General features: G+C 47.6%; 1 protein-coding gene across 2 annotated transcripts; it reads left to right on the top strand.

Moving 5' to 3' along the window:
- Window positions 1–11,038: 11,038 nt before the first annotated feature.
- On the top strand, window positions 11,039–69,506 carry TMEM94 (transmembrane protein 94). 2 transcript variants are annotated; one of them, XM_054170329.1, is made up of 32 exons: window positions 11,039–11,145; window positions 19,753–19,879; window positions 35,195–35,314; window positions 36,797–36,924; window positions 37,887–38,023; window positions 38,674–38,870; window positions 40,112–40,263; window positions 40,550–40,652; window positions 40,962–41,048; window positions 41,566–41,682; window positions 45,866–45,922; window positions 48,150–48,254; window positions 48,851–49,015; window positions 49,265–49,474; window positions 49,642–49,957; window positions 50,665–50,838; window positions 54,020–54,122; window positions 55,337–55,554; window positions 56,800–56,981; window positions 58,011–58,149; window positions 58,768–58,883; window positions 59,779–59,878; window positions 61,333–61,441; window positions 62,389–62,578; window positions 63,135–63,212; window positions 63,605–63,690; window positions 64,251–64,332; window positions 64,639–64,793; window positions 65,180–65,274; window positions 66,394–66,487; window positions 66,605–66,775; window positions 67,660–69,506. In XM_054170329.1, exons 2-32 carry the CDS (start codon window positions 19,856–19,858, stop codon window positions 67,730–67,732), a joined length of 4,083 nt encoding a protein of 1,360 aa, XP_054026304.1. In that variant the 5' UTR covers window positions 11,039–11,145; window positions 19,753–19,855; the 3' UTR covers window positions 67,733–69,506. The 2 variants fall into 2 exon arrangements, with proteins under 2 accessions (XP_054026304.1, XP_009896247.2); XM_009897945.2 differs by lacking the exons at window positions 11,039–11,145; window positions 19,753–19,879 and adding an exon at window positions 25,414–25,607.
- The last annotated feature ends 241 nt before the right edge of the window (window positions 69,507–69,747 follow it).

Here is a 69,747-nt window from a genome sequence, read left to right as displayed (position 1 = left end):
AAAACCACACAGGCAAAGGTAGGCTTTTTATGTTCCTCGTACAAACAACGTTTTTTTTCTATCAAGCAAGAGCCTTCTCATTGTTCTTTCCACTGGTTTACTGTTCTGGAAAGTGATATGGGCAGGAATAAGGGAACATGCAGTTCAGAACAGCCAAAGCAAGGGAAGAAAGAAGATACAGTCAGTGGAAGATTTTGCAAAGAATCAGATCCTAAGCTTCATCAGCTGTTATAGGACAAAACACTGCTGAGGGTGGTAGAAAGGAAAATGTGTGGATACATCATCGGGAAGACATGCAGAAATGTCAGGCTCTAGACAAAAGAATAGAAAGAAAAAAATCATAAGGGCAGAGCACTAATTCAAATCAGCCAAATAAGGAAGTATAACCTAACAAATGAAGGAGGTAACATATAAATTGAATTAGGAACATATAGACCCCAGAACATTCAGGGTCATAAATGATACTCATGATCTGCTAGCTTAATGTGTTTCTACTTCACTAAGCACGTCTTGTCAGAGGACAACTCAGGATACCACCTACAAAACTAAGCTCCAGCACAAAGCACAGATAAAATTATTTGATCTGATAAGTATTATCAGGTAATTCAAAACTGCACCTCTGCCAAGTTTATTTGCCATGCCTTTTTTTTTTTCTCCTCTCTCTCCTTCTTATTTTAAACTCCATAATGTAGACTTAAATAATACAAGCTTGCCTGGCATTATGAAATACTTAAAACACTACACGACTTCATCATTATAACAGGTGACAATAACTGAAAGGTCTTTTTTGGTCATGATCTCTAAGGTCTGCACAGAAATGGGCTACAAACAACACAGTGTTTAAACTGTGACCCTTCAAATTTTGGCCACGGACCACAGGCATTTAATATTTTTGAAAACAAGGAATGAATGTCCCTAAACACTATATTTATCCATGAATTGCTCTCCCAGTTATTAACTGTGCTACATAATATTTTTCTCTCTAGGTTATAGAAGAGATGTCTGAGTCAGATGTTGTGGGAGTTAACAAGACTGCATCCTTGTCTTCTGCAGATTATTTAGAGCTATATTGGCAAGTTAAACCATAGCCCACAAAATCAACACCGAATCTCAAGCAGGAAGTTCCGAGGAGAAAGAAGAGACTAAAACAAAAAGTCTTTATCATAGAAACTCACGCTTGAAGCATGATCCAAAAGGTCTTTGGAGAAAGAAAGGTATGGATGTTAACCTGCCTACAGGGTAGCTACAACCTTTTAACCTTTGGAAGAGGCCTGAAATTACGGAACTCTTCCAGGGAACATTAAAAATAAGCCCCAAGAAATACCACCAGCTGAAACTCCACAGACGAATAGCAAAGGCGAACGTGACCCAAGACTGAAGCCAGCCTGGGGGAACCACGCACGGGGAGCTGCGGAGAGACCCAGAGAGCCCTGCCTGGCAGATAACGCCCCTAGAGCACAGCACCTTGCTCCAACCCCCTTCGACAGTCCTGCTTCGCAGAGTGCAGGACCCCGACAAGCGCCTAACGCCCCAAGAAGGCCGGGCCCTGCCGAGACGCAGGCCCACAGCCCCGGGGCGCAGAGACCGCGCTGAGGCAGCTGCTGCGGAGCCCGTCAGGGAGAGGCGGAACACCCCAGGATCCCAGGCCGCGGCACAGGGGACGGCCCGCCGCCGGGACTCAGCGTGTACCCCCCGCCGAGCAAGGCCCATAGTGGGCTAGTGAGCCGGGGCCCCGCCGGGCAGCGCCTTACCGCGCCGTAGTGGGGTGAAGGCTAGGGGGGGGTCGACAGCCCGCCGCCAGCCTTCCTCTCTCCTTTCCTCCACACACACCCCCTCGACTCACCGCACAGCGCTGGGGGGCACCGCCCCGCCCGAGGGTTCTCGCCGCCTACCCGGCCCCACGCGGCCCGGCCGCCCCTCCAGCGCCGCCTCGGCTGCCGCTACGGCCCCGTCCCGCGGCCGGCCCCCCCCCGCCCTCCGCCGCCTGCTCTGCCGCCGCCGTTCCCGCTGCCAGTCTCGCGAGAGCGGCACTGTCAGCCGCCCCCCGCCGCCGCGCCCCGCCCCCGTGGGACGAGCGCTTGCGCGCTCCCCGCCCCGCGCGATCGCTCTCCGCGCATGCGTAGAGCGGAAGACGCTCCGTGCCCGGGTTTGGGGCTGCCCTTTCTCGACCCGGGACTGCACTTTTCCGACCCGCCCCTGCCGGGCACCTGCCCCGAGGCCAGCCCGACCCGGGCACCACGCCCCACACACGGCCTCGCCGCGGGATTTCCGTAGGGAGGAGCGGGCAGAGGCAGCAGTCGAGGCACCGAGCTCTCCCGAGCACCGCTTTGGTACGAGCTGTGCAAAAAAGGGATTAATCCCGCGGGCTAGGCGACCACGAGTGCAGGTTTCTGGGGGTGAAACCACTCTGGGTTTGTCAGAGTATTTGCCTAATCAGTGCCTCTGCTTGCCTGGGAGACAGCGTGGCGTACCACAGCGCGGAGCTAGCAAGAATTTCGGTAAGAAGCTACCTGTAGGTAGCAGGGAAAGCTCCAGCCGGCGTTAACACCGAGCTTGTGCACGCAGTGTTCGAAGGGGTGTTGAACCGCTCACCAAGCTCTCAGGGCAACGACTGTACCTGGTAGAGCCGCTACGTGACGACTACCATCCCTTCCGAGCACTGAGTAAGGCATTAAGGGAAAAACACACCAGTGTGACCACACCGTGCAATTAAAATATGCACGGAGGGCAGAACTCAGATGGCACAGGCGATAATTCCAGGGTTTAGATGACCCTCCTGACATGCTTTTAGCATGAACAGACTAATTACAGCAGACAGTAAAACACTTGCTTAGGTAAACATCAGGCCGTGATTCCTCAATAAAGCCACTGAATACAATTCCTCTGGCTCTGGAGAGGAAAGAAGAGTGTTTGAAGTACAGACTTTCCACAACTGCTGTTTTGCTCCCCTGAAAGGGTGAGCTAATTACCTCAAATAGGTTATTCCCTACTCCCCCATCCAGAAAAAGATGCTGAGATTGGGAATGTGGCAAGCCTGAGCACAGCGTGTACCGCAGCAGAGACAGGCTGTAAAGTTCACATCTAGGTTCATGTAAATGTAGGGTTATTCTGGACCTAGATTATATCTAATTTAGACATAGAAAAATTATGACAGATGCATATTTTCAGCCTCCACTTAAGCACACTTAATTTTTTATCAATAAACCACCACACTGGTTGATCTCCCCAGCTGTACTTTGCAGGGCAGGGGGGCTGTCATGGTTTCATTGATATCAAGATGAGAATAACATCACAATATTTACTGCTGCCTCACACAATCTGGCTTGCAAACAGCATTCTGCAGACATTACCTGCTGATAATCTTAACACTTAAGCAGCTGTATAGATTCCTGAGAGGTTATTTCTGGATGAACTTGTTGTTTACACCCCTTAGCAAGATCATTTTCTCATCCTGATAGCATTGTACTTAAGGGGTTTTAGCTTGTTCCCAGAAAGGGGTGCTAGGGAAGGTGTGAATTCCCCCAATGCTTCATTCAAAAATTGGAAAGGGTGTAAAAAAGGAGCTAAAGGAGTTGAGGATGCTACAAATGTTTCAGATGTTCTAAGGATGCAGAAGTGATCCATCTCCAGTGACAAAGACTGATGAAACTGGAGATAGGTTCCAAGATCCCCCAAGTCCCTGATACTTGTTCCTAGATCAGGCTTACAGAATCTCTGGTTTCATGTGTGACCTCAAAACGAGGATTTAGAAGTTCTTAGTAAGCCTTCTATAAGTTAAATAATGTCTTCCCAGAAATGTTATAGCAGCTACTTTTAGCTGGACTTGAAAAGCCAGACATGGCTAACAGCTGCCAGTTGAACCATCGCTACTTTAAGAGGCTGCAGCTGCTTGACTTTAAAAGGGCAGACCTAGAAAATCAAACAAGCAACGAATTTTAGAAATAGCAGAGATCAAAGTGCTAGAGAAAGATGTTCCTGATAAAGGGGTCCCTGAGATATACTTGCTTGCAAACCAGTTAAGTGTAGAATGTTGCCCCATCTTGCAAACAAGTTAATGCTTTAGAAAAATACACAGCTTACTGTGCAAACAGCGCGGCTTCGCTGCGGCGAAACCTGAAATCCTGGCAGAGCTGCAAGCAAGGGTGAAAAAGGCGACAAAGACATTGTTTTGCCAGAGGATCAATTTCAAATGCTTTTTAGTCTGGGAATAGCTTGAATTTTCTGTGACAGTTTGTGGTGATAAAACATAATCCCAGATTAGCTCTGAGTATTTTGAGAAGTACTAAGGGTAAGAAATGTCTGACGTTTCTTTTGGATACCTTTTCAAACTTCCCAGAGCGGTCTGGGGGAAATAAATGTATGGGGTTTGCTAGGAATAGACCAGAGGAATGTTTGTTGAAAACTGTATTTTTGTGTAAGCAGCCACGCAAGGTTTAAAATTGCTGCTTGGGATATTCCTATGAATAGCCTATTGGCACCTAAAGTTTCTGCTGATGAAGTTTAACGTTGGTAACAGCAGTTCTGTTAGCACAAATCATAACGATAATGTGCCTTATCTTGTCGTGGTCCTCACACCATTGCTCCAGTACTGTTTGTGTCCTTGCAGTGGAATTTAATTATTACGGAAACTTTTGTATTATTAGGACTCAGAGCTCCAACTGTACGTCAGCTGAAGATTAAATTTTTCTAGTGTTGTCACAGCAATGCAGGAACTTGGAGTACGTTGTCATAACACGCTGCTCCAGGCAAGCAGCTCTGGCCTGTATTGAGGGATATGCACTGCACATCTTCCTCATTTTTGTCACCATCTTGGTGCTACTGGATGCAGTAAATGTACCTCCTTGTAGGCCTGATGCAAGATATTTATTGCTGACTAGAAAGATATTCTGGACTGTTTCTTTTCCTTCAGAGGAATAAAGAAGTGACCTCTCACTCCCACTTGCTGAGAGCATCAACACATGCAGCTTCAAAGGTGGTTTTGAAAACTAACCATCAGAGCCTAAATAGGAGCCCAGGGGCCTCTGCCTCAAACAAAAGAGCAACTAGGAACTATTGGTAGAGCTGTTGAACCTAGAGAGGGTTCATAGTCAGAAAATATTTGTTCTAGCTTTGATTCATATCTATTCTCTATTGGCAAACACAAGTTAAAAGCTTGTGAACCAAGAGAGTAGTGAAAGAATTGAGCTAGTGTGGTCTCTATGTTTTGTGTGCATGGAGAGCAAATTTAACACATCAGAATCTTTCTGGAGATAGAGCAAGACACAGAAAAAGCCCAGACAATGATCACCTATCTTTGAGTGGGGCAGAGGCTGCAATAAGAAAAACCAAAAGTGATCCCTGATTTGTAGTTCCTTAATTTGAAAATGTTAACTTGATGCAAAGTTGCAAGAGGCCAAATTCTTTAAGGCTTCTATCAAGAGGGAAAAAAATATCTAAAATCTGAGTACTTCAGATACTGTCAGTATCAAAACTAAACCAGGGTGGGTGTAATTCTCTTGAGCACAAATAGGAACTACTTGGTGGTTGTGGGAGTCTTCCATCACATCCCAGCTCTAACTGAAGGAACCTCTGACCTTGAATAAGTCCCTGCTTTACCAGCACTGGTGTTTCACAGAGAGCTCACCTTGAAAAGCTTCTGAAACGTAGTTTCTTTACTACAGTGTGGCTTAACTCTACATTCTACATGGTTTTCAAAGAACTGTAGTGACCCATTTTATTTTTAAAGCAAAATTCTGACAGGCTCAACACATCTAAAGATGCTCAAAAGTTCACACTGGGATTCTGCACGACATTGCTGCAGTTCACTCAGCACAACACGAAGTTATCTGAGATGTACATTGGCAGCCTGATGTATGGACCAAGACAGAAAGCTTCCTCTCACTGAAAACAATTCAGACAATCTGCTAAGGGGAATGTAGGATAGATGCAGATGACTCAAGATAATCCTGCTCAATTTTCTTGCAAGCTGAAAATGTCATGCCATAAGACTCTTCTTCTGACAGCTGTAGGGGAGTTGACCTGCCCTATACCTCTGTCTGAGATGCACAGGAATAAAGTGGGTGCGGCAAATAGGGGAATGCCAGGAATGTAGGCAGAGCAAGGAGGGAATGCTGGGAATGGGGCTGTTGATATTTGGTGCATGAACATTACTTTCTTGCCTTTTTCTTCTCACATCAACCCATGCTGGCCTTAGTAACAATCAAGCCAGAGACATTATCCATAAAACCCAAACCTATTCCATTCAGTAGATACTTGAGTCCTGGAGCAGAAGTTGCTTCAAACATGCCTGAGGCAACAAAAGAGCACTGAGTATGACCTAGCCCAGCAAGATGATACACACCTTGACAAAACCCAGCATCAAGGTGCTAGTCTTAAAGTCAGGCCACCTACAATAGACCTGCAGATAGAATAAAATAGAAAAGCCAACAAATCTCCTTCATTCTTAATTAAGTATTAAAATGGTTACCAAGCAAGCTGGACCTAGTGCTGGAGTCTAGAAGACTTAACTGCTATTACCAGAGTTTCTCTAAATCCTGAATTCAAGATACAGGTTTCTAGTCTAGATAGGATTTCCCCATATACCTGCATCTGGAACATGGTGTGACAGTAGCAATTAGAGAATCAGACAGCAAAGCTATGGAAAAAACCTATCCACCTGTGTTTCCCCTTGTTACACAGCAGGAAAGTGACTGGATTGGGTAAGTACTTTGTATTTGTTTTAGTTTGTAGCTTTGTGTTAGCAATAAAGGCAACACTATCGAGGGGCTATAACGGATGTATACATCTATACACTGTATCAATACCCATATTCTGCAAACAGAGGCAGAGGACTTTCCCAAAGCCATGAAGTTCCACAGTATTAGAAACAGAATTCCCAGTTCTTGACTTCTGAGCCTTATTGTAACCACCAGTCATCTCTCTCTGTTCAGAAACCATCCCAATGCTCTGCTCTGCTTTTCTCACATACATACAGAAATGTTATCACAACTGCCTGCTTCTGTGAATCTGCCCAAGTGCAATAAGTAAGTGTTGGTGCTTGTGACCCAGACAGAACAGCTGATCTGCCAAAACAGCTTCACAATTTTACTTATTACAGATCTCAAGAGCACTTGTGAAGCAGTTTCATTACCATGTGAGACAAACAGGGACTGTTCTGACTTTTATAAATTAGGAGACAAGAACATTTAGCTGAGCCTCATAACTAGAAGAAGAAAAGAAAAAAAGAGTCCAATACAAAGCCACTCATGAGTCTTACAGTAAAGCTGAGTGAGGCAGGAAGAATGTGCTAAGGCAGATTCTCTCCCATGCCATACGTGTTTCTATAGTCACAAAGAGAAGAAAGGAAAACAGTGTTATAAACATGACTATGTAGGAAATGCTGCTCTACCTGGGAACTCTAACAGCCACTGCTGGAATTAAACAATGAAATGAGTTGGCTGGGGTCACCCAAAGCTGCTTAAACTCTGAAAGAAATCTGTAAAAGGGAACCAGATCCAACTATAGTGTGCCATCTCCCTTTCTTCAGTACAAAAGAGCTTCTGCTTTCTTCCTACTCCCAATTCAGTCATCTGTCATTTTCAGGACAGCCTGGGATTGTCAGTTCAATTACCTTTCAGTTTGGAGAAAAACAAAGCAGATGCTGTTTGCTACTAAAAGGCAGAATCTCTTTTGAGGAATATCTCCTCTCACTTGTTTTTTACAATTAGACATTGAATTCTGTGCATCTCCCATACTTATTAAACACAGAGGAGCTGGGAAATAATATTCTTCAGCTAAAATGAAATACTATCTGCCCTTCAGCTTTGGTAGAGATGTTGGTCAATCCAGCTACTGCTTTTCATTTTTAAGACTTAGACAGCTTTTGTAACAATCTCCCCCTTTTAATTCCTCTCACTACACACACATTAGAAATCTGGTCAGTCCCCAGCATCTGTCATGAAATGTGCAAAGGGGTGGGGGAATCAGACATGCAGCAACTGCCTCTTCTAAACAATACAACATTTTCTCACCCATTGAATTAGTTTTTAAATGATTCTGCACTGCTGCTCAGACATGCTATACATCTATCGATCAAAATGTAACTTCGACATCTTGGCACAGAGGCTAACTAAGAAAAAAGATAAAAAAAGGCAAAGAAAGGTTTTTTTTTTGCATACAATACCTGCTTTAAAGTGGTCCTACTCAAATCCTCATGTCTGCTCTACCCGCAGCAGCACACTGATGAGGACTGACTGAAAGGCACATGCAGGGAGGTCAAATAGTTCCCTCGGATCGGTCGGGCGCTGCACGCCAGTCAGAGGCGGAAGCTTACTGCAAACTGAACGTGCCTCTGCCCATATGTTGTGGTCCCAAGAGGAGACAGCATATCCCTGCACTGCAGACATGGTGAGCATGAAATTAAGCACTTTCAGACTACACACACAGAGGCTTGCAGTGTCTGTTTCATTTCTGTAAACGCACTTCCTACCAAAATGATATAGGAGGCTTTCACACAGTGAAACAAAGCCAAGCAGTTCAAGGATGTGGGGGGGAAAAAGCACACAAGAAATAGTTTTAATAGCTGTTTTGAAGCAAGCATGGGAAGGGAACTTAGTTTGCAGGCAAAACTGACCAATCTGAGGTTTCCATGCCAGAATGTTATATGATTATAGACATCCATAATTAACATTATCTTGTTTACCTTTAGACCACTCATTCATAATTCTGTCATACCAAAACCAAGAGGCTGATGATGTAAGCACTTCTTGTAGAGCAGGTCTTTACACCAAAGTTCTCAGATCAAAAAAGAATCCCAGTTTAGTGCCTCTTGAGTACTCCCCATCATTTGCCTTTTGAGTTTTCCCTTTGTCATCTAGTACTAGAATACACAGGAAAAGGGCTCTCTGGATAACTGTCCTACTTCTGAATCTACAGCAATATTCCAATTAAAAGGTGTTTCTCCTCTTCCAACCAGCCTTGTAATAAGGCACTTTGATAATGTTTTTCACTTAATGTCAACACTCTCCAAGCACTAGGTGCCTAAACCACTCTGAGGTGAACAGAGGAGGAAATAAAGGCACAAATAGGTTAAAGGTCAGGGCTATCAGCCCCCAGAATTGCACATCTTATTGACAGAAATTCTATATGCAACATACTTGTGAGTGAAAACAGGTTTTATTAGTGGCTTGTTCCAGACCCACGGGGAATCAGTGTCAGAGGCAAAATAATCCAGACTCCAGACTTCTGTTCAAGCTGTATCTTTACTCTGACCTTTTAAATAAAAGCTTCCACTAATTAAGTAGATTTTATTAGAGGTGGAACAATCTAAAGAGGAACTAAAGAGCTACTTGTGCAGCACGAAGCACAACTCATGATCTTATGTTATTACACTTCCAGTAACACATTTATCCTCTTCCCCTTCCTTGTACCATCTGTAAATAACACCAGAAATTCCCCAGACCTGCCATTTTCTTTCTTTCTGTGACACCAAATCCAGTGCCACTCAAGTGTATTAGAATTGTGGGTTGTTTTTGTTAACTGATTCTAGGGAATTTTCTGGGTAACAAGCAGCTCAGGAAAACCAGGTTTGTGGCTTTCGTTCTCCTCACTAAAATTTAAATGGCATTTAAGAGCTAAAATCTCCCCTATCTCACTTGTAGAAATCCTGCACTGTGTGTATCCAGACACTGTGAAAGCAGACTGTCTCAAAGGGACACTGAGTACACTCTCAAAACACCGTGTTCACAGCCAGAACTGCATCTGCAGGGAAAACAGCTGAAAGCTTCATTTTTTTGGTACAATTTATCACCATAAAGTTGCAAACCAGGCTTTGGCATCCATAGTTTAGCTCACTAACGAGCATCAGTTTTATAAAGATCAATCTCATGTGGGAGCTGTTGCATCACAACCTGGGATAGTACAAACTCTGCAATGAATTACAGGTATGGGGAAAAGAATTAAAACTAAGGGATATAGATCTCTGCAATTTAGCTAGTCCACTATGACTTCATAGAACAGTTTAGGCTGGAACTTGAAAAAGTCATCTAGTCCAACCTCTCTGCAATCAGTAGGGACATCTTCAGCTAGATCAGGTTGCTCAGAGTCCAGTCCAGCCTGCCCTGGAATGTTTCCAGGGATAGGGCATCTGTCACCTCTGGGCAATCTGTGCCAGCGTTCCACCACCCTCACTGTAAAAAATGTCTTCCCTCTAACTAGTCTAAATCTTCTTCTAGTTTAAAGCTGTCACCTCTTGTCTTGTCACAACAGGTCGGCTAAAAAGGCTGTCCACAGTTCTTACAAGCTGCCTTTAATTACTGGAAGGCTGCAATTCAGAAAACGAACCCCAAATCTATGTACACAGAGGCAGAGAGGTGCGCCATCTCTGCCTCACACCTCTAATTTCAGACTCTACAGGGGCTTACGTTTCTCATCAGATTGTCCGCTTTGTGTGCAGGTTCCCACCACAGCTTCCTGTGCTTCTAGCACCCAGTGTGTGCATTCGCCTCATAGCTCCTCTGAGACTTCCAGGCGGTTGGTTACGCTGCAGCAAAAGTGGCTTTTCAGAAGGAGATCTGCAGGTGTCACCCTCCCCTTGCAGAGGCACAGACCTGACAATGGGAGACCCCTTCTTCCTCATCCTCCTCCGACTGGGGCACTCACCACGGCCTGCCCCTGCGAAGGGGATGCAGCCTAAGGCCACAGGCCTCTCTTGACCCCTCTCCACCCTATCGTGCGTCCTCGTCACCCCCGAGTCACTTCACTGCCTCTCAGTACCATCTCTCTGATGTCATCCCGGCAGTCGTGGGGCCGGCCGCTGTGTCCGCCGCCGCCGCCGCCCGCCTCAGCGCTGCCGCCGGGGCCGAGCAGCCACCGCTCAGGGCAGCCTGAGCGAGCTCCGCGCCCTCAGGGCGAGCCCCGACCCGCCGCCAGGGCGGATGGCTAGCTTCGCGCGCCACTGCGGCCAAACCAATCACCGCGCGGCGTACGGGTGGCCGCGCGGAATCTCACCAACCAGACGCCGGCTTCTTGAGGCCGCCCCGAAGCGCCACTGTGGGTTCCCTGCGCCGTGGCGTCCCGCTTGCCAGTGACCCTGATGGCGGCCTCGGCGGCGCGGGGGGAAGCCCGGTGGGTGAGCGGCTTCCCCGCCGAAATTGCCCGGCGCGGCTGGTGAGTACGGGCCGAGAGGCGGCGGGGCGCGGCCGTGCTGCGTCCCGTCGAGGAGCGGGGCCAGGAGGGGCTACCCCGGCTGGAGGCTGTCCCGCCATAGCGGGGGAGGCCCGAGGCAGAGCCGGCGGCGATCCCGCCGCGCTGCCCTCCCTCTGTCCCTGAGCCGGAGGTCCTGCGCAGCGCCGTTCCCTTCACATCCCCTCCTCCCTTGGCACCTCGTTACCTAGCGGGTCATGAGGGAGAGGAAATGAAAAAAGGCCCAGAAAAGGCGCTCCCGCACGTGTTAGCCGCTTCTCCCGCAGGGAGGGACAGGCTCCGCCTCGCAGCGCCGCAGAGCATCCCCCCGGGAACCGGCCGCGGAAGCTCCCCGAAGTCCCAGAGAGGCTGGGAAGTGGGGGCCGGGCCGAGCCTCTGCAGTGCAGCCCAAAGCGGGGTGCTCCAGCAGCTGTGGGTTGCGCCACAGGTTTGTGCTCATCCTAAGGGGTTTAGCGATGGTCCCAAATTCGGACTAAAGCGCTTTCACAAGTTTGCCTTGATCCCTTACAAGCTGGGATAGCAGCCTCGACTCAACCGGTTGTTTCATTGTGCTTCACTCCCGCTCCTACCTCATGGCAGCCTGCTGATCAGCAGAACTTCATAGTACGCTTTTTGCCTCAGACATCCACTTGATTTGTTTCCAGAAGCTGTGGTCCATGTAGTTCTCCGATACATCACTGCCGTTTGTCTGTTTGGGAGCTTTCTCCTCCCAGAATAGGGGCATCTCAGAATTGATAAGAAAAGGCCTACAAATCCCAGGTAAAACCCATTCAATAAAGGACAAGAAGTTTGTGTTAGCTGATTCTATCTACCTTAAAGATATCTGGAGAGGAAGGGAAAGCCCACAGACAGGGGTGGATATAGCTTGAGTTAAGCATTCAAGACTCATAAGAGTTTTCACAGGACACCTTGTGCAAAAGGAAAGTTTCTTTGTTAGTCTTGTCAGTCTTAAAAGTTACAAAGGTAATGGCAGAGGAGGGTGAACACCTATTCATGTTCTTGAGGCAGCTATCAGTAATAGAGATTTTTCACCTTTCCTGAGGAAAGGAAGTTGCTAGAGGATGGTTGTCTAAAATCTCCTTATTTCCCCCAGCAATTTTAGAGTGAAGTTCCTAGTTGAACAGAGAGCTCCTACATGATGTGATACACTAGGATAGTAGTGAGTGAGCGCTATGAAACTGTTTAGGTTGCTTAGAAAAGCATGTTCCTATATATACACCTCCTTAACAGCTGCTGTTCTGCATTAAACTACAGGGCTTGCTCAAATATAGCAAAATTTGAACAACCTGGCAAGCAAACTAGATTGACTCTCTACAAAGCCAGCTTAATACAGGCATACACATAAATAGCTACACTGTGTTGGTTTTACACAAGATGTTTGTACTTCAGGGCTCTATATTTTGTTGTTGCCTTTTACTCAAGCACGTCAAAACACTTTACATAATATTCTTCTTAGCCCTGACCTTTTAAATAAACACATTGCCAACATTTTTTTACCTGATGAGAGGATTAAGATATCAGAGATTTTAGTCTAGGTCACAAAACAAGTCACTATTGCTACTACAAGTACAACCACGAAAACAAACCTCCTTCCTTCATATTACAGCTCTGTCTGTTAAAGTCTCTCTGTCTTTGTGGCCATCCTTGCTTTGGCTTGGGTCCTAGCCAAGCTAGCTTCTGGAAGCCACAGCAAGCACTACAGAAACCAAGCTGCTTCAGGTAGAAATGAAGCCCTGAAAGAGAGGTGCTTTGTGAGAGTTTATATGCCCCTGTGGCTAGGTGGGACTGGCTATGAGCAGGGTCAGGAACCATAGCCAGAAAAGGCTTTCTGCAGGGCTGGACAAAGAGTCCTGCAAGGGCTTGGGCAGTGTTGTCCAGCCCTTAGGCCTGCAGGGAGCTGGATTCATTATTGTTAACATCTGTAATAACGTATGGGACTGTTGGTACACCAAATAGGGCACTTTGGATCTCTGTCCAGGAAACTTTTGAGTGAATAGTGGAAAGAAATTCTTGAAGAGCTGCAAAGAAGTTCTTAAAGAGCTACCAAGAGCTCCTCTGTTTTCCTTTCACAGTAGAGTGAGTCAGCTCATTGCCCTATTTCTGGACACAAATGATACAAATGTTCATCATAAAACTTTCATGGAGCTTGTTGTGAGAGTAGCAAAACACAGACTCTGATGTGTGGATGGGTGTCTTTTCTAGGCATGGGCTGTGCTTTGCTGTGAATGAGCTGTGTGTTCTGTTAATGGCCTTCAGGTACTGTGCTGCTACAGGGGACCCCCAGAAAACGCCTTCCCAGCACCACGATGGCTGTTAAATAGCTCCAAATGGCAAACGTTGGTGTTTTAACCTAGTTTTAGTATAAACTGTGTCCTTAGTCACAAACTGGAATTAGAGAAAAAGCTGCACTTTTACCTGTGAGTCAGAGTATGCCAGCAAAAATTGATTTGCTGGAAAGTCCTATAAATCCAGCACAGGCTTTTTTGTTTTAGTTTGGACAACAGAACTAAAATCCATTGTGTGGTTTTCTTGCATTTCATGGTAGTATTTTTAAATGGAGGTAATTGCACAATCCTGATTACCATAATAACCACACACACACAGAGAATCACCAAGGTTGGAAGAGACCTCAAAGATCATGAAGTCCAATACCATGATGACTGACAGCTGTCACTTTTGCAGTGAATTCTGGCATACATTTGCAGTAAAATTGTTTTAGTTGTCATTCAGGGCATTGTGCCACAAAGCAGATGAGGTCTTCTTGCTCTGCAGAAGCTGGAGGGGCTCTTACAGTTTTCAGAATTGGGGCTTTTGTTACACTTCTCACTTTGATCCAGCCCTTCCAAGTGGTTTCTTTCTGTATCAGAAAAGGTAAAGCAATTCCCAAACACCTTTTTTTTTTCTTTTTTAAAAGAACTAAGTGAGGAAAAATGACAAAGAGCAAAGATCTTTCAGGTTTACTGTACCTTAATCAGAAAGAGAACCAGCTTCTGTGGAAACAGTGAGGTAGTCTAAACTAGTTTGCTCATTCTTCAGCACATATCCATCAATTACTTCCAAACTCACAAGAACAAAATTAAGACAAAAATGTGTTCTTTCACTTGTTTTACCAGTCTTAATCTTGCCAGTCAACCAATGGTCTGACTCTTACATGTGAGCTAAAGCTATTTCCTACTCCCCTTCTCCCTCCTTGTTGCTCAGCTTTTGTTCTAATCATTCATTGTCCTTTCTAACAAGTCCTGTGCTGAAGAAAGGAGGATTCAGAGATAGTTCTTACTGGACAACTCTCAGCAAGTAAAAAACTAATTTCACCTCCAAAAGGCACACTTGTCAGTTGGAAGACAGATGTTGAGTTCATTTCAAGTTTCATCCTGTTCCTCATTCAAGGTAGAGTAGATTCCTCTCTCTAATCCCTGTCATTTGGCAAGGCAAGCTGAGCCTGTGTGAAATACACTCCTGATTCTTCACAGCCATGCACAAATGAGCTGTTTGACCACTGCTGACTTGCTAATACTTAGAACATACAGAGCATTAGTTCAGGAGATCTCACTTATTTTCCAGACAGCAATAAATTTGCTTCACAGTTTCTCTCTGGAGCAGATAAGCCTATGTCTATCCTAATTTCAGGTTATTCAATCAGAGAATGTTTAGCTGGCCCGAATTTTGACAAGGTTTTTTCACAAGCAGATATGGAAGCCAAGAAGTGTGGCTGCCAGCTTCCTTGCAGTAATTACTCTGAGCTCTCAGTGGGTCTCAAAGCAATTGACAGTATCATTTGATGCACCTTTGGAAGCCCATACATCAGCAAATGTGCCCATGTTGCAAATTATCAGGCAGACATCAGCTCCTCACGAGTAGGAAGAGTGTATGGTTCTGCTGATAGCAAAACAATCAGCTCTAATCTCAGCCATTTTCTCCAAGGCAGCAGCTTTTTTGGGTCATTATCTGTTCCCCCGTGTTTCTATTCTGGGTGACAGATCAGGCTTCTGTTCTTGAGGAATTCAGTTTTGGCAGCAAGAAATGTTCAGTCTCCCCAGCATTATTTTTTTCACAGACTAATCTAGGCTGGGAGTTCTCACTAAATAACATGAAGGCATCAGTGATTGAACACTTGAGGGAAAACAATATCATTAGGTTGATTTCTTTTTCTCCCTAAAGACTTGCAGCTTCTGAAACACATTTTTTTCTTTGCCAGTGTCTAGGGGTTGTGTAGTTATCTGATCTTTCCTGTTTGTTAGTTGTTTCAGCAGTTGTGTACATAATGTGTCATGCTGTATAGTGTCCTGTTAAATTTCAGCACTGATACCTCATACTCATCTCCTGAGGTTGCTGAAATCTTGGGATTTCAAAGGAGGATCTCAAAGCACACTGTTTATTATCTATATCATAGAATCATCATAGAATCAATAAGGTTGGAAAAGACCTCAAAGATCATCAAGTCCAACCTGTCACCCAACACCTCATGACTACTAAACCATGGCTCCAAGTAAATACACTGACTGCATAAGACAGTGTTAGTTGAAAGGTGATGAGGTAGTTGAATGGTCCCCTTGTAAAGCTCTGCTTCTGCTGTTCAGAAGGATGTTTCCAACACTTCTTGATACAAACTACAAGACTTACTCCTCTCCAGGGCACTTCCAAGCAGGAATGTGTTTGGGCTGGTGGGAATGTATTTTTCAGATTGGAGAAGGTCAGGGTATCAGAGACACAATGCAAGCCCAGCACTGGCTTCAACAGAAACCAAAAAGGGTGCTGATGAATGGGAAGCTGGGTATGAGTCAACAACGTGCACTTGCAGCCCTAAAGGCCAGTGGTGTCCTCAGCTGAATGAAAAGAAAGGTGGCCAGCGGGTTGAGAGAGGTGTTTCTGCAACTCTGCTCTGTTAAGACCTCAAGTGGAGTACTGTGTCCAGTTCTGGGGCCCCCAACACAAGAGAGACATGGACCTGAAGGAATGGGTCCAGAGGAGCGCCACAAAGATGATCAGAGGGCTGGAGCACCTCTCCTATGGGGACAGACTGAAAGAATTGGAGCTGTTTAGCCTGGAGAAGAGAAGGCTCCAGGGAGACCTTATAGCTACATTTCAATATCTGAAGGGTAAGGCTGGGGAGGGAGTGTTTAGAAGGGCCTGTGGTGATAGGACAAGGGGCAATGGTTTGAAACTGGAGCAGGGTAGATTTAGGTTGGACATCAGGAGAAAATTTGGCACAATGAGAGTGGTGAGACACTGAACAGGTTGCCCAGGAATGCAGTTGAATGCCTGTCCCCAGAGACATTCAAGATCAGCCTTGATGTGGCTCTGGGCAGCCTGATCTAGTTGGAGGTGTCCCTGCTGACTGCCAGGGGGTTGGACAAGATGACCTTTGAGGGTCCCTTCCTGTTGCACTGCAGACCTCTTCCCATAGCTATGGGCTAATGATGGGCTGAGTTTGGGATATAGGACTTCAGGAAAGTTGTCTTGCTGTTAGAGATGCATGTGCTGGATTGAGTTATTTGGTGAACCTCATGTTGGGCTTCACTCTACCTAATGATTTGAGAGTATTTCTCAGGCTGAACACGGCATGATGGCACTTGAACCATTGTCCAGCCATTTCCAAGTTTCATGGCCTGCTTAGGCATGAGCAGGATGGAGTATGCTGGGCAGGTGAAAGGGGTAAACTGGCTGCACTTGGAGCCTCTGGGGTCTGATTAGAGCAACCACAGCTTCAAGCATCTCTGATTGTGGCTGCCCACTAACGTGTTCCAGCAAAGCAGCCCCACTTCATTTCTGTCCTGCTATCTGGCAGAGTTTGACATGTTGACACATGAGTGACTAATTGCCTGGGTAGACAGAGAGAGATAACTGGGAGGACAGAAGAAGGCAGATACTCTGGTGTGGAAAAAATAACAGCGCACAAAACTCCCAGGATGCATCCAGAGCGTGGCGAGTCCCAGCTGCTGGGTAGGGGTGATGGAGAGACACATCTGGTGGTGGCAATTACAGGAGTCCCTGAAAAGGAAGAGTCTGGAGCACACAAGGACCTTGTGGCACAACTGGAGTCTCTGAAACAGAAGTGTCTGGGAAGGGGGCACTCAAGGATCTTGTTGTGGGGTGGAGGGGCTGGCTGCACAGCTCTGCAGATCTGCACGTTGCCTGCAGGATTCACCAACGGCTTCAGCTTCATCGTGTGAAGCTGTTCTCTGAGTGTTTGCAAGCCCTCTGTGATGCATGTGGAGGTTGTTAGTTGGTGTGGCATAATTCTTGCAGTACTCTTGCAGACTTCTGATTTTGCTAACTTATGTGTTTGAAAGAAGGCACAGAAATTACCCTTGTGTGGCTCCAGTTCCAGTCCTGGTGCAGGAACTGAGGGAGGATGGTTTATGATCATAGCCTGCCTTTGCTTTTGCTTTTAGTTATCCTACGACATTCTGACCTATTTAGGATTAGCTGTGTCTGGAATTCTTGGTTCTAAATGAAAACCTTCTCTCAAGTGTAGTTCCCCTCTGAAAAAAATAAAAAAAATCCAACATTCTGCTTCAAACATCCAGACTGGCACAGGACAGAAGTGGCCTCTTTGCTTTCTGTGTTGGAAATGTTTACAATCTGACCATTGTTGGCACCATAAATTGGGGATGTGAGTGGAATTAAACTGCTGTCAGGCCAGTTTGTTCCAATTTTGGAGAAGCCCTGAGGATGGATGGTGATGAAGTAGCACTGCAAGCACCACTGACTACTTCTGCAAGCCCCTTCCCGTCCTGTCCAAGCTTTTGACTTTCTCCAGCGAGGGAGTTTTCACTCTTCCTAACCTGTATCTCATCTTTGTAACACCCTTGTTGTGTGTCATGCCTCCTAGCACTGAAGGACTTCGGGGTGGTATGTATGTGGGTGCCGTGCCTTGAACTTTAAGGAGCGGTGTGTTTTGGACTCGGGATCACATTTCAATTTGCTGCCTAAAGCAGAATGTCTCTGAGGGCACTGCTGCAAATCCTGCCCCTGCCCAGCTGCCTCCCTGCATGGCCCCTGCCCTCCAGCCAGAGCCACCCAGCACTGCTAATGACTGGGGCTCTCTGGGATTAGCACAGACAGTCCTGGATGGTTTTTTCTTCTGCCTTTGTGACTTTGGCTTCCCGGTTACCCATTTGTGTCACAGATAATTATGCTTTTGAAGTGCAGATCCAGAGATAAATTCAGGCTTAACTTTGGTTTGAACAAGTGAGAGCCCAATGCATAAATCCTTCAGCAGACCTGCTAATAAATCTTCTGTCAAGGGGGAGTAAAAGGAAGAATTGTGGATTCATTTCTTATCCCTTTTATTGTTAGTGACTGTTCTCCCCTTAAAATCAGCTCCTCTTGCTCTTCCCTTATATGAAGTCACTCTCAAGTTGAAGGAGAGATGCTGAGGATCTATCTAAGCTGCTGCATGCAGGCATTCAGCAGTAGATTTTCCTCCTTCCCACTCCCAGCCCTCTTTGTCAGCTTCGCTCCAGTAACTTTGTCTGATCCTCTCTTTGCAGTTGCTAATTGGCCTGGCAGGGATAGGAACTGGCTGAAAATAGCTTCATTCCCCATGGTGTGTGCACACTGACAGGGGTCACAGAACAGAAAAGTAGGGCAGAGTCCAGAGTTGTGGCTCATGCCAGCCAGCCATCAGCCCCAAAATGGCACTTGCAGGTGCTGGTTGCAGTGCTGCAGGCAGTTCTTGGGTAACCAACAGTCTGAATACTGAGTGCTTGCTGCTTCCTGGAATGCAGGTGCAGGATGTGTCTGCAAGAGATGAAATACTGACATCTAACTCTTCAGTGTGGGGCAGCAGTGGATTTCTGAGAAGCTTGGGATGTCTTTTGTTTTCCTTGAACTGAAGTAGCATCATGGAGAGCACAGTGCTGTACTTGACTGCCTCTAGGATGGGATCTCCAGAATCCTTCTTCTTTGAAGAAGGCAGGATTGTATAGACCAGGGTAGTAAAACCCAGCTGGCAAAAGCCAATCCTGTTGTATCTGGGAAAAGTGTGGGTGGTCTGGATTGATTTGCAGATTTAGCTGCTTCCTTGTTTCTTTGGTTCCCTGGTAATCTGGAATCAACTTTATGACTTCTGGCCTACTTAATGGTGGTCAGATACAAGCTCAGCCCAGCCCTGTCAAAGAGTGGATGTGCTGTTCAGCAAATGGAGGAATCATTACTATAGGCCCCATTAGAGATTAGCTGGACAAAGCTCCTGGTAGATAAGAATAGCAAGACAAATAGCCATGGGTGACAGCATGCTCCAACACCTGGTGGAATCCAGTGCTTTGTCAGCTTGTTTTGGAGGCCTGCCCAAAAGTGTGTTGGGGCTGCAATAATACTCTAACTCTGAGCTGCAGAGAGCTGCAGGGATTCATCTACTGCTGCCAGATTTTGGGGGAACTTAGGTTAATGGGATTCAGTCTAAGCAAGGGGAGAGTTGATGTACTATGAGCTCCTCAGTTCTCCTTTTCAAGACCAATCCTGTAATTTGAATGTTGTGAATTCCATCACTTTCTTGTCCTAAAGGGAGAGATGTGGGGAGATGGAGTGATATGGGGAGATTGACTGCTTCCTCTTCTGTTTCTACAGATGGTGATGTGATAAGTGCACCCAAGCTGATCTCTATCTAGGAGACATTCTCCCTTGAGGAGCAGTCCCCTTTTGCTGGACATGCTTACAGAACCACTTAGTCATGGACCTCAAGGAGAAGTGTCAGGTATGTTTCCTGAGAAGGGTCGTGCTCAAGATAAATGTTGAGTCCTTGTCATTGTCTTTCATTATTTTGGATCAAAACTCACCATTTGGGGTTATGATGTGATGATACAACCCATGCTTAGTATCAAAATGGAGAGTTGTGTCCCCTTCACATTCCTAGGGGTGTACATGCTTGTATGAGTGGGTAAGTCCTTTGCAGGCTGGCACTGGGATACCATCCTGAACCAGCACAGGTGAAGTATATGCTGTCACATCTGCTGTGTCTTTCTGGAGGTTTAAGATCCCTTAGACACTTAGCTTGGCTCCATTTGAGAGCCTGACCTCACCCATAAAGGTAAGAAAACCTTCTGAGTCCAGTTTTTCTGAGAAGTGTGTGCATTTCTTGGGCAGTTGGATGTCTTTGTAGGTAGTGCTGCAGGACAGCATTTCTAGATCTGCTTTTAAAAGTCCCAGATAAGTCTAGATACTTGATGGAGGGGCAATCTGTCTCTTGCTATCTTGCTATGCTTTAAGCTTCAAAGGAAAAGAAGAGAGAGGGATCCTCATGAACAGCTGCTGTAGAAGCCAAAAAGACATGTCTGCTGTGGCTGACAGGAGACTGTAAACTTGGCACATGTTACTACTTCTCAAAAGTAAAATGGTTTTGAGCTCTTTAGGGAGCAGGCTGCTGGTCACTTGTTTTCCTGCCATGTTTCAGCAGCCACCTGATTTTAAACATCTTTCTCACTCAAAAAAAGTGAACTGGTGCTTGCTCTGCATCCCAGCCAGGACTGGGACAGGTAGTTTGAGACCAGTGGAGAACATTCTACATGCCAAGCTCTCAGCTGGCTCTGGTAAGAGAACATTCTTGGCTCTCCTTTTTGGTGTCCCTGTCTCCGCCACACTGCAAGCTTTGTCTGCCAGGTCGTATTTGCTGCCTCGCCGTTGCTCTGCATGTGTGGCCTTCTTGCTGTTTTGTTTGTAGACTTCCAGCATCAAGAAGTGGGTTTGTTCATTAGTGCAAAGTACCTGTTAGATAATCACCTCAACTCAGATCTGCTCTAAAAGGTGACTACAGCAGTGTGAGTGAGTTTGAAGGTACTTAGATTTTCACATCAGCTCTTCGACTTGCTCTCTGGACTTCTCATTTGTGTGTTCTCTGTTCTGAACCTGAGCTTCTGGGTGCTGGTGTTTTTGGAGGAGGTTTTAGATCAGGCTGCTGTATTACCATGGAGGTAACATCCCAATGAGGATAATTATCTGTTTATTCTCTTGTTAATGACATGACATGCTAATCTGCTGTTGATGACTATAAGAGATGACGCAGCTCCCATTCTCTGCAGGGCTGTGTTCTGTGTAGGGTCTGAAAGCACCAGCAGAGCTGCAGCCCTGGCAGCACACACTGGGGACACATCCACTGTGGGCCACTGTCTTTGGTTCATCTTTCTCCTATGACATTCTACATTGTACAAGGCAGGAAGAATGTATCAAATAGCTGGACAGTAGCATGCACAGTATCGTAAGAGACCTTTTACAGGTTTGCTAAGAAAGTGTCCTGCAAAAGGACATTATGGGAGATCGTGGTGTTCTGAAGTCCTGGTCTTTTCTCCTGACTTCCTGAAGGCTTTTTCCCTTCCTTTCTGAATGGGGATTAAAAGTGAGGGCAAGAGATCCCTAGAATAGAATGGTTTGGGTTGGAAGGGGCCTTAAATATCATCAAGTTCCAACCCCCCTGTCATGGGCAGGGGCACCTCCCACTAGCCCAGGTTGCTCAAGGCCTCATCCAAGCTGGCCTTGAACACCTCCAGGGAGGGGACATCCACAGTCTACCTGGACAACTTGTTCCTTTATCTTACCACCCTCACTGGAAAGAATTTCTTTCTAATCTCCAGTCTAAATGTCCCCTCAAGATTCCCCCTCATAGTATCATAGAATCAATAAGGTTGGAAGAGACCTCAAGGATCATCAAGTCCAACCTGTCACCCAAGACCTCATGACTACTAAACCATGGCACCAAGTGCCACATCTAGTCCCCTCTTGAACACTTCCAGGGATGGTGACTCCACCACCTCCCTGGGCAGCCCATTCCAATGGCCAACAATTCTCTCTGTGAAGAGCTCTCTCATTCTGTCCCTACAAGCCCTTGTAAAATGTCCCTCCCCAACTCTCTTGTAGCCCCCTTGAGGTACTGGAAGGCTGCTCTAAGGTTTCCCTGGAACCTTCATTCTCCAGGCTGAACAGCCCCAACTCTCTCAGCCTGTCCCCATTGGTACACACAAATATGTTTTACAGCTCAATTTGGTTTCTGAGGCAAGTCCATGGTTTATTCTTGCTAGCAGAGTATTACTTGGTGTTAAGGGGGATTGCTCCATATTTTTGTGTGTGTTTTGTTTTTAAACACTGCAGATCTTTATTTCATCCCCTTTAAGGTAGAACCCATCTTCATTTCCAGAGTGAAGAACTTCAACATGCATATGCTGATGAAGAACCAAATGAACCTGCTGTGTAAGCTCAGTAATAAATTTGATGTGCTGAGGATTATTTTAAAATGCCAAAAAATCAAATGAGTCCAGCTGAAAGCAGCAGTCCCAAATGTGGCTGAAAGCAACCTCTCTGCTCTGAGAGATGTGTGTGATGAAGAGCTAGCACTCCTGGAACAGAAGATGTGCTCAGAGCACTGCTGCAGCACAGACACCTGTCACTCAGAAGATGAGAGCCCTGTCCTCTGGCTCCAGTCAGATAATGCAGCTCTGCTGTCAGATATGCCTGAGGATCAGAATTCCTCAGGTGTAATGTAGGCTGTCTTCCAATTTTTGCCAGAAGCCAGACACTGCAGGGAAAGGCAGGGAGTATTTTAGGAACAGTGCCAAAACCTGCTTAAATTAAATGTGCTGATATCTTGTTCTTCCTCATCTTCCCCTGACTTTTTAATTTTCTGTGTGTTTCTGAAGTGGAATTAATACCTGTGAAAGGTGCCAGAAGCTCTGCTCCAGGCCCACTCAGCATATACCAAGGCAGGCAGCAGCACTGATTGCCACAAGACAGTGTGAGGCTCATGATTTTGAATTCTTTTAGATGTAGGCTGCATTTGCAGCCACACAACTATTAAATCTTCTTGACATCATCCATGCCACAGTAGTTGCCCATAACAACTGAGCAGTGTAATTGCTGCAGCCTTGGATACAGCCCCGTGCCTCCTGGCCAGAGCCCGGAAATGTGCTCAGGGTGCCTGTGCTGTGCTCCACATTGCTCCAGCTACAGCACTGCTGCTCCCAACCTATCTTCTTCCAGGATGCCTAACAAGAGCTGCAGTCCTACCTTTGGACTGCAAAGCAGCCCAAGTCCTTTGCCTTTCCTCATCTGGACAGTAATTGTGTCTCTTGTTTTTATTCCCTGCGCTTCTCTAACGCCTCAGCTCTTCTTCCGAGGGCTTTTCACACACTGGTCCTTTTTCCACTGAAGTCTTTCATCCATGCTGCAGTTTTTGTGTGGGTCTCAGTCTCTGCCTTTGTACTCAGCCTTTTATTTCAAGCCCCAGTTTTATCTTCAGATCTCAAGTTCACAGCTTCTGTGCTTTCATTCTGTTATTTAATAAACAAATGCCCGTCCAGATGCAGTTTTTGATACCAGTTGGTGTGAGAAGGAAGCTACATAGTGCAAATTGCTGCCCTACACAAAACACTTCAGAGCAAGGTCTCCCAACAGTGCAGTAAACAAGAAGAGACAGTTTGATTCATTTCCATTTATGTTCACAACCAAAGCTTTAGTTCATGAGCTGGAAGAAGGCTGTGTTAGGACTTCTGAACTGCATGAGGCACAAGGGTTGTTCCCTGGTGTTGTTGTTTTGTTCACATTCATTCAAGTCTTCAGAAGGTGCAGAGCCATGGGAAACAGATCTGGGGGGGGGAGGTGTAAAGATCTGCCATGGGAAATAAACAAAGCACTGTGGTAGGAGGAGGGTGTTACATGTGTGTTGTGTGAGGGTCTGTCCATTCTTACCACATGCTGCTGTTGTTGTTGATCCTTTCTTTTTTCCCCTTCCTTTTTCCTTTATGTTGAAGCAAGGAGGTGAGTAGTTTCCTAGCAGGAGAAGAGGAAGGAAGGAAGAATTGTGCCATTAGGACATTTTGTTCCTCTCTGCAGTTTAAAATTGTTGTCTAGGAAACACAATGCCCTGCAAAAGGATGAAGGATGTCTTGCCTCTTTCTCCCCCTGCTTTCTCCTGAAAGCAAATGCAGTGTGTGCTTACCTTCAGCTTTGTGAGGTTACACACCAGTGCGTAACTCGGTGCCAGCAGAGAGGTGAAAACTGGACCCTGCCTTGGGTTTATTGTAAATAGTGAAAGCTCTTAATCTCTGCACTTCCAGCTATAAACACAGAATATGGGCTGTGCCTCTTTAGGCATCTGACTCTCAGGGAAGGAAAGGAAGTGAAGAGCTTGGCCAGGGAGCTTAGGTGAGTCCTGACACCTTTATGTGGTCTTCAGAGCTCTGAGATGTGCTGAGACTGGAAGCCTTTGCAGTGCCTGTCTGTCAGTTCTGTGTGCTGGCCTGCTATAATCCTTGGCAAGATATGGATGTGGCTCTTGGCTGGGCTGGTTCTTTGCCCCTGTCTATATGGAATGAAAGCAATTGGTGTAGTGATAGCTCTGCAGAACTGGGAAGCCCCAGACAGAATTGGGACAGTACTGAAGCAGGAGCTATATAAAAACACCCTTTAAAAGGTGCTCTCTTGTAACAAGGAGGAAACATTCCTGTGAAAGATGAGAGAGGGAAGGCTCATTCCTTCTTCACCTCCAAAGGCCTTTTTATCCCATTACCTGTTCTACCCAGCCCTTCCCTGTCTGCATTAATCCTTTGCATTCTCTGTGCCACTGCCCAGGTGTCAGTAAATGAGCAGCCCCTGGCATGGCACATGGCTGTGAAGAACTAATGTGCACCTTTCTCTTCAGATTGTGTGGATTCTGGTATATGCATACTGCATGCCAAGAGGGACTTTTGCTGCTTTTTTCATCAACAAGAGAAGGAAGGAGCACTTCAGACTGGACCTATAACCATCTCAGCTTGCCTAGAAAGCAAATGCTTATATTTTTAAACTGAGCTTGAACCCAAAGCTGTGGAGTCACCTGGAGGACTATCCTAGACTGATGGAGGGGAATTAGTACTGCTGGGTCTCTCTGTCTTAATTTAGTCTTTTCCCTTGCCTGCTCAGGTGTTCCTTCCCCTGTAGTGTATTTGATAGCACTTTGTCCTGTCTGATTTGCCATCTGCTTTTCCACAGCCCCCTGTCTGTCAGCACCAACCTTTGCTGTGCATGCATATGCATCTCTGCAGGCAGGGAACCCAGGGATTCTGGCTGTGTCGGCTCCATCTGATGAATGAACCATTCTTACAGGCATCTGCTGCTATCCTGGGCAAACTTTCTTCTCTCTCTGCCTTGTTCCTTCCCCCCCTCCCCCTTTCTCACCCTCATCCCCAGCCCCCATCCACCGCCTCCTTGCTGGATCTGCAGCGTGACTGGAAGCAGGCTGAATTAATCAGCAGCCTGGTGCTTCACTCTGCTGCTTCTGTCTCACTCTCTGCAGCGCCGTGCTCTGCACAGCCTTGCTCTCTCTCTCTCTGGCTCTTTGCTCTCTCATTTTTGGAGGGCAGCAGCACTGCAAGTTGCTGGGGAAGTTGCACAGGAATTTAGCCCAGATGCTCTTCAAGCAGGCCGATCTCTGGATCCCCCACCGAGGCAAATGCCACAAAGTAAGTTTCTCTTCCTTAACATTTCCATTCAAAATGGCTTTCCCTCTCTCCCTCCCCAGCCTGCATCCTGCCTGATGTGATGGTGTGTGAACAGCTTTGAGGGTTTGGGCCAAGAGGTTATGGCAGGACGTGAGGCAGTGAATAATGATTTTAGCTAGGGAATGGCCTGGTGCTGGAGGTAGTGGGGAAAGAAAGGAGGAGAGGTCTGCTTTAAAGTGCAGATTTAACCCTAGAACCAACAGGAGAGGCCAAACATCGTTTTAGCTGCTGACTCCTGCTTTGCTGCCCCTCTGCCTCATGACTTGAATTTGTCTGCTTCTCCCAGGGGCTTTGATCTATGGCTGTGAAAGCACCTTATCCCCTTAAAACATGTCATGCGGTGCACCTGCTAGGCTGTGTCGTAGTTTTAGTCCCCAAAGTCTTCAGCTAAGTGGGGATAAGGAAGAAGCTAAGAGGGTTTTGAAAGATGTGCTGAAGTTCTGTGGATTTCTGAGCATTGCTGGCCTCTGGGAGGGGATTAGCATCCTCTGGAGTAAGTTCTGCATTGGCATAAAGCAGCGTGTTGTGTGCTGAATAAATAGAATAAATACAGACCCCTAACTGCTCTCTGAACTTGAAGGAATAATGTAACTGGATAAATTACAGTAATTAAAGCTTGATAATTGCATAGTACAGGTGAGCTTCAAAGCACTGCATAAACACTGCCTCATCCTGCCAGCAGCCTGGTGGGGCAGGTAACTATAGTTGGAGATTTGCTGCTGCAGACAGGACCAAAGAGACAGACTAAGGAATGTACAATCCAGACCTGGCTGTTACCTGGGGAGCTGTCATCTCTGTCTCTGCTCTTGAGCTGCTGCTAGCTGAGGGAGAAGCAAAGCACTGGGCTTTGCATTACCCATGTAGAAAGGTTGATTGTGCCTCTTGGCATCTTACTTTGTGCTTTATGTGAATGTCATTGGATGAAAGTGGACCCTGCTCACACCAAAATGCACTGGTGAGTCAATTGGCTGATTAGTGTTGCTTTGGCCAGGTCTCAGAGACCTGTGCTCTTTCAGCTGTGTAATTCTGCAGGCCCTCTGCTGGGATGAGCTGCTGGGAACCTCCAAATCAGTGTCCAGACTGGAGTCCCCACAGGCACTCAGTTATGAAACTGTAGGAGCTTTATTGTCCAGGGGCAGGGAGAGGTCTGGGCTGCCTTTCATACTGTGGCTGCAGATGGAGGAAGGAGGCATTTGTTAACTATTGCTCTGTCCATTAATTTGGGCACTGCTGTGCTGAAGGCTTTGCTTGTTTCATTTGATTTGAGACCACCAGCAGCTGAGCTGTGGCTGCCAAGCTCATGTCAGGTGGCATTTAAACCAAGTTTACTATCTGTGTTCATTGTACTTTCTGTACCTTCCCTGGCACATCCAGTTTTAAAGACAGTGATCCCCACAGAGCCATGACCTGCTTGATGGAGCTGCCTGAACTGTGCAGGTACACACTGATACCTGCAGTTCTTTTTTCCTGTGCATTTCAGTAGTGTTCAGGTGGGTTGGTGAATCTTACAATCTTCACAACAACTACACTTGGTAGCCCCATTATAGAGGTGAGAAATTAGGGTGCAGAGGAGCATCCAGATTTTACAGTCAGGCAGAAATCTGTGACAGGAGGAAAACCAGAATCCAGCTGTCCTGGCAGTTAGTCCAGAGTCTTAATCAAAAGATCATCCTGTGGAGCAGGAATGTGCCAGGATGAAGGCTTCATGTAGCATGGGTCACTAGAGAAGCACTCCTGCTAGGAGTCAGACCTCTTTTCAAAAGTAACCAGGTGAGCGCTAGGAAGGGCAAAAAGCATAATCAGGACCAAGGCTGTAGGTGGTAAAGGGAAACTTTTGCCCCAGGTGGCCAATCCATGGGCTCTGCTGGCCACATCTGGATCATTCTGTAGCACAGATATGCCATTTCAGGCAGTCTGAGCGCTAACTGAGTAGCTGCAGTTGGACAGAACTGTAGCACACTGATATATGATTTGCTTTAGAAGAAGAATAAATCCTCTTGCACCAGCCTGCTAAGAAATATTGCTCCAAGGAATTGTGTGCTGTCATGCATATGATCACAGAATGTTAGGGGTTGGAAAGGACCTCTAGAGATCATTGAGTCCAACCCCCTTGCTAAAGCAGGATCACCCAGGGCAGGTCACACAGGAACACATCCAGGTGGGTTTTGTAAGTCTCCAGAGATGGAAACTCCACAGCCTCTCTGGGCAGCCTGCTCCAGGACTCTTGTCACCCTCACAGTGAAGAATTTTCTCCTCATATTGAGGTGGAACCTCCTGTGTTCCAGCTGGTACCCACTGTTGCTTGTCCTGTCACTGGGCACCACCAAAAAGAGCCTGGCACCTTCATCTTGACACCCACCCCTCAGGTATTTATAGACACTGATAATATCCCCTCTCAGCCTTCTCTTCTCCGAACTAAACAGCCCCAGCTCTCTCACCCTCTCTTCATAGGAGAGATGTTCATGTGCATCATCCTTGTAGCCCCTGTTGGACTTTCTCCAGCAGATCCCTGTCTCTCTTAAATTGGGAAGCTCAAAACTGGACACAGTATTCCAGGTATGGTCTCAGCAGGGCAGAGTGGAGGGGTCTGCCATCCTCTCTGATGAGACTCCAAACCCCCCACTCTGTTTCATATTGTACCTTATCCTAAGCAAGGATCAGCCTTACCAGACTAAATGCAAATGTATTTGGTGGAGTCACTCCTTCTCACCTTTGGTTTTGGGGTGTTTGTTTTTCTAAGTTGTGAATATTACTTAAATTTCAGGAGGTGCAATCCCTGAAGTAGATTAATAGCCTGCCAAATGCCACTGTCGGATGAAAACCTGCCTGCTTTTCCTGCTAAGGAATGCAAAGTAGCTCTCAGAAAAGGAGAAGAACATTCTGCTGCCCAGCTTCCCACCTCCAACTCTTTAAACCTGAAAAGCAATCAAGTAAAAGTGTTCAAAAAGGGCCCTAGTGAGTTCAGCCTGGGAAGAGTGAAGCAGTCTGACAGCTGCCTCCTAGGGGCTTTCCATGCCATGGAATCAGAGGGGTGGATCTGCAGTCTAGGGAAACTGAAGCTTCTAGCAAACCTTCCCTCATTTGTTTAAACAATCTTTGTGGAGACAATTAGATTGAAGTGTACAGCAGTCTGGGTGAGGAGCCCTTCCTCTGCAGCAGGCTGAATCCACAGAGGATGATTCAACTCATTTTGGTCTGTAAAGCAAAGAAAATATTTGTGCTCCAGTATTATTTTAAAAAGCAATAAAATCCTTGGCACCTGTGATGTAGCAGCACATGTTATAGCAACATGGACTGCTACAGCAAACAAATAGACTGCTGGGGATGGGTAAAGGCTGTGTGGAAAGCACAGAGTCGCAGAAACATTCAGGCTGGAAAAAAACCCTCAGGATTACCAAGTCCCAACTGATGAGCCTACTCTGCAAGGTTCTCCCCTAAACCATATCCCTGAGCATCACATCTAAATGGACTCTAAGCACATCCAGGGTTGGTGACACAACCCTGTTCCAGGACAGCACATTCCAATCCCTGACCACTCTTCTTGTGAAGAATTTTTTCCTACTCTCCAGTCTAAACCTACCCAGTCACAGCTTGAGGCCATTCCTTCTTGTTCTATTACTAATTACCTGTGAGAAGAGTCCAGCAGCAGCCTCTCTACAATGTCCCTTCAGGTAGTTGTAGACAGCAATGAGGTCTCCCCTCAGCCTCCTCTTTTCCACACTAACCATCCCCAGCTCCCTCAGTCGCTCCTCAGAAGATTTATTCTCCAGACCCTTCCCCAGCTTCCTTGCCCTCCTCTGCCCTGGCTCCAGCACCTCCACATCTCTCTGGTATTGAGGTGCCCCAAACTGAACACAATACTCAAGGTGTGGCCTCACCAGAGCTGAATACTAGGGGACAATCACTTCCCTACTCCTGCTGGATACAGCATTTCTAATCCCAGCCAGGATGCCATTGGCTTTCTTGGCCACCTGGGCACACTGCTTGCTCATATTCAGCTGCTTGTCAATTAGAACCCCCAGGTCCCTTTCTGCTAGACAGCTTTCCAATATAAAACACAAGAGGATGTCGTTATGCTAATGTGTTACCAATATTAAGACTTGGATGTATCTGTTACTGTGTTCATGCATGTCACCTTAGTGTTTGTTAATGGGAATATGGCATAGTATCATCTATTAATGTAAAGTCACAGAATCACCAAGGTTGGAAGAGACCTCAAAGATCCAACCTGTCACCACAGACCTCACGACTAAACCATGGCACTAAGTGCCATGTCCAATCCCCTCTTGAACACCTCCAGGGATGGTGACTCCTCCACCACCTCCCTGGGTAGCACATTCCAATGCCTAACAGCTCTCTCAGTGAAGAACTTTCTCCTCACCTCGAGCCTAAACTTCCCCTGATGCAGCTTGAGCCTGTGTCCTCTTGTTCTGTCAAGCCCTTGTGCCTCTTTCCTTAAGGTTTTCCTTTAAGTTTCACAGAGTTGGCATTTTCCTTTTTCCAGCATAATCAAGTGTTGTAGAGATTAGCAACTCAGTTTAGTAAATACTCCTTAAAATGTATGTGTTCAAACTTCACTCCTACTGCTCCAGATATATCCAGACAAGTCCAGTGGGCTTTAGACCTCAGACTTGGAGCATGGAAGAAATTTACATTCCTTCCTCTTTCAATGTGACCAGGCATGGTGACAGTCTGATTCTATCCCTACACTCTTCCAGGGGATGCAGGAGAAAGAACAGCCCTGGTGTGTCCTATGCATTTAAACCTAAGCAGAAACTGGTACAGCCTTTCTTGAGGCCTCCTGGGTGCTTAAGCCTCTTCTTGGTGTGGAGATTGAGTCAGTATGACTGCTGCAAACCAGCACACTGCTGAGGGAGAGCAGGTTTAGAATGGATCTTAGGAAGAAGTCACCATCACTGGAGGTGTTTAGGAAGAGACTGGATGGGGCACTTTGTGCCATGGTTTGGTTGATTAGATGGTGTTGGGTGATAGGTTAGACTTGATGATCTCAAAGGTCTTTTCCAACCTGGTTGTTTCTGTTCTGTTCTAAGAAGTTCTTCAGTATGAGGGTAGTAAGAATCTGGAATAGGTTGCCCAGGGAGGTTGTGGATGCCTCTTCCCTGGGGGTGTTCTAGGCCAGGTTGGATGAGGCCTTGAGCAGCTAAGTCTAGTGGAGAGGCATCCCTGCCCATGGTGGGGAGGTTGGAGCAGATGATCTCTAAGGTCTCTTCCAACTTAACCATTCTATGATTCAAATGTTTTGTGTCTGTTTCTGACCTGTACACATTTTGACCTCTTCTTGTTTGCTCCTCTTGAAGGGAGGAGCAAGACCTCTGTCTGTTATCAGATAGCAGAAAGTGTGGGAAGAGCTGATAACCTTGTGAGATATTCTTGGATGGTTCTCAGTGTGAAAGGGCAGGTTGGGAACTTCAGAAGAGTTCAGGAACCAGTGGTGATTTTGTAAGGGTGAAAGTGGGCTGCACAACTGCACATTGTGGGAGGAAAAATCAAAAGATAACAGTTCTTTTCCTCTGCAACCCATGGGGAAGGTGAAGGAAACCTTTTCTCTGTCACCCAGCATTTAAATAGGCTCCTGGATCACTGGATATTTGCCCACTAGTTTCCCACTGTCAAACTAGCAAGGGCAAGGAGAAGTCCAGAGATTCTGTGGCTCCCTGTCTCTTAGCTCTGAGCAGCTTCTTGTCTCCTTCCTGAGGAGCCAAACTGGCTCCTAGATCTGGGTGTTTGCTAGAGCTAGCTCAGGTTCCCATTCCTGAATGTTTGCAGGCAAGCTCAATAGTCATTTAACGTGCAGGATATCTACTGAAAGTGAAGAAATTCGCTCCTCTTTTCAGCTTCCCGTGCAATCCACACCTCCCTCTTGAAGGCAAAATCACACAGACAAACAAACCCTCCTGCACTGGGCAGTTTTTCTGCACATTACAGCTCTTGAGAGCTGTGGTATCGTCCTCAGTGCAGAGAATTGCAGCCATCCTGTGTTTACCTGCCTTCAATCATGCCTCAGCCCAAGGCTGTGATAGCCAGGGCAGGGGTCAGCTCCAGAGGAGCCCTAAGTGCACTTAAGAGACTCACCAGCCTCAGGGACAAAGGAAAAAGCAACTGCTCATTTTCTCCTCAGGACTTTTTGCCTTTAGGCACAGGCAGAAGGAAAGTAGAGCCTTTTAAAATGCCTCCTGAAACCCATCAGGGGTTTGCTTTCACTGTAACCTGGAATTTACTGTCTGTCAGCTTCTTCTATTTTTTTTTATTATTATTATTATTATTTTTTGTTGTTGTTCTTCAGAGGAAGTCCTCTGCTAAGGCAGCAGGGAGGGAAGGTGTCTCACTGCTTTTGTTTTGTCCTGAGAAGCAGCAGATCACTCTTTGAAAGCAACTTTCAAAGCAAAGATGGGAATGCTGAGGGGTTTGTTAATGAACTGACACCTGCTGGTAATGGCCTCTTCACCCTGGGGTGCTCACCTCCTGTTTTGTGGCAGGAAGAGCACTTGGAGCTGATGAAAGCCTGGACTGATCCCTCTGGGACAGCTTTTTGCCATATACAAAGGTTTACTTTAGGGCATTTGAAAAATGCCTCATTAGCAGTTGCTGGCTTAGAAGGGCAGCTCTTGTAGCAACCACCTAGAGCTGCCCCTTGGCAGGAGCTCTTCTTGCCTGTCCCTTTCATTCCCTGGTTCCAAAGCCTTCCCCTGGATGCTCACCAGCAGTTGGTTATCACAGGCAGCACAGGCAGCCTCTCACCCACATGACTGCAGCATTTGTTTACCAGGCTGCCTCTTGCTTTGCCCAATTCTCCATATTTTAAGTGTCAGGGTGGGTGTTTAACAATCCCTGGTCTTCCTGCTCTTCTTCCCCAGCCCTGCCACACTCTGCCCTTGTTCTTTCTCACTTGCTGCAACCACCTTCCTCTGTGGCTGCCCTTACCTGGACTAATCTATGGCAAAGCAGTAACTCCTGTGCAAAGATTGGAGCAGGTGTGCATGGATTTCAGGAACCTTTTTGCTTTCCTCTGGATTTGCTGCCTTTTTGTGCCTGCTGCCTGCTGTGATGTGGCAGTTCCTCTTTCCAGGCTCTGTGTGACTGTACTGGATGTTGGCATTAATTGCAGCTTCCCTCTAATTTCTTCTGTAGCTCTTGATGTATCCACTGGAACCAGCTCAGTGCCCAAGCAGACTTTGCCTTTCAGTTCAAGTCCCTCTTTCATTCCTGCTTTTTTATTCTGTGGCTTTTATTTATCCATCTGCTCTTCCTGGGTTGGAGAGGATGAGTGTTTCTGTGGGTGCTTTGCTATGCCCTAAACAGCCAAGCTGTCAACAGAGAGAGAGAGAAACCTTCTTGTCCTTTGCTCTGTGTTACTCTCAGACACTCCTGTTTGCAGCACTCCTGTGGTGCAGCAGCAGGTTTGCTGCCAGCTCTGCTGCCTGCCATCTTCTCCTCTGCCATCTTCTCCTCTGGGAGTCTTTGAGAGACTCCTATGTTTAGTCCTGTGCTGATGTTACCTGGGCTGCTTCCAAGAACAACACAGAACTGCTTCCTCTATTCCTAAAACTGACACAGAGAATGAAAACTACAGCAGGATTATTTTTAGTTCTGTAAAAGTGCAGCTAAAGCAGCATGGTTGGACTCTGCCTGGCCAGAGTTTGCTCTTTCAAACAGTCCCTGATAGGTGAGGAGTGTGTGTGGCAGATGGTGGTTTAAAGAGCATCTATCTTGCTGCTCCTTGAGTCTTACATGACAGTTGTGGAGTGGACCATCAATGCAAAGGAGTCTGAAGTCCAAGATTAGTTTCCAGTAAACGTTCATCATGAAACCACTCAGTTAAGGAACAGGAAGAAAAGTGCAGATCATAGCTGAGCTGCACTTGCAGAGCTGGGTGTGGGCATGCAGCTCCTGAAGGGCAGAGCTGCTGCAGTTTGAGACCATGCTGGATTTGGCAGGATTGAGAAGAAGCTTTGGCTCATGCCTGAGCTGTGTCACGCTGGTGGGGACCAGAGAGGGAAGCTTCCTGCCTGCTTTGTGTTCAGCACTGCTGTGCAGAGTGTGATACACCTGAGCATTTCTAACCTGCAGGATATCCCATGTGCTGGACACCCTCAGCATGTTTCTATTTAAACATGGAATACAAATGAGAACTTCTGCTGACCAATTCCCTGATGTCTGCTGTAGTCCTGTCATGGACACCAGCCGCATCTGGAATATTGTGTCCAGTTCTGGGCCCCTCAGTTCAAGAAGGGAACTGCTTTGAAGAGTCCAGCACAGAGCCACAAAGATGCTGAAGGCAGTGGAACGTCTCCCTGCTGAGGAAAGGCTGAGGGAGCTGGGGCTCTTGAGCTTGGAGGAGCATGAGGGGTGACCTCGTTCATGTTTATAAAGATGTGAAGGGTGAGTGTTGGGAGGGTGGAGCCAGGCTCTGCTCAGTGATGTCCAACGAGGGGACAAGGGGCAATGGCTGCAAACAGGAACCAGAGGAAGTTACATGGCAACATAAGGGAAAACTTTGTGAGGGTGACAGAGCCCTGGAGCAGGCTACCCAGAGAGGTTGTGGAGTCTCACCTGGATGTGTTCTTGTGTGACCTACTCTAGGTGACCCTGCTCTGGCAGAGGAGTTGGACTGGATGATCTTTCAAGGTCCCTTCCAGCCCCTAACATTCTGTGACACCTGCCAGCTTTTCCTTCTTGGTTCCCTTTCAGTGATCTGGCACTCAGGGTACTTCAAGAGTCTGTGATTTGAAAGGGAGGGAAGTGCTTGTGTTCTTGCCCCAGAAATGCAAGTGGCTCCCCCGCTCCTTGTTACCAGTGCCTTATGGCAGCGTTTTCCAGGTGGCAGCTCCTGGGTTATGTCCTTTCAGGCTGCTGCCTCTTGGCTAACCACTGAGGGAGCAGTGCTCTGGAGTCTGTGTGCTTCCTTCCAGTCCAAATGCCTCCCTTGTATGCTCACACAATTCAGCACTTAAGATTCTAGTGTTTGCTCTTGTAAACAGAGAGTTGATGCTGGAGTCATGTCCCGTCCTGAACTGATCCATGGCCTACCACTGAAATTTGGGGGGGCTTCAGTCAAAAGTAGCCACAGAGGTGCTTGGTAAAAAGCAGCTGGGGGAATCAGATCCCTCTTGTTTAGAATTGCAAATTCTCTAGTGCTGTTTGCATCCTGTCATTAAAATTCTGCTGTAACTGTGTTGAGTTGTCTCTACAAGCTGATACCAGTTCCAGCCTGTGTAACCTTGGAGCTGAGCAGCGTCCCTGTCCCTTTGTATTGTCCTCAGCCTCTGCTGATTAGAATCTTGTTTCACAGCAATGACTTGGTATTGTGCTTTGATAAAGTATTTATCCAGCATAGTCAGGACCTGTTTGTTTACTTGATATTATCTAAGTGCTCAAATTCCAGCCAGCAGTCTAAAGTTCACAGGAGTGAAGATGATTTCAGGAAAATGGAGAACCAGCAGAGTGCTCAGTCAGCCAGCCAGCTAGCAGGAGAAAGCCTAAAAAGAGAATAGGAAAGCACTAACCACTTTGTTTTTCTGGCACCTCAGGATGAGATGACCTCAAGTTTGGGCCTTAGCACAAAGAAAGCCCTCACGATCCTGAGAGACCAACTGTCAGCACTGCTGGAGGGGCATCAGAAGGAACGGAAAAAAGTGACTTCTTGGAAGGTGAGGCACCAAGCAGCACAGGGCTGGGCACTCAGGCTCCCTTTCTTAAAGTGGTGAAGCTGAAGATTCAGTAAGAGTTGTTCGCATTCCCTCACAGACTGCTGCTGCAGAGTCAAGGCCAGGTTAAGGTGAGGCCTTGAGCAACCTGCTCTAGTGGAAGATGTCCCTGCCCATGGCAGTGGGGCTGGAACTAGATGATCTGGATGTTAGGAAGGATGTTAGGGTGGATGTTAGGAAGTTGCTCTTCATAGAAAGAGTGATTTGCCATTGCAATGTGCTGCCCAGGGAGGTGGTGGAGTCACCATCACTGGAGGTGTTTAGCATGAGACTGGATGGGGTGCTTGGTGCCATGGTTTAGTTGATAAGATGGTGTTGGATGATAGGTTGGACTCGATGATCATAAAGGTCTCTTCCAACCTGGTCTGGTCTGGTCTATCCTATCCCTATCCCTATCCCTATCCCTATCCCTATCCCTATCCCTATCCCTATCCCTATCCCTATCCCTATCCTATCCTATCCTATCCCTATTCCTATCCTATCCTATCCTATCCTATCCTATCCTATCCTATCCTATCCTATCCTATCCTATCCTATCCTATCCTATCCTATCTTTAAGGTCTCCTTCAACCCAAATAATTCTATGAATCTATGAACTACTAAAGTCCTTGGGAGAAAGGCAAGGAATCTACCCAGGGATCAGCCTGGAGAAGAGAAGATTCCAGGAAGACCTTATAGCAGCCTTCCAGGATAGCTTGAGAGGGACATTTTACAAAGGCCTGGAGTGACAGGACAAGGGGCAGTGGCTTCAAACTGGAAGAAGCTTGACTGAGATTAGACATTAAGAAGAAATTCTTCCCCATGAGGGTGGTGAGGCACTGGGACAAGTTGCTTAGAGAAGCTGTGGGTGCTCTAACCCTGGAAGCATTTAAAGCCAGGTTGAATGGGGCCTTGAGCAACCTGGTCTAGTAGGAGGTGTCCATGCCCATGGCAGGGGGATTGCAACTAGGTGATCTTTAAGGCCCTTTCTAGCTCAAACAGCTCTATGAGCCTCAAGAGCCATTAATGGCAGTCCTTTCAGGACTAGCAGGGTCCATGTCAGGTGGAGAGAAAGCTGTGAGGCTCAGCAGTGTCCCCTTGTCCACCATGGTTTTCTGGTTTGCCTGTGTTGAATACAAAGTGCTGGTGTTTATGCACAGTGTTTAGAAGTGTTCCTGGCTTGGTTAGTGACAAGGGCACAGCCTGGCACAGAAGCCTTTTCCTTCTTCCAAGCAAGAGTAAAGGAAAAAGCTTTGACCCAGCCTCAGCAGCTGAGCAACCATTAGTGCTGTGGCGTTCACATAACTAATCTGGGATGCTCTGTATCATGTTCAGGGGCTCACCCTGGAATATCAGCTGCTGCTTTCATCCTTCCTCCCTCTGGTTTTCCAAATGTGTGGCTCTGTGTTTGATGAATGCTGACTGACTGCTGCTCTCCTTTTGTAGGAGGTGTGGAGGAGCAGTTTTCTCTACCATGGTAACCGTTGTTCCTGTTTCCACTGGCCTGGTGCATCTCTAATGCTTCTGGCAGTGCTGTTGCTGCTGTGCTGCTATGGGAGCCAGCCAAAGGGGAGGTAAGTAAACCTTCTTTTGCTGGGTAACTGAAGCAAGGTGACAGCTTTATGTCATCTCACCACTGTCTGTGGCTGGCATAACAGCATTGTCCCCCATGGTGTTTAGGTATCTAGGCAGTAGCATGCTCACACTGGTGATTCTGTCCCTTTCAGGCTCTTACACAAAACTCAAGCCAACTTAATTCTGCTTCCAATAGATCCATGGAGTGTCCTGTGGAGAGATTGAGTGGTTTGCCTTTTACAGCATTTCTAGACCTCCAGAAGTCCTAAGCCATTACCATAGTTATGAACTGCAGGAGCTAGTGGTTGTCTATGTTTAGCCTGTATCTGGAGCTAAACTATAGTAGTTGTTCCACCACCCAGGGAACCCCACCCCAAGCAGGGCGAGAGGGATCAGAAAGAGAGGAGACCCACAGGTTGAAATGAAAACAGCTTTCATGAAACAGCCAAACTAGTACCAATGTCAAGTGCACAAAGTTACACTCTCCTCAGTCACTGTGCAGGGGTCACAATAAACAGACCAGTCCTCAGGAGCAGAATGGTAAGCAAACCCCTCCAGAGATCAGGAGGAACTCCAGCCCTTACCAAACTTCCCCCTTTACACTGAGCATGACATTTATGGTCTGGGATTCACCTACAGCCAACTCAGGTCAGCTGCCCTGGCTAACTGAAACTGCTAATGCAGCCCACAGCTGACTGAGGATTCTATACCAACCTGACCAGGACAGTGGCTCATAGAAGAGACCCCATAAAGGGCATTTTTTAATTGAGATGATTCCTTTCAGAGTTCTCCGATGGCGTTAATCTAAAGGAAAGTTATGACTGTAGCTCCCCTGCTTTTCTTTTTCAGCCTGTGGGGTGTAGGAATGAGCAGGTGTGCAGGTAGCTCTGTGGGTGGCTGGCAGTGTGTTCTGCTTGTTTACTCAGACCTCATCTGCTTTCTTCTGTTTTGCTGTGCAAAGCCAAGGTGCTGAGATCGTGAACGCACTGGCACTCTTCTTCCTTCTCCTCTTGGATCTCTTCATGATTGGGCGTCAAGAGAGACTGAAGTGCAGAGAGGTGGAGAGGAGGCTTCAGACCATCATTGATAAGATAAATGGTGAGGTCTCATTCAGCTCTCTCTTGTTTGCATTTGTGTTTTCCTCCTAGTGCATTTTTCACAAGGCTGATCACTCGTGTTACTAATGAAGCTTATTAGCCTCCCCCCATGTAACGCAGAAACAGGCAGCGTTGTGTCCTCTCATGCCTGTCCTGCAGAGCTGTCTGTGGCCATGTGTTTCCAGTCTGTGTGTTGTCAGGTGGGCGTCTGTTATGGCTGTGCTTTGGAGTCATCCAAATCCTCAGCATCTCACACAAATATCTGCCTTCTAGCAGATGATGAGAGAGGAATCCGTGGGGTTGTACCACAACATACAACAGAAGGAAATCAATTGCAGTGCCTGAGCATTCTCTCAACAGGGGGTTTTAAACCTGAGGAGGCAGTTCAGCTCAGCCTGGCACTTTTAAGGACAGCCTTTAGCTTTTCTGTTGCACCAATATGTATTTAAGGTTATAAAATGACTATGTTTAGTTGTTAATAGTGGGTGGAGAGAGAGGGGAAGGTCATCAAAGAGAGAGATGATAAAAGGTCATGGGGGTGGGCTGAGCTTAGCACTTGAGGAACTATAGGCACTACAGAATGTAAACTGCTCTATGCTTGACCTCTCCAGGACTGTTGTCACTTGATTCTTTCACACTTTGTGCTTTCAGATACGCTTGGCAAAGAGGTGAAATGGCCAGACTCCATGTACCCTGACCTTCACATGCCTTATGCCCCATCCTGGTCCCTGCACTGGGCCTACAGGGATGGTCATCTTGTCAACCTGCCTGTGAGCTTGTTAGTAGAAGGAGATGTCATTGCCTTGAGGCCAGGCCAGGAGTCATTTGCTTCTCTGAGAGGGATTAAGGTAACTTGCTTGTCTCATTTCCCTGGCATACAACAATGTATCTCCCAGGATTTTCATGCTGATACTCCAGTTCCCTGTGTACAGACTGTTTGGAGTGTTTGATTTCTTCTGACCTTGAAAATAGCTTGAAATTCAAAGTTCAGTCAAGGATGGTGCTTTGTTACACAGACTGCATCAACTCTGTGAACCTCCAAACCCAATGGATGGGAGACCATTTAGTCTCAATGTGAGAGTAAAGGACAAAATTTCCATCTCTTCCAGGTCAAGGGGAAATTGTAAAGTGCTGCTAAATATAGGTGGAGTTAATCTATCCAGCAGGATGATGTGACATACAACCCCCTAATTTATCCTGTTTTTTATGTGAAGGGAGAAATTTTGTCTGCTTTGACCTCCTTACTACTGATTTATTACAAAGAAGATAGTATAAAGTACCTGGGGTAGAAGTAAATTAACAAATCAGTTCCAAGATCTGTGTAAAGATTATGCTGCTTGCAGGAGAGTGGAAGAGCTATAAAGCTCAAAATTCACCTTTGTAACTTTCACAGTAGCACAGTATCACTAAGGTTGGAAGAGACCTCAAAGATCATCGAGTTCAACCTGTCACCATAGACCTCATGACTAGACCATGGCACCAAGTGCCACATCCAGTCCCCTCTTGAACACCTCCAGGGATGGTGACTCCACCACCTCCCTGGGGAGCCCATTCCAATGGCGAATGACTCTCTCGGTGAAGAACTTTCTCCTCACCTCCAGCCTAAACTTCCCCTGGCACAGCTTGAGACTGTGTCCCTTTGTTCTGGTGCTGATTGCTAGAGAGGTAGATGTAGAGAGCAATGAGGTCACCCCTGAGCCTCCTCTTCTCCAGGCTAAACAACCCCAGCTTCCTCAGCCTCTCCTCACAGGGCTGTGCTCAAAGCCTCTCCCCAGCCTCGTTGCCCTTCTCTGGGCACGTTCAAGTGTCTCGATGTCCTTCCTAAACTGAGGGACCCAGAACTGGACACAGTACTCAAGGTGTGGCCTACCCAAGGCCCAATTTGATGAAATAACCAGGCCTGCCTCAACACAAGCATTTAGTTTCAGGTAATTTAGCTAATGAGTTTTTGAGAGAGAGAACTGTATGAAACAGGGATTGTGTCACTTGCAGTGGGGAGGATGCTGCTGGACTAAACGTCCAGTCCCTTGTAGCAGGATTACAAATCCCTGACTGTGCAGCCTTTGGGCTCTCTGGCTTTTTTTCCTAGGATGATGAGCACATAGTTCTGGAGCCAGGAGATCTCTTTCCACCTTTCTCACCTCCACCCTCCCCAAGGGGAGAAGTGAAGAAGGGACCTCAGAACCCTCAGCTCTATCGTCTCTTCCGCGTCTTGAAGACCCCAATAATTGATAACGTCAGGTGGGTTAAATGCAGTGCACAGTGCCTGCACAGCTTGTCCCTGTCCTTGTTGCTGCGTTGTGTCTGCAAAGAATGAGACTTGCCAGCCCAGGACAGGAATTTGCAGGTATGGTGTGCTTGTGTTTTCTCTGTTACCTCTCAATGTTCTATATCTCTTAATGTCTGTCTGCCATTGTCCTCCTGAACTGGTAGGTTGGGCTGATATATAAACCCACATACACACTAAGTCTTACTGTTCAGCTCATTGCTTGGTCACTGAAATCTGAAGCTGTATTCCATTTTTCAGGTGGTGCCTGGAAATGGCTTTGTCACGTCCTGTGACAGCACTGGACAATGAGAGGTTCACTGTGCAGTCAGTGATGCTGAAATACGCTGTCCCTGTTGTACTGGTGAGTCTCATTTCTTTGCTGGTGAATGTGGCCACATTTTGTCAATAAAGGTGAAGAATTTGCAGCCATCAACAGGAAATTGAGGCCAGACCCTAATTCACGCTGCTGACACTGTGTGTACCTTGGGAGGTTCAGCAAAGCAAAGATGCTGAGCTGTCTACCTGTGAGTGTGGAGGGAGGAAGTGCAGCAGCAGACCAAGGATATCTTCCAGTCTTTCCCAGTTCTGAGAATGTTACAAGGCAGAGAAAACTCCTTCCCTACCAAGTATTAGCAGTTAGCTGACAGTGTCACCTCTGTTTGAATTGCAGGCTGGCTTCCTGATCACCAATGCTGTGCGCTTCATTTTCAAAGCTCCTGGAATTGCTTCCTGGCAGTACACTCTTCTGCAGCTTCAGGTAAAGGGAGCTTTGAGCTTCACCACACCTCCTCCCCAGAGCAGCACTGGGACTGATTCTGGCCCTCAGCAACTTGCTTCATCCTGTGACAATGTCCTAGGCACAGCCTTTGTGCATGCTGGATCCAGGAGCTTTCAGTGGAGCAGGACAACAGCTCTACCCTGGCCATTCCTCCTAGGTTGTCCTTTGCTCTCCCTCACTTGCCATGTGTGTGTATATCTATCTGTCTATTTGGTATCCTCTGCCTTTAAACTTGTAAGAGTTTATGCCAAATTCAGCAGGAAAACCAGCTGCAAGTTGGTGTGGTTTATTCATGGCCTTCTTGATTACAAAGCCCTAAAGGGTGTGCGTGTCCCCTCCTGTGCTTCCCCCTGTGTTGCATTGCTTCCAGTGCAGTCTCTCTCCTTCCTTCCTGCTGTAGCCTTTTACCCATGCTCTCACTGTGGTGGAAGAGATACCATCTGGCTTCTTGTCTCTGAGCTTGTTGGTTATTGCAGGATTGGGTTTTTTTTCCCAGGTGAATGGTGTCCTACCCATCCTTCCATTGCTCTTTCCTGTTCTGTGGGTTCTTGCTACAGCCTTTGGAGAAGCCAGAGTCTTGGCCCAGATGAGCATGGCCTCATCCACCTCACTGGTAGGTATCTCTCCACATCAAATCATTGCAGAGAAAAAGACAGGAGATGGGAAGAGCTCTGTGAAGTGAGCACAATGAATGCAGCAGATTTATCCATGTCATTGTAAAAGCTTTGAATCCTTGATTGCCCTGGCTGTGCCCTCTCCCTGGAGCACAGTGTGGTTTCTTCTTGAACAGATGTCTTAATTTTTTCAACCTGTCTACAGATATCCCAAAGTGATAGGAAGCTTCAGTGATTCCATGAATCTCTTGAGGGCATGTGCTTTCTATCAGCTAAACATAGTCTGTCAGAGGGCTCAAGAAGATAAATGTCCTGTGATGGCTATAACTAGGGAATGTTTAGCCACTGAGAAAGAAGGACTACATGAGATCCCCTGCAGTCCTCTGTTTTAACATGTGGACAGACCAGCCCTTTGCTGTGGCTCTGGGGCTTTGCTTGTAGGCATGGCCTTTGTGGTGGATCAGGGAGTAGGAGGAACTTCTGGTGCTTATGCTGGTTTGAGGAATGGAGTTTGTAGCCTGATGGGTGTGTGATCCTGCACTGGCTGTGCTGAGGGGTGTCTCTTGTTCTGTCCTAGTGGTACTGTTGGTGAGATGCACTGTGCTGTATTTGTCTTCTGTGCTAACTTCTCTTCTGCCTGTAATTAGAGAGAGTTTCTCTCTCCTTCTTGTCCTTCCTTGGCCTCTGTGGCCCTAGGTCTGTGTTTTCTGTCCTCTGTTGGCTGTACATGACTAATCTGCCCGTGTCTTGGGATGGAGGACCTGTTAGGTCCCTCAGTGGTGTTTGCACCTTTAAAATCTGTTTTCAGTGTTCTCTCCACTTCACCTTTCTCACCCATTCTCAGCATTGCTCTATTTTTGTCTTTGCAACCTTTCTCCCTTCACACCTTGCTATTTGGCTGGGAAAAGCCACAGCTCCTTGGCTTCCCTGCTTCATCATTCTCAACATACCCATTTACCCTGCCACTGATATTTGCACCTTCCTTGTCTTCTTTCCTGTCTTCTCCACTTGTCCAGGCAACACACTCCACTCTTTCTGTGACATCTCAAACATGACCCTCCATCCCTGCTGCTGCAGAACAACCGTTGTGATGTGCCTTCATCATTATCCCCCTTGCTTAGGGCAGTCTTCTCTTGGCCTCTCTATTTCACTCCTTCCTTCTCTCTACTCTGTTCAAAGTGTAGCAGGTAAGACCCTCTTCATCTCCAATCACTTGGCCTGTGTGACCCTGTTCTCCACCTTCTGTTCCCTCCCATTGTGTTCGAGTTGTTTGATTCCCGGTTTTCCAAGGCCATAGGTGACCCTCATGATTGGTTTAGTCAGGCATCCTGCAGGACACAAACCAGTGCCCCCTCAAACAAGCCCCTGCCTCAGGTTGCATTACTACAGCAGCAGTCCTTTTAGAAAGGAATTTGATGTTGGTTTGAAAGCATTTGTGCTGCCTTTCATAGGTTGTTCCAGTAATTATTTACCTTCACTGCTAAAAATGAGTGGTTTACATCAGAGGGAATTTTTGTGGTATTTGATTTCCAGCCCTTGGAACATTTACATCTTTTGTCCCCTAGATTTTGGAGCATGTCAGTCAAATTTCTGGTCTGCTGTAGCTACTCCTATTCCCTTTTACCATCTCTTGGTTAGGTAAACAGTTGAAGCACTTGGAGTCACAATAAGCATATCTCCCAACCCTCTAATCTTTCTCTTGGCTTTCCTCTTAGCTTTCCCCGGTGCTTCAGGATTGCTGTAGAATTATGAGCCTCCAACACCTACAAAATATTCCAGTCACAGCTGGGCTAGTGCTAAATTTCAGAATATTTGGATTTTCTACTTGTGTGTTCTCATGTTAGTGCAACAAAGGGGTCATGTTAGATCTTTTAGCCACTGCTTTACATGGCCAGGCTTTGTTTAGCTGATAACCTACAGTTTTCTAAGACAGGGTCCTCATCCTGTAAGTCCAGCCTTTGTTTTTGTGCCTAGGTGTGCAGCCTTAGCTTTGTGCATTGCTGTGCATGGGTTTGCTCATTTACCAAGCAGTCCACCCTGTTGTGTAACAGTGGTCTGTTCTCTTTGTTGCTGGACCCTGCCCCAAACTCTCTGTAGTTTACAGTCTCTGTCAGTAAATGAGAGTTTAGTTTTCATTCAGGTTATTAACAAAATACTCAGAACTTGTCCCTGCTTGAGCTAGTAACCTACTGCAAATAATTCCTCAGTTTCTGTTCCATTTGGAGGTAGTGCATTTCTGATCCATTTAACATGGGCCCCATTTCTCTGGTATTCACAGAATTGTTTTGGTTGGAAGAGACCTTTAAGATCTCAGAGTCCAACCTTCAACCCAACACCACCATGGCCATTAAGCCACACCCCGAAGTGCCATGTCCATACATTTCTTGAGAGTCTCCAGGGATGGGGACTCCACCACCTCCCTGGGCAGCCTATTCCAATCCCTGACCACTCATTTAGTAAAGAAATTTTTCCTAATCTCCAGCCTAACCCTCCCCTGGCACAATTTCAGGACATTTCCTCTCCTTCTGTCACCTGGTACTAGGGAGAAGGGACCAAGCCCCACCTCACTGCAACCTCTTTTCAGAGCGTTGTAGAGGGCAACGAGGTCTCTCCTCAGCCTCCTCTTCTCCAGACTAAACAAGCCCAATCCCTCCCTATTGCTTTCCTTTTTGCCAGAAAGTCAGTAGAGCATTTAGCATCATGTCAAAGCACCAAGTGGTGTGTCCAAAGCATTGCTTTTATCAGCCAAATTTGTTACAGTGTCAAGAAAGGTATCCCAAGAGTTCGATGAGATTCGTTACTCCTCTACTTGTGGTGTTTGGCTCTGGTTGTGTTATTCCACTTCTTTTAATTGAGTCTCATATTAGCTGCTCTGTTATTCTGTCTGAAATCAAAGTCTGTCTGGGGTCCTGTGGTGACTTGATTTGTTCTCCTCACCCTTCTTAGGGCCTTGGCACCGCGTTAACTTTTCTGCCGTCGCACTGGGACTTAAGCCACGGTTCAAGCCTTGTGCAAAATCAGCAGAAGCAGAAAGTTGTCCAGACCTGCTAATTTAAACATTAAACTTTCAGTAGCTGGTGTTAGAATGGAAACTATTTCATAGTTCTCATATGCTATGATTGCACCACCGAGTAAGGAACAGCAATATTGCTTTAACACCTCTGCTTCGCCTGCAATGTCATTTGCACTTCCACTGTCCTCAGCAAGCTGTGGACTGATTTTAATACCCTCCTGGTATGGTTTTTCTTAATGTAATGTTAATTTTCACTTTCATTTTCACTTTTACTCACAACTGGGCTTCTTTTATTTTTGTTTTTTACTGTGGGATTGTTGCTGCTTGAAATGTTAATAAACTCTCATTTAAACAGCTCCCAATTATCATGGAACTGTTTGGGTTGGAAAAGACCTCTGAGATCATCAAATCCAACCTTGCACCACCACCCTTCGTAGTTCTCAGTGTAAATAATTTCTGACACATTTCTCTTGGCTTTTCTCAGCTTTTTTAACCAATCCTTTTTAGAAGTGCCAGATCAGTGCAGTACTATTTGGGGTGCCTTTTTATGTACATACAAATGTGATCACCACATTCCCTTCTCCGTGTACTTAACATTTAAACTGGTTTTCAAAACCACAGCTGCTCTGGAATTCCTTTGTGCTGGATGCAAGCTTTTGAGTTAGTATCTTTCTCAGTGTAATTCCAAGAGCCTCATGGTGGTGCCCTGCTAGAATTCCTTTGCATTTCCTACCCACATCTCACTGACTTCACCTCATTCCCATTGTGTTCCAAGCACCTGCTGTTAGAGCCACTCTGCCAGCTCCCTTCTAGCTGACCCATGTGGCTTAAAACCAGATCAGTCAATCCTGGCTCTTTCTGTCTAAAAATAACCACCCAGAAGGAGCCTCCTCAGGGTCTAATTGCTATTATTTTCTCTGTGACATTTAGGTAATGACTGTGTGTTCTTCTGTGATGTACAGCACCAAGCACTTTGTGCTTCACAAGTAGATAAAGACAGAGTCCATTAAAGACTTAATTGCTTCGGTGAATGATTGCTCTGCCTCGGTGCAGCGATGCCCTCGGAGCAGGACTCTTCCCTTCTGCTCTCCACAGCATTTAGGGAAGGATGTTCCTCATGCCATGTTTCTGAGCATGATTATAGTAACTGGTCTCTTCTCTTGCTGCAGCTTGCTAAGTTTTCAGAGGACACTCTCAGCAGCTACACAGAGATGGTATCTTCTCAGGTACTATTATGAATTATTTTCTTCCATCTTCTCTGCAGAACTTCATGATACCCTTTCCCTTCCTCTCCGATTGCCTGCTTGTTCCTAGACCCTTTTTACTTGTGTCAGTTGTCCATTGTCACTCGTTTGCTGCTTTAATTTGCTATGCATGCAGGTTGCACATCATTCCCCTACTCCTCCCCATGTGAATGCTGCTCTGCTGACCAGAGATGGAGGTGACTTTGATACTGAGTCCAGCTGAGCTTTTCTCAATATTGCAAATGGTTTGAAATCCACCTTTCTTTTATTTTTTTTTTCCCCCTGCCCTGAAGAAAGTTCCTGTTTCAAGTCCCCCTGTTGCAGGAGCAAACCAAACTTTTTATGGTGTGTATCAGAAAGAAGCATTTTGCCCATACCATAAAAACCTTCGTCAAGCCAGACCTAAAGAACGGAGGTGCTGGCGATCAGCACCAGGACCATGGTGGGGGGACCATGGGGTATTCAGGCTTTTAAAAAGTCTGATCCTGTTTCATAGGCTCCTTAACAAGCTTAAGCACATTACTAGTACATCCAAAGCTGGAGCATGTAAACATTCAGCCCCTGTTCTGGGGGAGGAACTGCATCTGGCCACTCTATAAATTGCATCATCCAGATTAAACAGGTGGGTAGAGGAAAGATTCTTTTCTGTCTAATCTGGCATTAAGATTCCCCTTTCCATAAGGAGGCAGATGGACTCCAGGAGTGATTAAAAATCCCTGGACTTTACCAGAATCACACATGCTCCATACCTCCTTGCTCCCATTCCCAGAGTAATGCTCATGGATGCGCACACACACACAGACACTTCCTTTGCTGAATACTTTGTTGTCTTTCTGTGCCAGTTCATCATTTAGCTGAGATGTTTTTCAGGTGTTAAAGGGAGTGACTTGAGCTGACCTCCCTTGTCGAGAGGATCTGCTTCTTTCCTTGTGTACCTGTGCAAACATTTTTGCTTATGAGGAACTGGTTTAACTAGGAGGTTTTTTTTCTTTCTGGTGATAGCTCATGATTGGTTTGCAATTGAGTTTATGGCTGTATCATAGAGTCATAGAATAGTAGGGGTTGGAAGGGACCTCTGGAGATAATCTAGTCCAACCACCCTGATACTGCAGGTACACCCAGAGTAAATCACACAGGAGGGTTTTGAAAGTCTCCAGAGAAGGAGAGTCCACAACCTCTCTGGGCAGCTTGTTCCAGTGGTCTGCCACCCTCAAACTAAAGAATTTTCTCCTTAAATTCAAGTGAAACCTCCTCTGTGTTCTAGTTTGTGCCCATTGCCCCTTGTCCTATCACTGGTCACCACTGAGAAGAGCCTGACCCCATCTTCTTACCCTCCAGCCTTTAGACATTGATCAGCATTGATAAGATCCCTTCTCAGGCTGCTGTTTTCCAGGCTAAAGAGCCTCAGGTCTCTCAGCCTTTCCTCATAAGAGGGATGCTCCAGGCCCCTAAAGAGCTTTGAGGGAAGTGCTCTGCAGTGACAGAATTCCAGAACAGCAGCTGAAAAGCAGTAAAATAACCCTGTCACTGAAGCCTGGTTTTGGTGGCTTTAGGAGTGCACAGAGCAAAGCATACAGCTCTGGTGCTTGGATTGACTGCTGCCATCCAGACCCCTCTGCAGGATTTTCATGTGTAATGTGAAGGGTGCCAACTTGATGTTTTAATGTTGCAAAATATCACCTTCTTTCAGTTTATTACTATCTTGGTTACAGTTAATTTGTAGTGCTGGAGTGGTCAGGGCACCTTGGCTTTATTTCCTACATTGTCACTGCCTCAGTTAGTAACCTGGGGCCAGGTCACCTCACCACAGTGGCTCCATTTGCAGCATGGTGATTGTGAGCATAAAGCCTCGAAGTCTACAAGCCAAGGGGATGGAAGTTACTTGAGGAAACAATACTAAGAGATAGCAACTGATTCACTCCAAATTAAATCTCTTCAGAGATCCTTCCTGTGTTCTTGGACAGACAAAGTTAGTTTCAGTGAATTCTGGCTATGGGCATCTTCTGGCAAGGGGAAGAAATGCCTTTCCCTTGGGAAATCAGTGCTGTATCAGTTAACAGGTTCCCACGGAGACCAATGCATAACTTACAGTGTATCAGTGTGTTCAAGCTGAAAGCAGGTAATGCCACACTCCCTTTTTTCCTCTTCTCCCCTCACCTTTCACTGAGTAGGACTTTAATTGTCTGATGTCCTCTGCTTCCCTTGGCAGGAAATGATTCGCTGTATCTGGAGCCACTTCCTCTGTGTTTTGAAAGGCAAATCCCCAACTCTGAGCTTCACTTCCAGCTTGCTCCATAGTCTGGGATCTGTCACTGTGAGTATTGCTGAGTTGTTAGAAGGGGCCTGAGGTGGATGTTTCATTTACATTGTTCTTGGTGTCCTTCCCTGAGCACAGGCTGGTAGCCATCAGTTCACTGCTGGAATTAGAAACCCTTCAGGCACCTGCCTTTGTAGAAGAGTTTATAACTGTCCTGTCCAAGCAACAAGCACATTTATAGGCTAAACCAAGGGCTAGAGATACTCTGTGACATCTGACAGGATCTCTGTGTTTCCCAGCTCTGGTTCTGGTCTCATAGTCCTCTTGACTCCTGGACAGCTGGTTCAGGTCCTAGTAATGTACTAGTTGGTGAAACAGGTTGAGTAGTTGCTTCTTTCTCATTGACTTCCTGCCTGGTTTTGTAATACCCTGAGATAAAATTGGTGATAAACACCCCATCAATCCTGCTAAAGCAAGGAATCCTTGGATTTCTTGGAGGGTTATTAGGTGCAGTTTCTTCAGACAGAAGGTTGGCAGAGATTTGTCTGTTCTCCCTTGTGTTCACTGAACTTGTGATATTTACAACTCTGTATGAACACTGAGACATTTTCACTGAGATTTTGCTTTCTTGGGGGTGTTGTGGGATGTTCTAGGTGCTCTGCTGTGTAGACAAGCAGGGGATTCTTTCCTGGCCAAATCCCAGCCCAGAGACTGTTCTGTTCTTCAGTGGGAAGGTGGAGCCACCTCATGATAGCCATGAAGATCTGACTGATGAGCTCTCTACACGGTCCTTCTGCCACCCTGAGATGGAAGATGAGGTCAGTGAATGTAATCCATAATGTACTATGTTGGCTTTAATCACAGTCTGCCTGACACACACAACATGGTATTACAGAGGGAATCCTTTGCTTGTAAAGAAGCCCTGTGACATAATTCCTTGTGTAAAAGACCAAGAGGCAGGGAGGATGAGATCAACTTGTACAGGACTCCTCAAGCAGCAGGTGACTCAGGAGTGGCTCCTCTTTAGCCACTGAATGACCGCTGTTCATTTTGCATGTCTCTTGCAGCCCCATGAAAGAGATGCTTTGCTGTCTGGCCCTCTGGCAGACACAGTGCACATGACCAATGAGCAGGAGAGGAACAACTGGTCTAGTGACACTCCAAAGGCTCCTGATGGCCATGCCCACCGAAAGCCAAGCAGCAGAAGCAAGCATCCCTCGGGGTCCAACGTGAGTTTTAGCAAGGACACAGAGGGTGGAGAGGAGGAGCATACTCAGGTAAGATGTACTAAAGGGGCACAGGGCTAGTCTTTTGTGGAGTTATAAGGCAGATTAAACCCATAGAGTCTCCTCTTCTGGGAATTTAAGTGGGAATTCCCTGTGGGATTCTAGACTTGGGCTGTATTCATTGTAACCAACTAGGGTTTCCCTGTCTGTTGGACCAGGTGGTTGGTGACAATGAGGTGTTGGCTTGTGAGGCTGAAGACTTTGTGTGTGACTACCACCTTGAGATGCTTAGCCTGTCCCAAGACCAGCAGAACCCCTCCTGCATCCAGTTTGATGACTCCAACTGGCACATGCACTTGAATTCCCTCAAGCCTTTGGGCCTGAATGTGCTGCTCAATCTCTGCAATGCCAGCGTCACCGAGCGCCTGTGCCGCTTCTCCGACCACCTCTGCAACATTGCCCTCCAGGAGACTCACAACGCTGTCCTGCCTGTCCACGTGCCCTGGGGCCTCTGTGAGCTTGCCAGGCTAATAGGTAAGGAGAAATTGGATGAGCAGAGATGGAGAAATCAAAGCTGTCAATAGACACTTAATGCTTAGAGCACAAGAGAAACAGGTCCTCAGTCTGGGTTGCTGGGAAGGTGGAGTTACAGAGCTGAGTCTCTTGTTGTTCACTTGCCAAAAGAGTCTAGTAAAGAGATTGCTTTTGGCAAGTTCTGACATTGTATCAAAGAAACAAATGTCATCAAGGATGTTTCCAGCCAGCCCTGGCTAGGCTTGGTATTCTTCTGGCTGGAGTTTGCCAGTCTCGTCAGGAGACAAAGAATATGTGGCTAGTGGACAGACAGCTGCCCTGTCCTTAGAGAAGCACTTTACCAGGAGTGATGTGGAGTACCTCAGATGGTTTTATAGATGGGAAAGGCAAGGTGTAGAGGAGATAAGAAGTTAGAGGAAAGGCTAGAATTGAAATTCAGAAGCTCTTGAACTCACTTCTCTGCCTGTCCTTCAATGTCACAGTTCCTCTCTTCAGTGAACCAGAGGCTTGGAAACTGTAGTCACTAACATCTAGTCCTTCTGAATGCTTCTCGTTGGAGATCTTGATCCATCTTGGTGGAGATGCACAGTGAGCACAGCTCAGCTACCTGTTGCTGGGGACATGTCAGAAGGATCACAGGCAAAGTTGGTGACATAGAAGCAAGAGAGAGGAGCCTGATTTTTCTTTTCCTTGTATTCACATTTCAGGTTTCACACCAGGTGCTAAAGATCTTTTCAAGCAGGAGAACTATTTGGCCTTGTACCGCTTGCCAAGTGATGAGATGGTTAAGGAAACAATCCTGGGGAAGCTTTCATCGATCACCAAGAGGAGACCACCCCTGAGCCACATGATTAACCTATTTGTGAAGGACACCACTACCAGTAAGGCTGCCCCTTTCCTTGGGCATCTCTTTGGGCTAGGAATATCTTTTCTGCAGGGAGATACCAAATTGAAGTAGCCTAGAGTCCCTGTGGGGTGACAACATTGCTCTGCTTGTGACCAGCCAGATACGCTCAGCAGCTTTGAGTGATCAGTGCCATGACACACTGAAGAGGGGGAATTCTTCCCTGCTCTGGCTCACTCTAGGGTCATAAAGATTACTTAAAATAGCACAGAGTAAACTTCTTTCCTGGGACCAAATGGCAGTGCAGAGCAGGGAGGGGGTTTTATTGGGTTTTAAATAGACTTCATTATGGCAGTGAAACTGATACTGCACAGGGTTGAATATTACTCAGGGTTTTAACAAGTGATTACTCATCCTTCTTGATAACCCAAATCATAAATCATTGCCTTTCTGAGTTGTCCAGTTCAGTATATTAAATACTCAATTTCTCTGCTGCACACTAATAAGAAATCACAGAAATCCAGTGCAAACTCGTGGTGACCATGACTACAAGACCTGAAGCCATGCTGAATTCTCTACTCTTACCCCTCTCTATTCTACTAGGAGCAGGCTAGGATGGAAAGGACGTGCAGCTGGGCACCTCAGGTCTTAAGGCACCTCAGCAAAATTTAACAGCTTGCCTGTCAGAGCTCTTACTCCCTTCACAATACCTTAAACTGACTAAACTTGGCTCTCGGGAGCTGACATATGGTCAATATTGAATCTGGAATATGAGTATTTTCCTGGCCAGAGATTTACCAGGTAAACTGTCTTCTCTTGCCAGGTTCTTCCTGAATTTGTATCTGAATCTGGGGAAGGAGCTTTCTCACTTGCCCTGATTGCTGTTGTCTTCCCTTTGTTGAGCAAGAATTTTTCTGATGCTGAGATTCTTAGTGTAGGGAAAAATCTGTCCTGTTGCCTCATTTCAACTCCTTATCCTCATTTTTAAATGGTTTAGTTCAGAGGCTGGAGCTCAGACATTTGGACCCTGGATTATGCTGTCTAGAGTAAATTCTAAGAGGAATTTTGCCAGTGGGAGTTAGTTAACCATTGGAACACCTCTTACCTTCTAGTCCCTTGACACTTTGTGAAATGTGTACAGCCAGAAGTACTGAATTGTGCAGATAACATTGGGTGAAATCAAATGGCTCTGTTTATGCAGAAGAGTCAAAGCAGATGATCATAACTAACCTCTGTACATGACTTGTGAGCAAATCTTTGAATCCACCCATTCCCATGACGAGCTGAAGTCAAGGGGAGATACATAATAAATTCTCCAGCTGTAGCAGGAGGTAGCTCATCTGTATGTTCCATTGCTGTTCCATTGAAGTATGTGTCCTGCCATCTGGCAGTGTTCATCCCAAATCCATAGTAACCACATGGAAATGAGGGGCTGACCGGCATCTTCAGTGGAGTAAACTGGCCTGATATCATCTCTGTCTTCCTTTGCTGCTCTCAGTTCCTTCTGCTCTGTCTCCCTGTAGCAGCTTGGTTCTCCCTGACGAGTCCCAGCAGTCACGCCTGGCTAGTTGTACTCCCTGGCCTGTTCATTACTGCCAGAGAAATCCTGGCCCTCAAGCTCGTGATTTAGGAAGGGAAGAAGCTGAGCTCACTCACTGGCAATGACAGCTGAATGCACTCCTTCCAGTTTATAGTGTGTGCTGTCACTGTCGTTTAGCCCTTGGAAGGACTGTTGGGTGGGATGCTGATGACACTGAATGGGAAGTGGTTGCTGTCAGGCACGAACAAAGGTGTGGCTCTGCATGTGATCATCTGCAACCTCTTGCTCTGTGTCCAGGGCATAGGTTTTGTATGAATCAAGAAACATTTCTCATTCCCTCTTTCTTAAGAAGGACTATCTGACCATAGCAGTAAGGTGGGAAGCATTAGGTGTTTATAGAATCAAATGACCCAGAGCTCTGCACAAGGACTCCTTTGTGCCCCTCAGACAGGCTCCTTTCACACAGAGCCCCTATTCGTCTTGGAAGTTTGTTATGCTGATAAACTTGGCGTGTGATGGCTATTTATAGCAGACAGCAGAGAGCTGCTGTGTTTTGGAAAATCCTCTGGTGCTCCTGAAGGTCCCTGCCTGGTCTGTGCCAGTGGATATTCTTGGCTCTTGGTTTCTCCAGCTAGCGTAAGCATTTGCAGTCAGCAGCGATGCCCGCAAGAAGCCTTTGGGCTCATTTTTCTTGGCAGTGATGTTTTTTTCATTAGATCAGCTTTGAAGCTGTTGGGGGCAAAGTCACAGAGCAGCTGGAGGAGGGAACCTAGACAGAGGAGTCGACGTGCATGCAATGCTGATGTAGCAGCAGGAGTGGGAGGGAGCAGGACATGTGGAGGGGGAGGCCGCCCTGCATCCCTTAACTTGTGTCCTGTGCCTGGGACCTGCAGCAGCCAAGTGCTGTTAGGCACCTTTGAGAAATGCTTTTTAACACCTCTGTGCACAAGAGGGAATGAAATATTCTAAATCTGTGTTGAAGAGTATAGCAGTGGAAGAAAAAAACCAGAACAGGCTGTGGTGTCCATTGATTTTCAGTTCTTCCCTGACCACAACATGAGTTTCTTTTTTAGAGCCTGTTACTTTGAACTTTTGATCCATCCTGAGTGAAGATGTTTTCAGGACACTCTATGAAAGAGGCTTCTCTCTCTGGGTCACGCTGTTAAGTTGTCTTCTGCTACTTGAGTGGAAAGGATTCAAGAATAGCTCTTGCCTTTTAGATCTCTGCTTGGCCTAAAATTGAATGTACTTTCCAGTGCAGGCAGACTTTGATCCCTGTAGGCTTCATCACTGGTATTAGTGCTCTTGTGAGAAGCAGCATGCAGGGATATCTTCTCTTCTGCTCTGTTGGATAAAGGAGCAAGACATTACCCACCTTCTGTAGGAGCAGGACTGCTACACGTTGTCAGGGGAGAATAGGAACTGACTCCATGGCTCACATTTTATCACAGCCTTGTCTTAACTCGCAGTTAGCCAAATAGCAGCTGAATAGTTGTCATCCCCTCTTGAAGGCTCAGTTTCTTGATGGAGACTAAAGACTTTCTCCAGAGGAAAGGTGGTATCTGAAGTGCATCAAAGCAGTTTGTGGGACACTTCCTTTTAACAAATGAAGGTGGGATAGCCCTTTCCCCAGGAGCCTGCATGTGTGATGCTGATTCATTGTTCTCTTCCACTTCAGGCACTGAGCAGATGTTTTCTCATGGGACAGCTGACATCATCCTTGAGGCCTGCACAGACTTTTGGGATGGTACTGACATCTACCCACTCTCTGGCTCAGACAGGTGAGCATCTTGGTCATTTGGTGCAGTCAGGAGCTGCAGATAAATTGAAGAGAGAAACTGGTTGCCCTTTGTTAAAATTCCCTTCGCTGATGCTTATGAAGCTGTGTAATAGAAACTCCAAGTAGGTTATGAACGTGAGCCATCTCTGCTTATAATTAATTGTTCTAATTATAGCAGTGTAATAGATTAGATAGCAACAAGCAATCTGTTGGACTAAGACTAAGCCACTTTTCATTGTGTCTGTTAATGTATTAGCTTCTTGTAAGTGGACTCTGACTGTACTGTGCAGTGGGACCATGAATGATAATCAGGGCATTTGCTGGTGGCAGAGAATGTAATTTAGCTTTTCAAAACAACTGCCTGGTCTTACATGAAATGCAAAGTGATCAATTCCACCTGCTGTTGACAGCTTCAAACCAGTCCACCACAATGCATCACAGCCTTTTGGTCCCTGCTGCAATATCTGACAGCATTTTCATCTACAGGCTAAATTGCTGTTCCTGCTAGCAGAGCAGAGCAGACCAGTCGCGTTTGCTTTCATTGACTAGCGGCAGCACGTTGTTCTTCTGTTTATCCTCAGGTGTAAGAAAGCTCCCACTGGCCCTTGCTGGAATATTAATCATCTTAGAAAGGCAATGAAAAATCCCATATATGGTCTAATTTCTGACCTTTATGAGTCAACACAAATAAGGAGCTTTACACTATTCCAATGATTGGATATTGACTATGTGGAGACTTCACAAACGGCTCCTGTGACCCAAACTCTGAAAGGGGACGGGAGTAAAGGCTATTACTAACTACCACAGATACTACTAGCAGAGTTGTCAGTTCCCTTCTTAGTGTTTATCTCCCTCCAGATAAATTCTCTCTGGTGAATTAAGCTCCTGCTGTCGTGCAGTGAACTCCCTTGGAGTCATCTGGCAGCCATGGAGCACGTTATATTAATAGGAGCATGCAAGCAGCGCTGCGTTCATGCACCTCAGTCGTCTGAGCAAACACAAACTGTTGCAATATGTGGCTTTGTTGCCTTGTAGTGCCTGCAGCTTAGAGAAAACAGAAGCAGTAAGCAAAGGCTTTTTCATGGTCTCTGACCACTCCTCATGGGATACATTATTCCAAACAGGCAGCTGGTGATTTCTGCGTTGAGCCACAGTGCACCTTGTCGGAAACGCGACAGCAGCTGACTCTGTCTGGGTTTTGTCTCTTCCACGTAGGAAGAAGGTGTTAGATTTCTACCAGCGGGCCTGCCTCTCAGGATACTGTTCTGCCTTTGCCTACAAGCCAATGCATTGTGCCTTGTCCTCCCAGCTCAATGGCAAGTGCATAGAACTGGTGCAGGTCCCCGGGCAGAGCGCGATCTTCACTTGCTGTGATCTCCCTGGGACCACCCCCATCAAACAGAGCAGCCGGAGGAATAGCTGGAGCTCAGATGGTATGTGTCTTCTGGGCTGCCTATAATAAGATCTGCTGCTGGGCCAGCTGCTTGCTCTCTGATGTCTAGAGCTGTAAGAACATTGTTATTCAGAGTAGCAGATGGAAATTGAGCACTAAGGGTTTCTGAAGGAGATGAGTTTCCAGAGGAAGTAGTGATGGAGCAGCTGGTAGGTGTGTTTCTAGTTAAGTTGCTGAAGCTTGCAGTGAAATTCCTCTGCTTGTGGGAAGTCCATTTGTTAAATCAGGCAACTGAGAGTCAAGACTAGTGGGTATTTCAGGACTTGGTTTGCTAGTTGTCTAATTTTATGGAAATCACATGTGGTGGGTTTTTCAGAGGAGTTAAATGGGTGGTGGTATGCAGCTGTTCTCCCTTGATGGATTTTGTTGCTGTGCTGAAGGAACCGATTCCCACTGGATGAGTTGTACATCTCCTCCAGAACAGCAATGGAAACTGGGAAATAAGCACATGCCATTACTTAACTCCAGGAGGCTCTTTTGGAAAACCAGTTCTAATCTCTTTCTGCCTTGGTCTCCCATTCTGAATAATGAGGTTTCCAGCAGCTGGAATGTAGCTGTGTTCTCAAAACACTTTTCAGTCCCACCTGTGGCAAGCTTTGCAACGGTGTGAAGTGTTTTGGAGCTTTGTTCCTCATGCTGCATCCAGCTCCCATTCACCACAGGCTCGTCTGGTGATGGTGAAGGAGCCCTGACAAAGAGCCTTTGCAGACCCTTTGGGAGCATCTGCAGTGTCACTTGAGGGACCTTATCCAGTTCCTTTTCATCAGCCCCTCCTGCTCTGATCCCACTCTGCCTCAGCTAGACTTGCCATGTTGTTTATGCACAGCATGATGTGTTTAAAATGGAGATGTGAACATTATGCAGCACACATCCTTTCCCTCCCTGCCCCAGTTCCTTCTGACTGATCCCTGTTTTCTGTTTTGTCTCTTTCCTTTCCATGCTCCCCGTTTCACACCTGTGTTCTTGGTCACCTATGTGGGGATGCCCTGAAACCGCTTCTGTGATTGGGTATGCCGGGACAAATGGATCTTTTTTTCCTCTTCCTGGATATTCCTGGATATTCCTTTGTTATCTTTTAATCCTCCTCTGTACCTGCATGTTTCTGTGTTACCTGGGTCCTGTATCCTTGGGTGTTCTCTTGGTGGCCTCTCCCACCGTGTGTACGTCGATGCACATGTGGCCCCTTGTGTCTCAACGCGATTGCGTGTTGTTTGCATGCCTGAAGAAGGGATTGGGGAAGTGATGGAGAAGGAAGACTGTATCCAGGCTCTGAGTGGACAGATCTTCATGGGAATGGTCTCATCTCAGTATCAGGCCCGCCTCGACATTGTCCGCCTCATTGATGGACTGGTCAATGCCTGCATCCGCTTTGTCTACTTCTCCCTGGAAGATGAGCTCAAAAGCAAGGTAAGCTCTTCGCTGAAGCCCCTGAACTTGCGTGCCCCCTGCTTGTCTGACTGGGGAGTTTAGCCCTAGTGCAACCTAAGGTTAAGCTGATTCAGCTAGCTGATGGGTCCAGAAGGTTCCTACACTCCAATCTGGCGTTGGTCTGCAACACTCCAACCTGGACAGCAACACGGAAGTCTTTGTCTGCTCACTTGGAGCCCCTAGAAGGAAGATCTGGACAAGCTAGAACGTGTCCAAAGAAGGGCCATGAGGATGACCAGGGGGTTGGAGCTGGGAGGTTGTAGACAGGCTGGGGCTGGTCTCTTCTCCCAGGCAACAAGCACCAGAACAAGAGGACACAGTCTCAAGCTGTGCCAGGGGAGGTTTAGCCTTATTGTAAGGAAGAAATTCTTCATAGAGAGAGTGATTGCCCATTGGAATGTGCTGCCCAGGGAGGTGGTGGAGTCACCATCACTGGAGGTGTTTAGGAGGAGATTTGATGGGGTGCTTGGTGCCATGGGTTAGTTGATTAGATGGTGTTGGATGATAGGTTGGACTTGATGATCTCGAATGTCTCTTCCAACCTGGTTGATTCTAGTCTAGTCTAGTCTATTCTGTTCTATTCTATTCCGTTCCGTTCTATTCCTGTCCTATGGAGACAGACTGAGAGAGTTGGGGCTATTCAGTCTGGAGAGGAGATGGCTTTGAGGGAACCTTCTTGTGGCCTTCCAGTGTCTGAAGGGGGCTACAAGAAAGCTGGGGAGGGACTTCTTAAGGTGTCAGGGAGTGACAGGACTAGGGGGAATGGAGCAAAGCTAGAAGTGGGTAGATTCAGATTGGATGTCAGGAAGAAGTTCCTCCCCATGAGGGTGGTGAGAGACTGGAACAGGTTGCCCAGGGAGCTGGTAGAAGCCTCATCCCTGGAAGTTTTTAAGGCTAGGCTGGATGTGGCTGTGAGCAACCTGATCTAGTGTGAGGTGTCCCTGCCCATGGCAGAGGGATTGGATTGAGGTCCCTTCCAATCCTGACAATTCTGTGATTCACCTACAGGTGTTTGCTGAGAAGATGGGTCTTGAGACAGGCTGGAATTGCCACATCTCTTTAACACCTAATGGTGATGTGCCTGGTTCTGAGATCCCCCCTTCCAGCCCCAGCCACGCTGGCTCTCTGCACGATGACCTACATCAGGGTGAGAGAACTGCCCCTAAGCCACTTTGAATGCCACCCATTCCCTGGATGGTTCTTTTAAACCCATTCATAGCTTCCTATGTCCTCACCAGAGAGCTGATCCTTCAGAGCTTTGAGCATAAAACTGGATGTGCCTGAGGTGTGTGTGTGAGCCTTACACTTCCAGCCTTCCTACCCAAGCAGTGCCACAGTTACCAGCAGCAAACATCCTTCTGTGCACCAGCTGCCAGGATTTCACAGCTGCTCAGTGGTGCTTTGGTTCTTGCTGGGGCCTTGGTCAAGCCACTGGGGGCCTCTTACCTGTGCATTGCTCTTTGTTCTTACTTCAGGTGGGATTTCTTTACTCTTCTTCCCCTAGAAGAAGAAAGAACAGGACAGATAAACTATCATGTCTCAAAAGAGCAGCAGCTAGGTTCATGTATCTACCTCAGAGCAGATTAGTCATCTATAAATACTGCATTTTAGATGACTGAGTGGGATCTAAGTGTTGCTAACCTAAAAAATCAGGCCTCACATTCCCTGGCTTCTGCAGTGCCACGTGAATATACCATGTGGGTGGCACAGGGGTTGGCAGAGGCAGGTTTGTGCTTATTGTTGATGCTGCTTCTCTCTGCTCCAGTTTCTCGAGATGATGTGGAGGGGCTTCTGCTGATGGAAGAAGAAGGGCACTCAGATCTCATCAGCTTTCAGCCAACAGACAGTGATATCCCCAGCTTCCTGGAGGACTGTAACAGGGTGAGGCTCCCTGTCCCTACACACTTCATGGTCAGCAGCATCGCCTCATTATTCCCAGAGGGACTTCCTCTTTGAAGCAGATTGGTTGACTGGTTTGCACTGGGACTCCTAATTTCCCTCACCTTCTTCCAGCTTGGTAGCTAGAGCCTGGGAAGTTTAGGATTCTCTCAGTTAATCACTTTTGCTGACCAGGTCTTTTCTTTTGAGTTTAGGAATGGAGGTGACCATACCTGGGGTATCCTTGAGAGCTGCATCCTGGTACACTTAGGTCCCTTTCCCATGTGCTGAGCAGGGAGTGGGACCTTCCCCACCTTCCCCACCTTCCATGCAGACAGAAGAAATTTTGTCTCTCCTCCAGCTGTGTGCCATGGCTAATGCTGCCAGTAGTCAGAGTGCAGGACAAGCTTTTCCTGCCTCATCAAGAACTCAGACAGGCTCAGCAGAGTTATAGGAAGATTAAAGAAGAAAAAAATATTAGTAATATCTTAGGCCTGATTTTAGAAAGCAAGAACCCTTCCCTTGCTCAGTGGTGATGTGGCTGCAATTGATCTGGTTGCTGGGAGACAGCACATAGTCTCTAACAAGATTCTCCACACAGGTAGAAGGTCTTTAGAAGTCCTTGAGCACAGGTTTATCCTACTGACCTTACAAACCCTGAGGACAAGCACAGACAGCTTGGTCTGTCTCTGTACAGCCTTAGCAGTATACCAGTGCAGAACTTTTTATGGTGGCTTGGGAAAGCCAGCCTCTGTTTGCAGGGACATCAATTTGTATCTGATCTTGAAGTTGCATAATTCTGGGTGTCACCATCCTCATTGCAGCAGTTCCCTCTGAAATGCCTCTCCCTCATACACACACAGAGTCCCCTGCTTACTCTCTCCTTTCTCTTTCTCAGGCCAAACTTCCCCGGGGGATTCACCAGGTGAGACCTCACCTGCAGAACATAGACAATGTGCCTTTGCTGGTGCCCCTCTTCACAGACTGCACCCCAGAGAGTAAGTGGCACAGAGCCTGGGTCTGTCCTGCTACTGCCCATGAATACCTTCCCCATCCATTTGCTCTGGGCATGGAGATGGTTGAAGGGAAGGGATACAGCCCAGAAACGGAGAAGGGCATTTTGGTATTGAGGGCCCTCCGAGGCTGCCTGTGGGAAGCCAGGTGTTAACTTCATGTTAATGCAGCTGTTCCCTAGCTACAGAACTGGGCTAAGAACCACTCCTCTCAATTTGCATTCGTGAGAGACACAAAAGCAAACAACCAAAATGCTGCTGCCTTTTATTAAATAAGCATTATCAGTGTGCTGGGAGACTTTGATCTCTGCTCACTGCCTTATATAACTTGGAAATCTCTTCCCAGATGAATTTTCCTCTGGCAGTTGCTGTTAACACCTCCTGCTGCTGCTTTACAGAGCTTTTGATTGCAGAGACCAGGAAGGACAACATTTCTTTATCTCTCTGACAGATACTGTTTTAGCTATGAAAGGGGCTGAGTGCTCAGCTGGCCAATACCTGTCCAGCCTAGAGTAAAAGAGCTAAGCATCATTATGATTTAGGTACCTCTGGGCACAGTTTCCAGAGTTCCAGTGAGAACCAGTTACAACCCAGTCTGCTTAAGAGTGAGTGCCCAGTAGATTGGGCACTTTTTGGCAGAAGTGCAGTTCCCCTCTTCACCTGGCTCCTCCCTGTGCTGTGTATCTGGGGGCAGCAGTCATTTAGATTAGTTGTTTACACGGGAATCAGCAGAGGGTGGCTTTGGGTTGTGCTGGTTTGTTTCTTCCTGGAGCATTCTAGAATATTCATACACACACAGAGCACTGAGCTACAGAAGAAAAATCAGATCAAACAGCAGCTTTGATTTAGAGGCCCTGGGAGGGTGTTGATGAAAAGATTGATGAAGGCTAGAGGTAGTGGTGGGAGTGCAGGAGCAAGGGGCTGGCTCTGAGTGTGGCTAACTGCAGCACTGCTTTTGGAGTGGTTTCTTGCCTTCCCTCTGTTCCTTTAGATCTGGAAGAGTGGTGGTGCACTGCTAGCAGAATTCCAAACTGTGTAGTTATTTGAGAGTTGAATTATGTAGGTTTCTTTGATTTCTGCTGCTTTCTAACAAGACTGTTGGATGCTGAAGCCATCTGTACTGTACACCCAGGCTATTCCTACAGCTCTGGCCTAAAAGAGATGTGCTGGAGGTGCAGATCTCTGCACCACAGTTCTGTGAAGCCAGCTGGGTTCCTGCAGGAGGCAGGTACACAGGGCACTTGGACTGCAGTTAATTACCTGCCTAATTGTGCACTTCCACTTTGGATCTCACTGTAGATGGCTGATGAATATCACGTGGGGGTAATTGTAAACGATCAGGCTGTCTGTTACCCAGCCTGGAAAGGGTGTGTGAAGCACTGCAGCTTTGTGTGCATAATGAGATAAGCAAATGTGTTTCTCCTTCTGTCCCTTGGCAGCCATGTGTGAGATGATCAAGATCATGCAGGAGTATGGGGAGGTGACCTGCTGCCTGGGAAGCTCTGCCAACCTGCGGAACAGCTGCCTCTTCCTGCAGAGTGACATCAGGTGGGGCAGGAGCCAGGCTCCTCCAGCTGCCTTTGTCTTCAGCTTAGTGAGTGCTCAGCCATGGGATTGTGCAGGGGGCTGCTCACACTTGTTCTGTCTGTTAGTAGCAGCGTTTGTCACCTTAAGGGAGATCTGGGTGTCACTGGGTGGGATGACTGCTTAGATCCCCTGACACACAGGGATGTTTCTCTCCAGCACAGAATCACAGAACATTAGGGTTTGGAAGGGACCTTGAAAGATCATCCAGTCCAACCCCCCTGCCAGAGCAGGATCACCTAGGGTAGGTCACATAGGAATGCATCCAGGCAGGTTTTGAATGTCTCCAGAGATGAAGGCTCTACAGCCTCTCTGGGCAGCCTGTTACAGTGTTTTGTCACCCTCACAGTGAAGAATTTTTTCCTCATGTTCATATGGAACCTCCTCCACTGCCCTTTGTCCTATCATTGGTCATCACAGGGCAGAGCCTGGCTCTGTCCTCCCAACCCTGCCCTGCACATCTTTATAAACATGACTGAGGTCACTCCTCAGGCCCCTCTGCTCCAAGCTAAAGAGACCCAACTCCCTCAGTCTTTCCTCACAAGGATGATGTTCCACTCCCTTAATCCACCTTTGAAAGGGAAGTGTTGTCCTTGCATGCTGCACTGTTGTGCCCCTACCAGCATTACAGGTGCTTCTCATTGAGGGAAAGAGTGGAAATGGCCCTCTGGATGAGACAGTTTGTTGACCTTGAGCCACAAACCCAAATATGTTCATTATTTCTCTGGGAATAATTGGAAATCTAGGGAGATTGACCCTAAATTCTTGTCACAGCTCAGGACTTTCCTACCAGCAAGGCAGATAGAGAAGGCATGGCACAGCAGAGCGTGACTGTGCAAACTGGACTACAGTCAAACAGTTTCTCCTCTGAGCTGAGGACTTCTGCTGATGCTCCTGTGTTGTCCTTGCAGTATAGCACTGGACCCACTCTACCCATCTCGTTGCTCCTGGGAGACTTTTGGCTATGCCACCAGCACCAGCATGACTCAAGCCTCTGATGAGCTGACCCCACTGCAGCTCTCAGGGCAGCTCAACAGCCTGCCTTGCTCCATGTCCTTCCGCCAAGAAGAGAGTACCAGCATCATCAGGCTCATAGAGCAGGTGAGTCAGAACTACTGACTACTGCTCACTGGTACTCACCTACTGCTCTCTAGTGCTCACCCCTCTGCCTGAAGCTCACAAAGAGCAAGGCCAGGAGCTCTCCTGTGAGCATTCTTGAGCTGCCCACAGTAAGCTGCCAGTGTTTCCCCATCCTTTGTTCAGGAGGCATAACAGAGGTACTCTTCCAGCCTGGGCCTTCTGGTGTAGGGGATAGTTTGGGAATGGTGCCTTGTGGCAACAGAACATGGATAATGTTCAGCTGGATAAAAGATAAACCTGCAGAGATCCCTGGTAGACAGCAGTGCAGTGCTAGGCAGGAGTTACCCCAGGAGAGTCAGGAGGTTTAAACAAACTTGCCCCTTGGCTAAATTCTGCCTTTCCTTCTCAGCTTCTAGGCAGGAGACCTTCTCCTTTTGCTTACAATGTCCTCCCAGATCCTCTTCCCTCCCACTTCCCCTGCAGGCCACATGTTCTGCCCCTGCCTGCCAATAATTGCTCTTGGCTGATAGCTGCTCCCATCACAGAGAGGGCTCTGAGGATTTGTGCTTCCTTCCAGGCCAGGCATGCAACGTACGGGATCCGCAAGTGTTTCCTCTTCCTGCTGCAGTGCCAGCTGACCTTGGTTGTCATTCAGGTGAGTCCTGGCCTGGCTGGGGACAGCATTTAGCTCAGAGGGTGGGAGTGCTAGCATGGATATGTGTGGCTTCAGTGGGGCAGCCTTGTGAGAGAGGAAGATGACCTTCCATCATGTTCACACAGTATGTCTGGAGAAGTTACAGGCAGAGGCTGTGGGATCTCAGCCCACATTGCCCCTTCTCCCTGACCCTCTTACAGAGGTTTCTCTTCAAACCCTTTTTCCCCTGGAGAAAGGCATCCCTCTGCCCCAGCTGCCCCAGCAGCCCTGGAACACATGGAGAGCCCAGTTCCCAGCTCATCCCAGTGTTTTGGGAGAGGACAGTGTTATCCAGGGTAACAAGACCGTCCTAGCACTGCTGACCCTCTTCACTCTGGATTGTTCCTGTCTAGTTCCTCTCCTGCCTGGTGCAGCTGCCCCCCATCCTCAGTACCACAGACATTGTGTGGCTCTCCTGCTTCTGCTACCCACTGCTCAGGTGAGTCTGCCAGACAGGGTGGAATCTCCTGCCTCCCACCCAGGGGGTGCACAGACCCGTCCCCAGGTCTCGTGTGTCCATGTTAAAAGAAAGCTGCCTTCACCCACAGCATGCTAAGAAGGCTTCAAGGAGTATTCCAAGGACCTGCTTTGACAAGGCTCTTAGAAACACAGATAGGAGGATGTGTGTGCTGCTGAGTTAGCTCTGCCTCCTCCCTGACAGCTGCTGTGGTTTTGTGGCTTCAACCTCCAGCTGAAAATCATCTTCTAGTCCTGATACTGTTGCACTGTCTGGAGTGTGATGGAGACCCTGGGGTGTCAGGCAGAGGCCAGGGTACCATGGGTGGGTTTTTTTCCCATCACCCATTTGGAAGTCACCTCTCTCCCTGTCTGTGCCTGTCATGAGTGACACCTTTTACAGCATAAGGCAGTGGCCACATAAATGCCAACACTCCAGATAGTCTGAGGAGGTTACTTAGGTTCAAATGTTAGACACAGACAAAAACCCAATAGCTTTGGTGTCTGAGCTTGTTACCAAGAGACTAACTTACCTTTCTCCAGCATCTCGCTCCTGGGCAAGCCTCCCCACAGCTCCATCATGACCATGGCAACAGGAAAAAACTTGACTTCCATTCCCAAGAAGGTAGGTGCCCCCACCAGATTGAAATTGTTCACATGTTTTTCTCTTCTGCTTTGTGCCGGTGTGGATGTGGCCCTGTGCCTTCCCAGCTCGCTTGGTGCATTGATCCATGGCATGGCCTGGCCCATGCTATCCAAAAGCCTGGCATGGGCAGGAAGGGAATCCCTTAGTGTCAGCATGCCCCCAGGGCAGCATCTCATTTGTCCTACAGCTTGTCTTTTGCAGCCACTGATTCCTTGGTGGTTCATGCAGAGGAGACTGGGCCAGTGACATGCCCATGTCATCCTCCTGCCTCTCCCTGGTTCACAGACTCAGCACTACTTCCTGTTCTGCTTCCTGCTGAAGTTCAGCCTGACCATCTGCTCCTGCCTCATCTGCTTTGGGTTCACACTGCATGAATCCTGCAGAGAGGTGAACACTACCAGCCTCAACCTCACAGCCTGCTCCTCCATCATGCTGCACAGGTGAGGAACTGAGCCTGGCACAACCCCTCACCCTGCAGGGCCTGTTGCCCTTGCCCTCCCCAGGTAACACTGATTCCTCCCTAGTAAGGTTCAGACTCTGCATGATGCAGTTCTAATGGTAATTCAGAGGTCTGGGTGCTCTCCCTGTAGCCTTGACAGTTGCATCTTTGCTCACCTTTGTTGCCTGGTACCTGAACAGCTTGACTCCAAGCTCACATTTAGTAGTCTCAGCGAGCAGAGGAGGACATAGTTTTGATTGCAAGAGACCTGTAAGATCCTCAAATCCAAACATTAACCCAGCAGTGCCAAGATATAGCCCTGGTGGGAGCAGGTCAGGCTGTAAGGCCCCACTGCTGACTTCTTTCATGTGTCCTCTCACTTACCAGCAATGCTGATGGTGCTCCTGACTGGTTTGGGACGTTTTCCAATGCTCTTCTTGTAGCCCAGAAGCTCACAGCTGGCCTGATTGTTTTACACACAGGTAAGTCCCTATTCCTAGACCCCCATTCTGGGAGAAAACTTCCATCCTTTGCCTCTTTTTTTTTGTCCCCAGCACAAACCCCCTGGTAGAAACAGCCACTGCAGTGGCCTCTCATCATGGGCATCAAGCCCCTTGTCTTACTGAGCACTGCCCTAACAGAGTAAAGACATCACCTTCAGAGCTGATTCTGCTTCCTACCAGCCCAGTGAAGTGCTGGTCCTTTCCAGACTCACCAGAGGAGCAGTGTCCCACTTTGCTTTCTGGCAAACCAGCTAGCAGCATCCTGCAGCTCTCCAAAAATACTTCCTGCCTCAAAAGCCCTTGTATGCCTGCTGCCCTTTCATGAAGCACCCCACTTCCTTCCTCCACACAGTGCTGGTGCAGCTGTGCCTGTGCTGGAGGCCTTTTTAAAGCCTCTGGAGGGTGGGGAGCCAGCTCCTGGCTAACCCTCATCACCTGCACACCACTGCCTGGCAGAGTAGGTCCAGCTGCTCTCTGACACCCTTAAAGGGTCTCTTCTCCTGTTCTACCATGTCATGTGGTGCTGTGCCTTGGTGCCAGGCAGAGCATTGCACGTGGGGTGTGCAGGGGGTCCAGCTGAGCAGTAGCTCTGCCAAGTTTGAGAGGCAGCACTGCTTTGGAAAGATGTGGTGTGCATTACTGCTTTCTATCCTTCAGACCACTGAGGCAGAGCTCTGCCTGGCAGGTGGGAAGTGCTGTTTTGAGCAAAAGCTGAGAAAATGCTCCATCCTGTCAGACAGCTCCAGGCCTCTAAGTGTGTCTCTGGGCTGGAGCTTTCCACTGGCTCAGGCCTGTGGTGACCCTGAACTCTGCCCCTGCTCCTTAGTTCTGGTCCTTTGCCTGATCTCTTTCAGTATGCCAGGCTGCAGACCACCCTGGCATCCCCACAGTGAGTAACTCTGGCAGTGCCAGCACTGCATCCCCTCACTCTGCACGTCTGGGCTCTTGGAATTGCTGCGGGGAGCCCAGGCTGAAAGGCCCTTGAATGAGAGGCTGGCTTCAGGGAGCCTCACATCCCTGTGGAGTGAGAGCTGTTGGTGTGTGTTGTGGTAGCTGTGTGTGATGCTGAACAATGCCCTCTGCCACCTGTCCCTGCAGTGTTCATATCCATCACCCACGTCCACCGTACCAAGCCGCTGTGGAAGAAGAGTCCTCTCTCCAACCGGTGGTGGACACTCACTGTGGCTGTTGTGTGAGTAGCCCCAGGCCCTGATGAGGCTCTCCAGAATGCTGGAGGAAGGAGGATCTGCAGATCCTGGGAAGCTTGTTAGCTCTGCTGAAGATTTGCTGTGTCTGTTTCTGATGTTAGGTTGCTGGGACAAGTGGCACAGACTGTGCTGGACCTGAAGCTCTGGGAAAACCTCAATTCGTCGCTGACCTTTAGCCACGTTTCCATCTCCCCAGTCTCATGGCTCCTGGGTTTTCTTTCCTTGGTCCTTGTGGTTATCATCAATGAGATTGTCAAGCTCCATGAGATCAGGTATGGGGGGAGCAGGGAGGATCCTAGAATGGTTTGGGTTAGAAGGGACCTTAAAGAGGGAACCTAGTTCCAACGCCCCTGCCCCAAGCAGGGACACCTTCCGCTGGACCAGGTTGCTTGAAGGGCTGGAACCACCCTGGAGCCTGGCCTTGAGCTGCAGAAAAATGATGGGAACAGGGTGGGGAGTAAAAAGGAAAAGATGACTGCATTGTGTAAATCACCTGGCTATTGTGAGCAAGTTCATGTTCCACTTCTGGGGGAGGAAAGAGGGTCAGGGAAGGGCAGTGGCAGTGATTTGGAGCAGGAAGGGAGACCACAATTTCCTTATCTCAAACCAATGAGAGGGAGACAGCCAAGGTCTATGAAATGCCCAGTATGGAACTGGAGAGGGCTGTTCTCCCCCTCTGCTCCCAGGAGGACAGAGAAGCATTGAGTCACAGCAGAGGAAATACATCCTCACAGTGCCTGTGCTGTGGGACTGGAGCTCATAGGAAGCAGCCAAAGCCAGGAGTGAGCAGCAGGCAGTGACTGGCTGTGCTCCCTAGCACAGGGAGCAGAGCTAACCAGCAGTGCTTCAGCAAATGGGTGGTGAGAACAAGCAGCAGAGACTGCAGGGAACCCAGATGGGGCTAGAGCTGCTGTGGCTTCATGGGAAGGATTTCTGGACCTTTCTCTGCTGTGTCTTGGGGCCCTGGAGAAGGGACTTGGCAGAATGGAGTAGGATTGATACCATGAATTGCTCTCTGGATTTGATTCCCCAAGGCCCCAGGCCAGAGGCTTCCCTGCTTCTTGGGGCAGTGCAGCTCAGGAATTGCAGTGGGACAGCCCTGCTTGCCTTTTACCTCTCCCCCTGCTCACTCTCTTCTTTCTTCTGCCCTCCCTAGGGTCCGGGTCCGTTACCAAAAGAGGCAGAAGTTGCAGTTTGAGACGAAGCTGGGGATGAATTCACCGTTTTAAAGACTCCCAGCTCAAGTTCCCTGGGGCCAGGGCCACACAGCCACATCCTGCACTGGGAGAGTGATTGCACCAAAGGCTCAGGGGGTTTTCCCCTCACATATGCCAACCAGCCAGTCTCCTTGCAAACTACTTCAGCACCTTCTAGGGGCCCCCAGGCAGGGCACTTCTGTCAGGATGCCCCAGCAGGTATGCAGCCCCTCCCCAGCCTGCTAGGGTAGGTGCAGGGGAGCCTGCAAGCTCTGGTGGCTGTCCAGGCTGCTCTGTCTTTAATTTATTTATTACTAGAGGTTTCTGTTAGTATCAAGGTGATGCTGAAATGAAGTGCTTTCTTCCCTCTGTGTGAGCAGATGGGTTGCCTGGACCTGGCAGGAGAATCTGGGGCCAGTAGGGGAGACACAGGGCTGCTGCAGCAAGAGATCTCTGTTGAAACCCAGTGTTTTTCCATCTCAGCCTGCTCTCCTGGCTGCTCTGTGTGTGCATGCCTGTGCCTGCCCTCGCCCACTTCCCTGTCCCTGTGTCCTGGGGCAAAGGAGCCACCTCTTGCAGCATCAGGAGTGGTGGGTGCCAGGTGAGGCCTGGAGCTCCCATTCTCGAGAGGACACTGGGAGGTGTCTGTGGCAGGGTGCTGGAGGAGCTCTGCGGCGGCCAGGCTGTGCCAGGCCTGCCCTCTAGCGTTGCTGCTGTAGCCGTGTGCCGGCTCTTGAGTGCTGCAAGAAAGGAGATCGAGACAGGGCCTGCAGAAAAGCTATCTGTGACCCTGGTGAACTGGTGCAGAGGGAGGCAGGAGGGCAGCTCTGCCTGCCTGCAGGGAGGCAGCAGGGCTCAGCTTCCACCACCCCTGTTGAACCAGCTCTTACCTGCTTTAGCAGCCCCCCCAGTGAGGTTTACAGCTGTCCTCATGTCTGATTGCCATTGCCCTTCTGCTTCAGTTAACGTTTGCTTGAGGGGGCCATAGCTAGGGATGAAACCTGAGCCCTGCCTGTCCTGCTGTGGAGGGAATTGTCTCTAACACAGAGCTGGTGGACAGCTCCTTTCCCAGGCCTGGGATTGTGCTGCATCCAGCAGGAGCTCTCCAAGGCAGAGGGAAGCCCTCTCATGGAGTCTTTCTGTGATAGTGTTTGGAGTCTCCTCTCCATGCTGCTGCCCTCACCTCTGTTCCCTGGTTTTCTGGAGGATTTTTCTTTGTCTGGGGGAATCCTTCCCCTTAGGACTGCCACAAACCATGATTTGCCCCAACATGGCACACATGCTCTTGAGCTCTGAACGGACCCCAGCTGTACTGGGAACACTGGTGCTGTTGTGGGCTTGACAGTCCAGGCCCCACAGGCTGGGCTACCATGTGGGGCCACCACAATGTCCCTTCTTGGTTCTAAGAGCTGGCTAAAGCTGGTAAATGCTGGCACTGGTTTTGCTTCTGCTATTCACACTACAGGCCATGGCTGTTCATTCTCCTTTGGTTCCTGGCAGGCACCAGTGGCTGCTGGCCCTTCCCTAGCAGGCAGGGAGCTGGCTGGGAACCCCCAGGCTCTGCCCTGCTGCCCCACATTGTCTTCCTCACATTTCAGCATGACCAGAGAGCATGCACACTGCTGCCTGTCTCCAAGCAATACCCTTCTGGAAGGAGACCAAGCAGGGGAACAGCCAAGCCTCTGTGCTCTGGGGACAGATGGGGGCACCTGGGGGTGTCAGGGGCCTGAACCTGATTCCTACAGCTGGACAGGGGATGTTTAGGCTCCATACTGCTCTGGGATAGAAAGCTAGCAGCTCACTGGAGAGGAACATGGGACTGCTCTGCTCTGCCCACCTTTGCCAGCAAGGCTGAACTTTGCCTTCTCTCCTCTGGGGCTTGCAAAGCTGGCTTGGCTGGGGGAGAACGAGCTGCATCTTCCTCAGACTCACTTGGTTCACTAAATGCCAGCTGCAGGTCTGTCACCCCAGCACCTGAGTTCAGCTGAATGTCAGGTGGGCTGTGGCCTCCTCTGTGGCCAAACTCAACTGGAGCCAGGGGCAGCACC

The sequence above is a fragment of the Dryobates pubescens genome, chromosome 20 (assembly GCF_014839835.1).
Source record: "Dryobates pubescens isolate bDryPub1 chromosome 20, bDryPub1.pri, whole genome shotgun sequence".
NCBI lineage: Eukaryota > Metazoa > Chordata > Aves > Piciformes > Picidae > Dryobates > Dryobates pubescens.
The sequence above is the reverse complement of the archived record's forward strand: the minus strand, read 5'-3'. Positions and strand labels throughout refer to the sequence as shown.

What these genes read in the sequence shown, in the direction of transcription:
- TMEM94 (XM_009897945.2), top strand. Translation starts at nt 25,554, where the DNA reads ATGCTCTTCAAGCAGGCCGATCTCTGGATCCCCCACCGAGGCAAATGC. An exon ending in ACGCTGTCCCTGTTGTACTG is followed by an intron (nt 40,653 to 40,961) that starts GTGAGTCTCATT and finishes TTTGAATTGCAG; the next exon opens with GCTGGCTTCCTGATCACCAA. An exon ending in TCATCAGGCTCATAGAGCAG is followed by an intron (nt 62,579 to 63,134) that starts GTGAGTCAGAAC and finishes GCTTCCTTCCAG; the next exon opens with GCCAGGCATGCAACGTACGG.